Source organism: Pituophis catenifer, unplaced genomic scaffold, assembly GCF_029215685.1.
Source record: "Pituophis catenifer annectens isolate HBS135680 unplaced genomic scaffold, rPitCat1.0.hap2 SCAF_2, whole genome shotgun sequence".
Lineage (NCBI taxonomy): Eukaryota > Metazoa > Chordata > Lepidosauria > Squamata > Colubridae > Pituophis > Pituophis catenifer.
In genome coordinates this window covers 182,829,134-182,901,222 of record NW_027256882.1, presented here as the reverse complement: position 1 = coordinate 182,901,222, position 72,089 = coordinate 182,829,134, and the positions used below count along the sequence as shown (strand labels likewise).

The window sequence follows — 72,089 nt, the reverse complement described above, 5'->3', positions numbered from 1 at the left end:
TCAGTCACCAAAAATCCAAAATCCTTTCTACCTTTTAACATCTTAGGCGGTAGTTCTTTAAATATCCAGATCTTCCTTCCATGCATTTCAAGAGTGGAGTTGAAAGACTTTTGCACAATATCATTTCTTATTTCTTTATCAGTAAAGTAAATCACCACATCTCTAGGCAACTGCCTTTGCTTTGCCACCCAAGAATTAACTCTGTAGGCCTTATCAATCTTGCAGGATACATCTTCAGGGCTAACCTTTAAAATCCCAGCCAGAACTTCAGCAGACATCTTTCTCAAATCTTGTCTTTTATCTTCCTGTATTCCCCTAATTCTAACCGCAAATTCCATGAGTCTGAATTGCATTATTGTGGTTTCATTTTCAATCCTTTGTTTTATATTATCTACATTGTAAGTCTTATAGTCAGCTTCCTTTATTTTTTTAAACTCTACTTCTGAGCTTTTTTCTTGAATCCTTATTAAATCATTTTCAATTCTTTGTATTTTATTATCCAAATTATAAATCTTATCATCAACTTCCTTAGTGTCTATTTTTGAATTTATAATTTTATCCATCTTCAGAATTATTTCTATAAAACTTTTCATATGTTGCTTCAGAATATCATACTTTTGTTGAATCAACTCTTTAATTTCCTGTCTAAAATTTTCAAGATTCAGATTCACAGTCTTATCATGTCTTGCCATCTCCTCCAGTAAAAATTTATTTAGGTCTATGAAGCCATTCTTCTGCATCTGCAAACTCTCAACTTGTTCATGCGATTTATAAATGGGAGAGCCCCCCCCCCCCATTGCTTGGTTATCTGGCTTTGTCAGTTTTAGCGCCATCCTGCCACACAAAATATTTTTTTTCCTTTTTCCTTTTAAAGAAAAAGACTTCTCTCCAAACAATATCAATAACAAGTCTCTAAGAAGGAAGAAACATGAAATAAGAATTTTTTCTCTCACTTCTAACCAGCACTTTTGCTAGATACTTTGTAACTTTGTAACTTTGTAACGTTATAAGCTATTCAAACGGAAGGACTTTCACTTTCAGCTTTTCCCAAGCCTCAGCCAGTCGCCATTTTAAACTCTCCTTTTTCCTCCTTTCACTCTTCTTTAACTTTAAAATCAGTCTTGGGGTTAGAATACTTGCAGTTTAGGATCCCCGATCCAAATTTCATCCTGCTTATTCAGATGATCTGTTAATTTCGTTGATTGGTCCAGTCCCAGCGCCTGGCTCTGCAAAAAGGCAGAGTTCTCCCGAAGCCCGGAGCAGCGGCGAGCGGAAATAGGGAGCCACAACCTGCTCGTCCTCAAGAGTAAAAAAAGAACTCTGGGGACTTCGCAGAGGGCTCTACCTACCCTCGCCTGCTCTGTCACACATTTCCTTCAGGAAATGGAGTTTTTCGAGCCGCCTTTCAGATGTAAAGGCGGCTCTTTACAGGCAACAGGGCTGGCGGTCTCAGAGGACCGTCTGGCGGCGACAGAAGCCAGACCGGAAGCCGACCCCTCCTTACCTTGACTCCACCTTCGGAGTACATAAATCCGTGCCCAGGGACTGACCAGTGCTGTTCCAGATGTTCACCTGAAAAGAGAAGACATGGTATAAATAAATAAACCGAAAAATATCCACCATCCTAAGGAACCCCAAAGACAAAATTGAGTTAGAAAATCAAGGAGTATATGAAATCCCATGCACCGCCTGCCCCACCACATACATCGGACAAACCAACAGACGAATAAGTGCATGCATAGAAGAACACAAGAACTCAGTCAGAAAAGAGGAACCAACTTCTTCCCTGGTCCAACACCTTAAAGCCACAGGACTTGATATTGACTTTAAAAAGACCAGAACTATCGCCAAAACTAACACTTTAACAACAGAATAATCAGAGAAGCCATCGAGATAGAAAAACGCCCACACAGCATGAACAAACGAGACGATACCTCCCGCCTACCAACCATTTGGAAACCCGCCCTTATTGACAAACGAGTCCCTAACACGATGAATGACACCAGACCCACACTCACGAGAGCCACACAGGATGTCACCACCACACATCCACGCAGAAAGCAGACTCAAACCCACACTGATAATGAGCCACGACCAAGGACCAGAAGCCAGACCACAGCTGCATTATTAGCCACTTTAAACCCCTCCAATCCATACATGAAGCAGACTGACACCCACCATGAAGAGCTCGCACAGCCACAAACACGAAGCCAAACAACAACAACGCAGCTCACCAGCTCAAATCTGCAACTCAGACTAAGCTGAGCACAACCAAGCCCCCACCCAAACAGAACACACCCCCAGCCAATCAGAGCACAACCAACCCCCCATCCAATCAGAGCACAGCCAAGCCCCTAACCAATCAGAACACACCTCCACCCAATCAGAACACAGCCAAGTTCCCACCCAATCAGCTCACACCCCCACTAGCAGTTAAAAGGAAGAAACAGCTGCGATCTCACATTGCTCCTGGAAGCACGAAGCCGAGAACACCAGCCTGAAGATGACGAATGAGACTTCGTCGAAACGTCGCCAAGACACTTCCAATTTTACGTGGGAGAAGACCCGAATAACCAAAGACCTACATACAAACACCCGCGAAAACCTGAGAAAATATATATATATAATATAAAAATGACCTTCTTGTAAGCTTCGATGTTGTATCACTATTCACACAAATACCTGTCAAAGAAGCCCTGTCATCAATTAAAAACAAATATCAACTACCAAAACATAACATAGACTTAACAGAACATTGTTTATCCAACACATATTTCATACACAGAGGACAGAGATATAAACAAGTAGAAGGTGCACCAATGGGATCACCATTATCACCAGTCATCGCTAATCTTTTCATGGAAGAATTCGAATCCAATGCTTTAGAAAAAACTGTTAACAAACCAAAATTATGGCTCAGATACGTTGATGACACTTTTGTGATCTGGCCACATGGAAGAAATAAATTGGAAAACTTCTTAGTATATTTGAACAGCCTCCATCCCAAAATAAAGTTCACCATGGAGATAGAATCAGAAAACCAGTTACCTTTCCTCGATGTATTAATTTATAAAAAATCTGATGGCACCTTAGGACATACCATCTATCAAAAGAAGACACATACGAACCGCTATCTCAACGCCAAATCACACCACCATCCAGCACAAATAAACTCTGTTGCCAAAACATTAACCACAAGAACTAAACGTCTGGCTGATGAAGCACATTTACAAACAGAATTATATACACTAACTAATGTACTGACATCAAATGGGTTCTGTAGAAATAAAGTCATCAATATGATCCAACATACAACTCCTAGACAGAATAAAAAACAAGAGGAACAAAACAATGGGAAAGCCATCTTGCCCTATATAAGGGGAACAACAGATAAAATTAGCAAAGTACTACATAAACACAACATCAAAACCATATTTTGCACAGATAGAAAGATATCGTCCATTCTGAGAAACCCTAAAGACAAAATAGAATTAGAAGATCAAGGCATATACGAAATCCCGTGTGCCATGGCAGCAAGCCAGCTCTCTACTGAAAGTCTGCTTCAAACGGCTGTGAACCAGCCACCCCTCCCTACTTCAGCCAGCTTGTATGCAACGGGGCCACCCCCTCCCCCAGCAAAGCTGCAACCCCCCTCTCCCCCCCACTACCACAGGATTACCAAGGACAGACGATCGTGCTCCAGCCCAAGAGAAGAAAAAATGATGAACCTTAGTGGACTTTGCCAAAATCTGCAGAAGCTGAATTCCTCTTTCCAGACGCTAAAGGTAAGGGGAAGCCCCTGAGTGAACTGGGAAGGGTGGATTGGTTATGGGATTGGCAGAAGGCCAGACAGAAAGAAATTTCAACCCTGCCACTTGAAAGCCCCATGGAGGAGTTAAAGCAAAATTTTGAACGTGCTGTCAGCCTGGAAGATGGTCCATCCTGCAGGCCCAAAGATAGAAGGAGGCCAGCTGACCCTGTTGATCCAAGCCACCATAGAAGGGGGCCCAGCCCTTTCCCCTCCCACACCAGAAGGAAGGAATGTCCCAGTTTGCATCCATGGGTTCCTCCTCTACCCAGCAAACATACCAGCCTACGCAAGGCATCACCCCCCCCCGCCCCCGAATGAGAGATGAGGAAAAAGCCCAACGATACCCCAGACAGGCACACAGAGCCCAGCTATGGGAGGACGGGCCACCGAGGGCAGAGCCACCCCGGTTCAGAGGGAAATTTGATGGGGATCCAGACCAGGTGGCGCAGTTCCTCGATGCAGCTGAGGTCTATATCGAGAGCTATGGGCACCTTTACCCATTCCCCAGAGCCCTGGTCAATGCCATTTCAAAAGGGCTGGAGGGAGAAGCAAAGACCTGGTCATCAGCCCTCCACAAGAATAGAGCCCCCCAACTGCAAGACGCAGATGATTTCTTGCAACTATTGCGGGCGAGGTACGAGGAAGTAGGGGAGGACCCATATGTGGAAGACGAACTCAGAAGCCTAGTCCAGAGAGGGAAGCCCATCAAGGAACACATTCGTGAATTCCGAAGAGTCGTGGGCACCTTGCCTCCCCTACCTGAGCGAATGCTAGTGTATTTCTTCAGAACCAGCCTAGATAAGCGGATCGCTCAAGTGACCGCTTATTGAGACATCCCAAACCGACTCTCTGAATGGTTCCGCGTGGCGATGCAAGTTGAAAGGGGACTGCACGCCAACGACATGCTAGAGCAACCAGAGGCCATGGGAGGAGATTGCTATGGACTTCATAGTCGAACTGCCGAGGAGCAGCGGAAGCACAGTGATCTGGACTGTAATAGACCTGTTCTCCAAACAGGCGCATTTCATACCCTGCAACGGACTACCCTCAGCCCGCCAATTGGCCAAACTGTTCGTAAAACACATCTACCGCCTGCATGGAGTACCCAGAAGAATCATCTCTGATCGAGGGGTCCAGTTTACAGCGAAGTTCTGGAGGGAATTCCTTCGATCCATAGGATCATCCCAAGGCCTCAGCTCAGCGTTTCACCTGAGCACCAATGGGGAGGCGGAGAGATTGAATGCCATGATAGAGCTGTACCTGAGGTGCTACATTGACTACCAACAATCGAACTGGGCAGATCTCTTATCGTTTGCTGAGGTCGCATATAACAATGCTATCCACAGTAGTACAGGACTAACCCCATTTAAGATAGTGAGCGGCATCGATTTCATCCCCATGCCAGAGTACCCGAGGGAGCCTCCTTCCTCAGTTACCTTGACCGAATGGATGGCAATGCTAAGAGAAACCTGGGAGAATGTCAAGAGGGCGTTAGACAAGGCAGCACGGTCTTATAAGAAACAAGCAGATAAGCACTGAGACCCCCAGAGACCGTTCCAAGTGGGGGAAAAGGTCTACCTCTCCACCAAGTACTTGAGACTCAGGACTCCCGACCAGAAAACTGGGGCCGAAATTCATAGGGCCATTTCCAATAGTAAAAGTAATCAACCCGGTTACAGTACAATTGCAGTTGCCCCGGTTACTAGGGAGGATACACCCCGTTTTTCACAGTAGCCTCCTGAAGCCTGTAGTAGGGTCAATTTTAAGGTCGGTGCCACGTGATCCCCCAGGGCCCTTAATTGTTGGAGGCCAGACCCACTATGAAGTACAGCGGGTTCTCGATTCGAGATGGCACAGGGGGCGCCTCCAATACTTAATTAAGTGGAAGGACTACCCCTTGTCAGAAGCTTCCTGGGTGAAGAGCACAAACATCCAAGCTGACCGCCTCATAGCTAAATTCCATGCAGATCACCCGAACAAGCCAGGAGGGGGTGGGGTAACCCCTCGGAGGGGGTGAGGTACTAAACTTATTATTTATTTCACGAAGGCCCTGCTGGGAGAGTGAAGGGAGAGGGGCCGGATGTCAGCGTTGCAACACTGGCATAGAGGGAGTGGAGGAGAGCGAAAGATAAACTCTGAGACTTTTGCCTGCTAAATCCCTTTGAAGCCTGGTTGTCGTGGAAATGAGGGGAGGGGGCACATTCCTGGGAAATGACGAGGAAAAGAAGTCTGAAGAATGACTTGGAAGACAGCCAATGAGAAGCAGAGATTTGGGGATCGGAAAGGTAGGGATTGGGACTTCCGGTTTGGTTCCTGTCGCCGAAAGATGGTCTTTTTTTCGGACCACCAGCCCCGCTGCCTGTCAGAGCCGCTTCGAACAAGAGAAGCGGCTCGGAAGTTCCCGAATCCTGAAGGATTAGAGGAATAGAGTTGGCGAGAGGCAGGTAGAGCCCCTGTGAGCCCCCAGATAGCACCCCTTTGCTTCTGGGGAGGAAACAGGCGCGGCTCCCTATTCAGCTCGCCGAGACTCTGGACAGCGTGGGACGACTCTACTCAGCGCAGAGCAAGGCGGCAGGACCAACCTTCCTACTGAGAACAAAGCAAATTCAAACAAACAGGGTGGAATAACAACTTGAACCACGAAACTGCAAGTATTTTCTAGCCCTGTGATTAACTTTAAAACAGAAGAGTGAAGGAGTGAAAGTCTCTTGAAAATGGCACCCGGCTTCAGCGTTAACGAGAGCTGAAAGCGAGAGTGGATTAGCAAAGTTATTTCAATAAGTTACAAAGTAGCATTGTCTGTAACAAGTGAAGGAAAAGGGAATCTCTTTTAAAACAAGCCTGATTTTGCTTCAATTTCATCTTTAATTTGACCAAACCTGGGGGAATTTTTTAGAGGACTTTGTGATGGAGGAAAGGGAAAAAGGATTTCCTTTTTTGGAAAAGCTAGACTACGTGGCAGGATGGCTTCTAAGCAGACTAAACAGGATGTGAAGGCGGCAGGGGGGGGATCCCCCACACATAAACCTGAACAGCAGCCTCCCAGCCAGCAGAGCCAGAAAAAAGAGATTGATCTTGAAAGTTTAAAGGATTTTATTACTCAGGCTTTGATGAGGCAAGATGAAAATTTGGATGAGAAGTTTAAAAAGTCACAACAGGAAATCAAGCAGGAGATCAAAGAAATCAAAGAGGTGGTGCAAGAAAAATATGACAAGGTGACCCAAAAATTAATGACAGTGGTGACTGGATTGTCAGAAGTAATTATTAAAACTGATAATAAGGTGGAAGAACTTAGGTCAGAAATGGATGTTAAAATGAAGGAGACTGACTATAAAATCTTTGATGCTGATAATAAAATGCAGAGACCTGAAAATGAGATTACAATGATGCAGTTCAGGTCCATGGAATTTGCCATAAGGCTGAGAGGCTTAAAAGAGAATGATAGGGAAGACCTGAGAAAGATCTGTGCTGATGCTCTAGCTGTGCTGTTAAAGATTAGCTCTGAAGAGATTTTTTGCAAAATGGACAAAGTGTACAGAGTGAATTCGTGGGTGGCCAGACAAAGACAATTGCCTAGAGACGTGGTGATATACTTTACAGATAGAAAAATGAGAAATGATATTTTACAAAAGTCCTTTCTCTCTGCTGTGCAAGTGGATGGAAAGGAGATTGGAGTTTATAAAGAGCTACCACCTAAGATGTTAAAAGATAGAAAGGATTTTGGATTTCTAGTGAATGAATTAAAAAAACAACAAATTCCATTTAGGTGGGATGCTCCAACTGGTATAATCTTGAGGTACAAGGGAGAAAGATACCGATTAAATACTGTTGAGAAGGCGGAAGAATTCTATTCTAATGTTTTTAAAGAGAGTTCACCATTCCCACGTACATCTTCTGTATTGGAGATAAAGGAGAGTGATAAGGAGAAGCAATTTCAGCAAGAGATGGAAGAGCAGCCTAAGGAGCTGGAACTGGAGGTAATGGAAATGCAGGGAGCTACAGGAGGATTTCTGGATGAGCCCCTGCTAGACCTTCCTTCGAAAATTGTGAATGAACCACCTAAGACTACAAGAGAAGTGGCTTTGGACCTAGCCTGGATGTGTGAAGCTAAAGATCAGCGTATAACTCGAGCAGTTTCTAAGCAACTTAAAGAAAAACAACAACAGGAAAGGGCCAAGCCACAGCAGTATAAGAAAGGAGCCAAGGGTAATATACAAGAACGTGAAGCCATGGGGGGTGCAAAGCCGAAGACTACCGACTCGGAAAATCTTCGGCAAATGTGCTTGTCACTTCAAAAAAGTGTACATGACGATTAAGTTTTTATCTTGGAATGTGAATGGATTAAACTCACCACAGAAAAGGAAGAAAATATTTAATTACTTGAGACAATTTAATAATGATATAATTTGCTTACAAGAAACTCATGTTAGAATACAAGATCAAAAATATTTGATAAATTCAAGATTAGGAGCACATTTTATAGCTTCGAATTTGGAAAAAAAGAATGGTGTGGTTATTTATATAAATAAAAGACTGTCAGCTAAAATTATAGAAGCAGATGATTGTGGCAGGTTCATAGCAATTGAACTTTATACAGCAAATGGCCCAATTCTGGTGATCGGAATTTATGCTCCTAATCAACAACAAGAAAATTTCTACAAAACTTTGCATTCTAAAATATTGCAATGGGACTATAGATCTATTTTAATTATGGGAGACTGGAATGGAGTAATTGATTCTAAAATAGATAAAAAGAGTTTGGCGAAATCAAGGATTAGATTACCACAGACTTTTTTTGATATGAAAGAAGATTTGGAATTAAAAGATATTTGGAGAATACATAACCCAAAAGAATTGGATTTTACTTTCTTTTCAGATAGACACAGATCCTTTTCTAGGATTGACTTTATTTTACTATCAGCTGATTTACTTGTAAAAACAAAAAGAACAAAGATTTTTCCAAGGACTTTAACTGACCATAGCCCGGTATGGATAGAAATTGAGATGGGAAAGAGTGAGAGAAGATCATGGAGAGTAAATGAAAATTTGTTTAGATACGAAAAGAACATAATAGAACTTAAAAAGCAGATGAAAGAATTTTTTGAAATGAACTTGAATAAGGGTACCCCTATTGAAATCGTGTGGGATGCGAGTAAAGCATATATGAGAGGGGTACTCATTCATATGAACTCTAAACACAAACTAAATCGACAAAAGAAAAGATCTGAAATGGAAGCAGAAATAAAGAATAAAGAACAGTTACTTATAAAAAACCCAACAGATGAAAGAATACGAGGAGCTATAAAACTTCTGAAAGATCAATTTCAAATGCTTATGGCGGAACAAACAGCAACAAATTTACAATTTGCAAAACACAACACATTTTGCAACGCTAACAAACCGGGCAGATGGTTGGCTTATATATTAAGGAAGAGGCAGAGTACACGGATCATTGACAGTATTGATAGTGGAGGGAAAGAAATTTCTCAACAAAAATTAATTAAAGAAGTTTTTGTAGATTATTACACCAAATTATATGCTAAAGATGATACACAGAATGGACTTATAGAGAAATATCTAGAAAATAAAAGAGTCACAAAAATTTCTAGTCAACAAAAGGAGAGAATGAATCATCTTATAACAGCTGAGGAGATTATTGCCGCAATTAAACAATTGAAAACAGCTAAAGCACCAGGGATGGATGGCTTAACTGCGGTGTACTACAAAAACCTACAAGCAGAAATGATTGAACATCTTAAAGATCTATTTTGTAGTATACAACAAGGGGGTAAAATACCCCCATCATGGAAAACAGCTTATATTTCATTGATACCGAAAGAGCAAGTAGGTCCTAAAAAACCTGAGAATTTTAGACCAATATCTCTTCTGAATAATGATTATAAAATATTTGCAAAAGTATTAGTCAACAGGTTGATGCCAGTTATTCAAGAGGTGATTCATTGTGATCAAGCGGGATTTATAGAAGGCAGATATATGAAGGATAATGTAAGGCAAATTATAGATTTACTGGAATATCTTGAGAAGAATAAACAGATCCCTGCAGTGCTGTTTTTTTTGGATGCGGAGAAGGCCTTTGATAGAGTGGATTGGAACTTTCTATTAAAGACTTTAAGAAAGATGGACTTTGGGGATCAATTTATACAGGCGGTCTCAGCAATTTATCAAGAACAAAAGGCACAAATTATTATTAATGGAAGTTTGACAACAAATTTTAGTATTGAAAAAGGAACAAGACAAGGTTGTCTGTTATCCCCATTGTTATTTATTTTAACATTAGAAGTCTTGTTGAATACAATACGGGACTCGAGCACCTTGAAAGGAATAGTGATAAGGCAAGAGGATTACAGAATAAGGGCATTTGCAGATGATCTGGTTGTTACCCTAACACAGCCGATGGAATCAATAATCCAGATGAAAGACATTATAGAACAATATGGTATGGTATCAGGATTTAGACTGAACCAGAAAAAAACTAAGATGATAATTAAAAACATGACACAAGATCGAAAACAGGAACTTGAAAGCAAGGCAGGTTTTGAGATAGTACCAAAGGTTAAATATCTAGGAGTTCAGGTTGCAGAATCAAATATGAAACTGTTTCAAAATAATTATGAGGTGTTGTGGCGAGAGGTACAGAAAGATATGGAGACCTGGAAAAAAACTGCAGCTGTCTCTACTTGGAAGAATAGCAGCAGTTAAGATGAATGTGTTGCCAAGATTTCTTTTTTTGTTTCAAATGATTCCGGTGCTTAAAAGTGATAAACAATTGAAAGAATGGCAAAGAGGAGTGAATAAGTTTGTCTGGAATGAGAAAAAGCCAAGAGTCAAACTGAAAATTATGCAAGATGTTCCAGAAAGGGGAGGTCTTAAACTTCCAAACCTACAATTATATTATGAAGCAGCAGCTTTGACGCAAGCAAGTGATTGGTTTGGAAGGAAAAAGTCTGGAATATTGAATATAGAAAGTTTTGATCTTGAATTTGGTTGGCATGCATACTTATTTTATGAGAACAAAGTGGATAAAGTATTCAAAAGCCACATACTTAGAAACTCTTTGATGAGAGTTTGGAAGAAGCACCGACTCAAGTGGGATTACAAAATACCGTTATGGCTGGATCTTGGTCATATCATGTGGAATACAAATATAATGTCACTCGGGGGGGGGGGTTTATATAAAGAAGTTCTTTTTACAGATGCGGGCAGATGGCAACTGAAGACTTTAGAAATGCTGTTGGAAGAAGGGATTAATTTAACTTGGTTACAGTATAATCAACTTCAATTGAGATGGAAAGAGGACCAAAAAACTGGTATAATGATGCATGAAGAAGAATTGGTTAGACATATAAAAGAGAAAGGTTCAATGCATATTAAAAGGGTTTATAATGTTTTGTTAGAAAGGGATTCAGAAACTGAATTGGTTAAAGATTGCATGATAAAGTGGGCACAAAATTTTGCAGAACCAGTGATGTTGGAAATATGGGAAAAAATATGGGTTCAGAATGTTAAGTTTACACAGTCGCAGAATTTGAGGGAAAATTTTTATAAAATGTTTTATAGGTGGCATTTAGATCCTAAGAAATTATCATGTATGTACCCTAATGTTCAACCAAAATGCTGGAGATGTGATTGTCTAGATGCCACATATTACCATATGTGGTGGACTTGTAAGAAAGTGAAGGCTTTTTGGATAAAAATTTGGTGGGTTATGCAGAATGTTTTGAAGAAAAAAATTCAGTTTTCTCCACAATTGTTTTTATTGGGTATAGTTAAGGGTTTTACATTGGGCGAAGTAAAGCTGATATTATATATGATAACAGCAGCGAGATTACTGATAGGTCAATATTGGAAAAATGAAGCTATGCCCACTATTGAAGAATGGACTTTGAAGATGGCCAGCTTTGCAGAGATGGCAAAGATTTCAGCATACTTAAAAGATCGGACACAAGAGACTTATGTATGGGAGTGGAAAAAGTGGATAGACTATGTGCAGAATAAATATCAAACTAGGAAATATCAGATAGCTTTTAACTGAAAGTATTATATAGGGATAGAATAATCGAACTTTGTGAAGATGTGTGAAAAATATACAGGGGGTGGAGGGGTTCAAGTTTTATAAAATGTGATCTTGATATGGATTATATTTTGTGGAAGTCCTGGGGGGGATGGGAGGGCTAGGGGGGGTTAGGGAGGGTTAGGGGGGTTAGGGAGGATTAGGGGGGGTAATTGGGGAGAAAATGTTTTTGTAAAACTTTTTCAATAAAAAAAAAGGAAAGGGAGGGATTGGGAGGCAAAAGGTCAGTCTTGTCTGCGTGGAGTCATGATCCAGTGGCTGAGCTCAATTAAAGAAAGATTTCCTTAAAGATTGGCAGTTTGGAAATTCATTTAATTTTGAGATAGCACCACAGTCTGACATAAAGTATGTTCTGCCCAGGTTTACTGGAATCACCCTGAATAGGTACCGCACTCTTGGTAAAATATTCATTTTGATAGTGGCAATTTTACCTTAAAAAGATAACTGGAGTTTTGTCCACTTTTCCAAGTCTTTTTCTACTTGTTTAGCCAGTTTAGTATAATTGTCTTCCTTCAGCGTCGATATTTTGTTGGTGAGCCACACTCCTAGGTATTTGACCTTTTTTGTTGTTTGCATTCCTAGCATATTTTCCAACTCTTTTTCTTGGTGTTTGGTGAGATTCTTTGTTAAAATTTTAGTTTTTTGTTTGTTGATTTTCAAGCCTGCCACTTCTCCATATTGCTGTATTTTAGTCAGTAATTTTAGTCCTGATTGTAGCAGTTTTTCTAAGATAAGTACTATGTCATCGACGAAGGCTTGCAATTTATATTCCTGATTTTTTATTTTTAATCCTGTTATTTCTGTATCCTTTCTGATTTCTTCTAATAGTATTTCCAAGGTTAATATAAACAATATGGGGGATAGGGGGCATCCTTGTCTCTCCCCTCTCCCCAATTTATGTCAAATTGTCCTGTTGTCTCACCATTAATTAATATTTTTGCGGTTTGGGTACTGTATATCCTTTTAATCATCTTTACAAATCTTTCTCCAAATTTCATCTTTTCCAGTTGTGCAATGAGGAATGTCCAATTAAGGTTATCAAACACTTTTTGTGCATCCAGGAAAATTAAGGCTAGCTGTTTGTCCGGTCTTTGCTCGTAGAATTCAAGGGTGTCCATAATTGTTCTTGTGTTATTTTGGATTTGTCGTCCGGGGATGAAGCCATTTTGGTCGGGATATATATAGTGTTTGATAAAGGTTTTCAGTCTCTGTGTTATGATGGATGTATATAGTTTGTAATCTACATTGAGGACGGAGATTGGTCTGAAATTGTTGATTTCAGCAGGGTCCGAATCTTGTTTTGGAATTAATGTGATTATTGTCTCGTTCCATGATTGCGGGGTTGCATCTTCCAAAAGTGCATTGTTGAATACTTGTAGTAGGATACCATCTAGCGATTGTTGAAATGACTTGTAGAACTCCGCTGGTATGCCGTCTGTTCCCGGTGTCTTATTGTTTTTTTTGTTTCTTCCTTTTTCTATTAATTCTAACATAGAGATCGGTCTGTTCAGTAATTCAATGTGGTCTTCTTTTAATTCCTGTATTTTTAGTTTATTTAGGTATTCTTTCATATCCTTTTCTCAGATTTCTTCTTCTGCGTATAAGTTTTTGAAGAATTCCTTTGCAATTCGTTTTTTGTCTTCATTATTCTGGTATAAACATCCGTCCTTGTCTTTTAATTGCATTATTATCTTCTTTTCTTTTTCTGTCTTCAATTTGTAAGCTAATCACCGTCCAGTTTTGTTTGCGTGCTCGAATTGATTTTGTTTGGTCATTTTTATTTTCCTTGCTATCTCTGCAGTTGTAGTCAAATTCAATTTGTGTCTTGTAAGGTTTATTTTTTCTTTAATTTCTTGGTTATGTGGGTGTTCCTGTAGTTCTAATTCATATTGTTGTAGTGTTGTCAATAAGCTTTGTTTTGTTTGTTGTTTATCTTTCTTTTTTTGTGCAGTATAGGCAATTGTTAGGCCTCTAATGTATGCCTTAGTTGTGTCCCATAGATTTTGCAGACTGGTGTGTTCTTTAACATTTGTTTGGAAAAATAATTTCAATTCCTTTTGGATCATTTCCACATATTGCTTATCATTCATAAGGTCTCTATCCATCATCCATCTTCTCTGCGGTTGGTGGCCCTTCCATATTATTTCAATCGGACTGTGGTCTGCCCATGTATTAGTTGCTATTTCTATTTTTTTTTTTTGATGTCTGCTCTAAGTTCGAGCAGAATTTATTTCTTAGTGATTTTTCTGACCTAAGATATAAGTGTCGATTTATTCTGGAATTAGACATTGCAGTTTCAAAAGCATTAGAAAACAAGGGAGAAGAAATGCAGACGAGTTATTTATGTTATGATATTTTGAGGATCAGACTCAATGATGAATTCAGAAGCAATTTCTTCAGTTAAAGGAGAGTTTATTCATAATAGGCATTCTACTTATTCTGTCAGATTTACAGTGAGAAGCAAGCATGAGGTAAAAGCACTCTCTATTTATATCGAAGGGGAGGAGTCAAGGAAGGGGGTGATTACACATGAATACATTAAAGGAGGAGGAATAAATTAACTCTTAATATCCTGTACATATATACATATCTCTTGTTATAGAATAAGGCATTTACTTATGACAAATCCCCCTCTAAATGCCGATTCGACATATGACAATGATTGCATTCAGATTCAGAACTATATAGTACTTGTAATTTTGATGTCAAATATTTGTGTTGTTTAGAAGGTAAAGGTTTAGTTAATATATCAGCTATTTGTTCTGAGGTTTCGCAGTGGATTGCTTTAATGAATCCATCCTGAGATAATTGTCTCACGTGTTTAAATTTGATATCTATATGTCTGGACCTTTGACCAATGGCATCAGATCTTGATATTTCTATAGCTGCCTTATTATCTTCATGTATGACAAATGGTAGTATTGGATTTTTCCAAATATCAGATAATAAATCATTAAACCACACTAAATTATTTGAGGCTTTAGATAAACAGACGTATTCTGCCTCTGTTGTGGAAGTCGCTACTAAATCTTGCTTTCCAGTGTACCAGAATATTGGGCAATCATTTAAAAATAATACATAACCTGAGGTGCTCTTTCTACATTTGATATCACCTGCCCAGTCTGCATTAGCGTAACTGGTGATAATAGGTTCTTTAATATTATTGGGTTCTAAGAGTAGGCAGAAACCTATGCTGTGTTTTAGATATCTTAGTATTCGTTTAACTGCTTCCCAATGATACATAAGTGGCTTACTTACATGTCTAGATAATAAATTAAGTGGCAGAGCTATATCAGGCCTGGTCCAATTAGATATATACAAGAGAGAACCAATAATTGATCTATACAATGTATTGTTCTCGAACTCAGGTGAAGATTCATCCATATTCCTTAGAAAATCAGTCTGCATAGGAGTATCGCAAGGCTTGGCATCTCTTAAATTGCATTTTTCCAGAAGTTCTATAATTTTATCTCTCTGGGATAGTTTGAATCCCTTTCTTGTCTTATTGATTTGAACTCCAAGGTATTTGTTTACCCTTCCTAGCGACTTTAAAGAGAAATGTTCACTTAGCTTGGATACAAATAAGTCTTTCTTTTCTTTATGTTTGCCTATATACAAAATATCATCCACATAGATTAACACAAATTCTAATGATTCACCTTCCTTTCTAACAAAAAAGCAATTGTCTGCAGTTGTGGCTTTGAAATTCATATTTTTAAGCACGCTGACTAGACATTCATACCAACGCTTGCCAGATTGTTTTAATCCGTACAAGCTTTTGTTAAGTAACCAGGTCTCATTTCTATTTGTACATTGGCTATGAGGTGCCTTTACATATATCTCTTTGTCGAGCTTTGCATGTAAGTATGCAGTCTGCACATCATATTGAAAGACATCAAGATTGAGTATAGCCGCTATGACTAAAGCTGTCTTAACACTTTCAGTTCTTACAGTGGGAGAGTATGTGTCAGTGTAATCCTCAGGATATTTTTGAGCATAACCTTGTGCGACTAATCTAGCTTTATATAGTTTATTACCCTCTTCTAAATCTTTGATTTTGAATATCCACCTGGTGCCTATAATTGTCTTGTTCTTAGGGGCAGGGACTGGTGTAAATACACCTAATTCACGCAAGCTGTTCATTTCTTTTGTTATGGCTAATTCCCATTTTTCTCTTTCATCCATGGAAAGTTTTAACACTTCCTCGTATGTGTTGGGTGTTGGTGTTTCGTCATTCACACACATTATATAATCCTTATACTTATTAGGTAATTGTTTTCTGTTACACCTTATTGTTCTTATTGGAATGCTCTCATTATCGTGTAGATACCTTGCTTCCTTTTTGGTTAATGAATCTGTTTTTATCCTGGTATGGTTACCTGTCCATGTTTTGTTTTTGTCATCATGTGAGTTATGTTCATGTTTCTCTCTTTCTATTCTGTCTTGTTGTTTAATGTTGGGTTTTGTATTTTGGATTATCTCGTTAAGATGTATCTTAGACCAGTTGGCCTGTTCATGAAACACTGCTGTTCTTGAGACTATGAATTTGTTATTACTGTCAATGAATCTATATCCTTTTGTGCCTGTTTCGTATCCCATGAATCTGAGCCTTCTGGATACATTATCTCCCTTACGTCTTAATTGTTTTGGTATGTGTACGTCTGCTGTAACTCCAAATATGTGCATGTGTGATATTTTTGGTTTCCTATTGTACATTACTTCGTATGGTGTTTTATTTAGGATGCTAGACCAGGTCCTATTTTGGGTATAGTTTGAATATAGTAATGCTTCTGACCAGAATTGTTTTCCTAAACCAGCATCTTCTAATGTACATCTAATCATGGTTTGCAGTGTCGAGTTCTTTCGTTCTGCTGTACCATTCTGAAAAGGAGAAAATGGGCTAGTCATGAAGTGTAGCATTCCTTTGTCTTTTAACCATTGTGAGAATTCTTTTGACATGAATTCGGATCCCCTATCTGTCATGATTTGTTTTATTTTGATATTGTGTTGTGTTTCTATACGTTTGTAAAATTCTTTGAATTTTTGGAAAGTTTCATCTTTGTGTTTTAAAGTATAAACAAATCCATAACGGCTACAGTCGTCTACAATAGTTAGGAAATATCTTTTTTTGTAAGTGATGGATGGTGTTAATGGACCAACCAGATCCATATGTACCAGATCAAAAATTTGGTTAGAGGTCCTTGTTGCCCTCTTTGGTTTTGGGTTTGTTCTGAGTTTTGAGGATTTACATACTGAGCATTCCAAATAGTTTTTACAATCCTTTATTTTGACGCCATCAGCATGTTCAATCATTTTTTGTATTACAGGGAAACTTGCATGTCCCAATTTTCTATGCAACATGTGTGCGCATTCATCATGAATTGGTTTGCCTATATTGGGCCTTTTGTTATTGTGTGTATCACTAGTGGGTGTGTCTTTGTGGTTACAGTGTGTATTGGGTCCTTCATTGTCATTGTTGTTACTATGTTCACTGTCTATGTTAATGTCGTCATCAGTGTTTGTATTGATGTTATGCAACCATTTATCTTCTGTTACAAGGAAGGGTAGGCCCCCTTCGATAATTACACTATTCAATTTAGTCCCATCCTTTTCTAGTATTGCTTTTCCCCCAGAGAAGATTATATTTATGTTGAAATCTTGGCTTAATTTCACTGCACTAAGTATGTTATGTGATATTTCTGGTATCAACAATACCCCCTCTACTTTACCTAAACCAGGTATATTTACATCTCCTTTCCCTATGACTTGAACATTTTCTTGATTGGCTACTCTTATCATAAATTTATCATTTGTGAATGAAGACAGTATTTTCTTGTTATTTGTTGTGTGATTAGTCGCCCCTGAATCTATGAGCCAAGTATTGTTTTTTGATTTTTGTGTGATGACATCGTTATGTTTATCTAATCCATTTAATGATCCTGATTTTCTGTCCCTTGAATTATCCCTATCCTTTCTGCGTTCTCTGTAGTTTGGGGAGTCTCTATATCTGTATCTATCAATAGATGATTGCCTGTCTTGATATCTACCCCTATAATCACGGTTTTGTCTTTCCCTATGAAACATGGGGCAATCTCCCTTAGAGTGTTTTCTGGATCCACAATTGTAACATACAATTGTTTTTTGGTGATTCTCTTGGAAGGCTACTCTTTTTGCCTGTCTGTGTTCTGTGTATGCATTGTATCTACTTTTCCTCAAATTATCTTCAGCTATTAACTTATTTGACAGACTTTCTATGGATAAGTATCCTAGATTGATTGAGTCTAAATGTGATATGTAGTTATCCCATGATGAATCTAATGAGTTAAGGATAACGCTTTTCATTGTCTGTTCTGATATTATTTCTCCTCTTAGATGTAATTCTGCTCTGGTTTTGTTTAAGGATATTAAATGTTCACTTATGGTGGTTCCAGATCTTAATTTGGCTGAAAAGAAATCTTTAGACATTCTAGTGGTTGTTGCTACACTCTCACTATGAAATAATTTAAACATGCATTGAATTATTTCAGAAACAGTAAGATTATGCTTAATACTGTAGTACATGGCAGGTGATATGCTAGAAATTATTAAATAGAATGCTCTGTGATGCAGGCAGTCCATTTTTAGAGTCCAAGGTCTTTTGGGAGGATTGGTTATAAAAAATAATAAATTTTCTTTCATAAAGACAATCTGAATTTGTTGACACCATTCCTGTAAATTGATGCCATCAATTCTAAGTTTTGGGAAATCACTAGGTAGATTCCCAATATTACTATTCCCACTACTTACAACTGTGGGTAGTCCATGGTCTTGTAGATGTTGAAAATTGCAGAATGGTGTGGGTATTCTGCTGATGAGCTTGAAAGGTTCTTCCTTTTCATAAAGTTCATTGTAGTTCTCTGTGTTCATCTGCGCATGCGCGTTGGTCATTTCTCTGCTGAAGCCGCTGGGAGAGGTTCTCTTTGCTGTAGCTCCCTCGTAGTGCTCTCCTTCTGATGATTCGGTCTCCGGCTCGATCTTGGGTGTTCTGCTGGCAGCTGTGGTTCGTCTCTTTTCTTTGGAGCTTTCTTGCTTGGGGTATTTTGTTCTTTGGATCATTTGTGGTGTGGGGGAAATTTCGCAGAGCCCTCTGGGTTCAGGCATCGTCATCATCGTTGTCCGGATCGAGTCGTGCAGGCTTTGAGGTGTTTGTTTATTTCTTCGTCTCTTTTGTATTTTTGCATTATCGGCTTTTATTGATTCTTTTGAAATTGTTAGACTTGTGCCAAATGTTTTAAATAGTTTTCTCATGGGTGTTTCGATTTCTTGTTCGGTGGATGATTCTTCTGTATCTGTTTCTGACTCTTCAGAAGAATAAATATAATTTTTGCTATTTTTTGTGTTTTTTCGCGCCAGAGTTTTTGAATGGTGCATTCTGATTGGTTCAGCTGTGTTCATTTCTGTGGCCGGTTGAAGAGAAGATGGCTGCCTTTCAAAATTTTGAGCGGGACCTCTGGTCTTGTTTCTGGTTATTTTTTCTTTCGTTGTAGGTTCGCTCACCATTTTTGTATTTTCGGGTTTGGCTTTTTCAATTTCTTTTTCTCTCGCTGCTCCGTTTTCTTCCAAGAAGTCTCGGAGTTCTACGATGAGTTTGTGGTCATCTTTTTTACTTTTTATTAGCCTCAGTATCTCCGATCTGAGGTCTTTGTCTTTTATTTCATTTTCTTCTTGGTTGTCGGTTTCATCTGCTGTTTCTTCGATGTCTGTGGTGTTATCTTCAGATTCTTTGATTGTTGTATTTATTGGTTCGTCGATCATTTCTTGATCTGTTTTTGTTTCTTTATCATTTGCCCTGGTATTGGGTCTTTCTTTTTTATTCTTGAGGTTTTCTTTCTTAGGCATGTTGGATTTTATTGAGTCAGTTCAACCATCCTCTGCTACCAGTTTGTTATGATATTTTGAGGATCAGACTCAATGATGAATTCAGAAGCAATTTCTTCAGTTAAAGGAGAGTTTATTCATAATAGGCATTCTACTTATTCTGTCAGATTTACAGTGAGAAGCAAGCATGAGGTAAAAGCACTCTCTATTTATATCGAAGGGGAGGAGTCAAGGAAGGGGGTGATTACACATGAATACATTAAAGGAGGAGGAATAAATTAACTCTTAATATCCTGTACATATATACATATCTCTTGTTATAGAATAAGGCATTTACTTATGACAATTTACAATGAGCTCACTCTCACTTATAATACTCTTTTAATTACTATATTGTTTACAGCAGGACTTCATATAACCCTCTAATTACAGCACAAAAGTGCTTCCCTAGCCATTTTTAATCCTTGTGATATTGTCTTTTCTCATCTCCAGCCTCTTGGGGAGGCAGCCCACAGGGAATTGTGAGGAAGCATTCTTAATGTACTGTGTGTGTGAGTGGTATTTTACTCAGGCCATTTCTGGAAAAATGTTGTGGGCACTTCTAGAAGAATACTATATTCATGTCAAAAAAAAGAGAGTGTCCACCAGATAGATTGATGAAGGAGGGGTTCAGGATAAATTGGGAAGCAGTTTTCTCAATGTACTGGAGAGCAACTTCCTGGTTCACCCATACCTCTCTTGGACACAGTTTAAACATTATTCCAGGAAGCCACAAACTTGGGTTCAGAGATTACTTGTTATCTAGGTAGAGGAGCACTGCACTATCCATTGTATCTTGGGCAACTTTAAAGATAGCTAAAACCACCGGCCCAGGCATCTGTATATACTTGCTTAACTCCATCACACGCCACTTTGGTGATTGATTGCTGATAGTTTTTCCCACTGGTGGTTGACAAACATTGCTGGGCCATCTGCCCTTAAATAGCCTTAAGTAATCCTGCATTACTTAAGTGACAAGCATCACTTGCAACCACATAAATAAAGCAGATTGAAATTCAGATTTTGGACAGCATAATAAACTGGTTTACTTTCAGCTGACACAAACCCTGGAGGCACAAACATGGTCCACATTTACACTGAGATTCCCACCCAGATAAATAACAGATCATGGCAGAGATAGCCTTGGCATGTGCACATCTCATCCCTATTCTCTACCTCTACCAGTGGGAATAGCTGCACCAACATTACATTCAGTATTCTTTACTGAAAGAAAACTAGAAAACTGGAAAAGAACTCAGATAAAAGTGAAATCACAATGCTGTACAATATTCACAGGCTATTACAAAAATAAGGAAAAGGTTTCCCAAGTCCAGTCATATCCGGCTCTAGGGTGCAGTGCTCATCTCTGTTTCTTGGCCAAGGAAGTCAGCATTGTCGAAAGACATTTCTGTGATCATGTGGCCAGCATGATTGTATACCATAATATATGGCTCCTTCCAGGGGTGGGTTCTAAATTATTTTACTACCGGTTCTGTGAGCATGGCTTATTTTGTGGGTGTGGCTTGGAGGTCATGTGACTAGGTGGGTGTGGCTAGCTGGTCAGAGTCATTTCTGGAAGGTCCTCGCACTTACGACCAGTCCTCGCACTTACGACTCGACTCATTTGTTTGCTTTTAACACTGATCAGCTGTAGGACGGCCCTTGCAAGAGTTTAAACAGTTTTTTTCCCTCTAGTCATCAGCTGGGACTCAGGAGGCAGCAATAGATTGGGGGTGGGACCAAATAAAAGGTAAGAATAACGTGGGGGGGGGGTGGGAGGGCGGGGGGGAGAACCGGTTCGGTGATGTCATATTGTCACTGCTACCGGCTTGGCCGAACCGGACAGAACCGGGAGGAACCCACCACTGGATCCTTCCCACCAGAGTGGTACCTATTTTTCTACTCACATTTACATGCTTTCGAACTGTTAGGTGGGCAGGATCTGGGGCAAGAATGGGAATTCACCCTATCATTTGGCACTCAGGTCTCGAACCCTGGCTGTCTGCTTTCCAACTGACAAGCTCCATGTCTTTGACCACTGAGCCACTGAAGGACTCCACACAGATTGGGTTATATCCATTTTAACATAGCCTTGGCTGAATCTTGTAGCTGAAGGTCATTTAGAACGTAAGAGAACTCAGCAAGATATTAGTCAAGGCCACAAAAAAGCAGTGTGATTTTGCAGGACTGCAAAGAAAATGGGGTTGGCTTTTTTCTGTTAATTGAAAAAGGAAGCAATCCCTTTTTTCAATGTTGTATCCTCTGTGAATTGAAAAAAGAATGAAGATTCTTGTGGTATTTTAAATGCTGACAGATGCCTGGTGCCAGAATCTGGGGGGCTGCTTTCTTCTATGAACTTTTAAATGAAACTGAAACAAAGCAAAGAAAAATAAAAATGAAGACCAGGGTACCATTGCCTTAATCTGTAGTTCTATATGCTTGTAACAATAATGTTACAGAATAGGGAGAGCCTGAAAACAGTATTGAGTTTTTTTATTGCTGGGGATCTATGCAGCTATTCTATCTACTCCACCATTGATTAATACAACAAAGAAATTGAATATTGCAATAGTCTTTTAATAAGCACACCAGGTAGATCTCTCTCATAGGATCCCAAAAATGTTGGTTAAAGAACAGGCAATCCTCACCTTATGATTATAATTGAGCCTGCCATTTCAGTTGTAAGTCCTGATGGTCATAAAGCAGCTCTACCATTGATCATTCAGAAATGACAAGATAATACAAGAAAGTCAACCACATCATAGGTTAGTTCACATATGTTCACTATTTAAACTGGAATGTATATATCTAAAAACATTACGCAGATTTACAGATAGAGATCACTAAGTCAGCCCTTTGAGGAAACCAAAATTATGAATGTGAATATTATTGTTATTGAAAGGTTACAATAAAAGAATTTTTAAGTCTGAATGCATCTCTCCACTCCCTGGTTTTATACTCCATAGAACTAGGATGGGGTAATCTAGGACACTTTCTCAAACTCTATTCCTGCTTTGGACTCAGATTTCTCTTACCTGACCATTATCCTGGTTGCTGCTTTTTTCCTGTTCCTCAAGCTATTCTTACAGCCTTCTTAAGACTGATAAAATAAATTATATATGCAAGAAAGTAAGTCAAGCCACAGGTTTGCGTGGATAACATATACTAATCAAAGGGCAGCAACCTATGTTGCTCCTTGATCCTAAAAGCTTGTGTTCTTATTGGCAGAGTAAGGGAGAGAGGTTAAAAGACATTCTAAACTGCAGTGCACCTGGGAAGTTGATAATTTCTTGGACAGAATAGCCACAGAGAATAAGGGGAAAAAATCCTTTGGCAGAGAACACATGGAAGCATGTAACCAAAAAACTGTGAGGATCAGGAGGCACTCAGGGCCAATAGATCTCAACAACTGGGATCATGTCAGCAATCCATAGCTAACAGAACAAACTTTGTCATGGAACATTGTGGAGGTCTCTTGGGCCCTTGTGCATTGAAGAAAGCCAAGGACTAATTTTAGAAAGAAAAGATGTGTTGTGTTAGTGGCTGAATTCCTGCTGAGAAAAAAAGTTGTCTGTGCAAGTATAATGCTTTGAGAAGTGTGTTGTTTTCCAGCTGCCCATATCTGGGATATGACAGTGAAGTTAGCAAGACTATTCAAACCCACTAAAAACAATTTTTTCCTCTTAATCATAATGCACCCAGGAGAGACCTTGAAAAAATTGTAGACCATGAGGTCTTGGACAGGAAGGTAAAGAAACTGGGGAACAAGTAGCTAAATATGAGCCAGCAGTGTGCAGCGGCAGTCAAAAAAGCCAATGCAATCCTAAATTATATTTGATATAAATCAAATTTAAAAAAAATTGCATTAACAGAGTCCTCCTGGATTCACGGCTGTCTTTAGAAGAGCACCTGATGGCCGTGACCGGGAGGATTTTCCATCAGGTTCACCTGATTCACCTGATTCGCCTGATTCGCCCACCCTTTCTGGATCGGGACTCTTTAAACACGGTCACTCATGCCCTCGTCACTTCCTGCCTGGACTACTGCAATGCTCTCTACATGGGGCTCCCCTTGAGGAGCACCCGGAGGCTCCAACTGGCGCAGAGTGCGGCCGCGCGGGTGGTTATGGGAGCGACGTGACGCTCCCATGTAACACCTCTCCTGCGCGAGCTGCACTGGCTCCCGGTGGTCTTCCGGGTGCGCTTCAAGGTTTTGGTTACCACCTTTAGAGCGCTCCATGGCTTAGGGCCTGGTTATTTACGGGACCACCTGCTGCCACAAACAGCCTCCCACCGGCCGGTACGCTCTCACAGAGAGGGACTCCTCCGGGTGCCGTCGGCCAAACAATGTCGGCTGGCAGCCCCCAGGGGGAGAGCCTTCTCTGTGGGGGCACCTACTATCTGGAACGAGCTCCCCCCGGAGATACGGAGGATCCCGGATCTACGCACCTTCTGCTGCGCTCTCAAAATCTTTTTATTTCATCAGGCTGGTCTGGCCTAACCTTTCCCATTCTTTTTTAATGTAAATTTTAATTCGTTCTTAATCTGGGGTTTTAAATTTGTCTTGAGCTAAATTGATTTAATTTGATTTTACTTTTGTTCTTAATTTTTGTATTTTACGTGTTTTATTCTATGCCTGTTCACCACCCTGAGTCCTTCGGGAGTAGGGCGGTATACAAATTAAATAAAATGAAAATGAAATGAAAATGAAGGATACAATCAGATCAAGTTAGGTACTAATACCACTCTTAATAAGACCACACCTAGAGTACTGCATCCAGTTTTGGTCACCACACTATAAAAAAGATGTTGAGACTCTAGAAAAAGTGCAGAGGAGAGCAACCAGGATGATTAGGGGACTGGAGACTAAAACATATGAAGAACAGTTACAGGAACTGGGCATGGCCAGTCTAGTGAAGAGAAGGGCCAGGGGAAACATGATAGCTATTTTCCAATACTTGAGGGGTTGCCACAGAGAGGAGGGGGTCAAGCTGTTTTCCAAAGCACCTGAAGGCCAGACAAGGAATAATGGATGGAAACTGACCAAGGAGAGATTTAACCTAGATATAAGGAGGAACTTTCTGACAGTGAGAACAATCAACCTATGGAACAGAAGTTGCCTTCGGAAGTTGTGGGAGCTTCATCACTGGAGGCTTTCAAGAAGAGATTGGACTGCCATTTGTCGGAAATGGTGTAGGGCATGGGTCCTCAAACTATGGCCTGCGGGCCGCATGCAGCCCACGGAAGCAATTAATCCGGCACCATGAGGTTGCCCTGCCCACATCGCCCCGCCCACCCTTCAGCAGAGTGCAGGACTTGCCTTCGTGAAAGCTCAACAATTTTGGCCTGCAGAATGCTTGTGGAGGTTGGGGGGGGGGTGAAAGAAGGCAAAAAAACCAGGCAAAAATGGCCCGATTTCGGCCAAAAACCGAGCCATTTTTGCATGTTTTTAGCCAGCAGAATGCTTGTGGAGGTGGGGGGGGGTGTGAAAGGAGGCAAAAAACCAGGCAAAAACACCCGTTTTTGGCCAAAAAATGAGCTGGTTTTGCCTGTTATTAGCCTGCAGAATGTTTGTGGAGGTGGTGGTGGGGTGGAAGGAGGCAAAAAAAACAGGCAAAAACAGACCGTTTTTGAAGTGATTCGGGAATAACGAGAGGCACAACCAAGCAAGTGACAACAGCTCTTTAATTTACAGTGAGACTTCAGCAAAAACTCAGAGGCTGCAGCCCTCCTTATATACAATCCTGGAGGGACTGTCAGCCAATCAGAAACATAGGCAGGTTTGAAACTCCCGCTTAAAAGTATCAATACATAACACCCCTCCCTTCCCAGAAGGCACTAACATTCAAATATTTACATAAGTACACACAAAATCTCGCAGGTGCCCAGGCCGAGTTCTCGTCCTAGTTGACCTGCGCAGTTCAGTGTTTGGTGGGGCGTCGAGCTGGTCAGAGGGACTTTCTGTCTCTCCCGGCTCCGCCAATGGAACCTCCTGGATTTTGTCCGGGGCGTGGTTATCCCCGGTTGGGAGTGGCGACTCGCTGGGGCAGCGCTGGAACCAGGGCTTGTCAGCTAAGTATTCTCGCGAACCCGGGCTTGAGTTAGCTGTTTTGGGAAACTTGTTATAGTTAGGCTCGGAGATGTCTAAATTTATGTTTGCTTCGCCGACTACCCTTTTTCTCAGCTGGTCTATGTGGCGCTTCCAGAGTCTGTCTACCCCTACGTCTACCGTATAACAGTGGTCCCCAACCTTTTTATCGCCGCGGACCAATCAGCCTTTGATAATTTTACCGTGGCCCGCTGAGCGCGCGCAGGGGTGGGGGCTTTGGGCCACACGTACGTACCTGCGCGGGGCTCTCTTCCCTGGAGCCTTTGCGCACGACCCAGGAGCTTTTGCGCACGGCCCAGGAGCTTTTGCGCACGGCCCAGGAGCCTTTGCGCTGCAGCGTTCATGTCCCCCGGCCGCTGCGCGGCCCGGTGCCAGGTACTCCACGGCCCGGCACCGGTCCGCGGACCGGGGGTTGGGGACCACTGCCGTATAAGATTTCGGGCCCGTTATGCTCACTATGGTTCCTGCAACCCATAGAGGTCCGCTGGCATAGTTGCGAGCAAACACCGGGGACCCAACCTGAAACTGTCTTAGTCCAGAGGTCTCTCCCTTGAAATTTTCGTGCGAGTAGTTAGGATGAAGCCTATCTAACACGCACCGAAGCTTCCTGCCCATGAGGAGCTCTGCTGGGCTTCTCCCTGTGGCTGTGCATGGTGTGGCATGCTGGACAGCTAAGAATTGATCTATCCTGGCCTGCCAGTCCCCGTTATCTAGTCTGGATAGGGCCTCTTTGGCCGTTCTTACAAAACGTTCAGCCAATCCGTTAGAAGCCGGGTGGAACGGGGCCGATAGGGCATGGCGGATGCCCAGTCCGGCCAAGTAACCTCGAACAGAGTTGCTGTGAATTGAGGGCCGTTGTCAGATACTAGAGTATCCGGTAGGCCATGTGTGGCAAATAGCTTGCGAAGGGCTTTAATGACTGCCTCGGCTGTGGTAGAGGGCATTAGAATTATTTCGAGCCATTTCGAAAAGGCATCAACTACAATTAAAAATGTTTGCCCATGGAAGGGGCCAGCGAAATCAATATGGATCCTCCCCCATGGCCCTTTTGGTTTCTCCCACTCTTGGATGGGCGCTACCGGGGGATCGGGGTGAGACTCCTGGCAGGGTCTGCACTTCCCCACCCACTCAGAGATAACTTGATCCATGTTGGGCCACCATACATAACTGCGGGCTAAACTTTTCATTCTGACAATGCCCGGATGCCCGTTGTGCAGCAATTCTAAGACCCTCGTTCGTAGTTTCGTTGGCACTACCACCCTGTCACCCCATAACAAACAACCACCTTGCGTAAACAGTTCATTTCGTTTGTTTACAAAACCTTGGTAGTCCCCCCCGTCCACCTTGACCGGCCACCCTTTCAGCACCCACCCCATCACAGTGCGAATGATCAGGTCCCTGGCTGAGGCTTTTGCCACTTCGGCAGAGGAAATAGGACCCAAAGTTAATGTGTCCAGTAGAAGGACGGAGGTCTCTGGTGTTGGGTTGGTCAGTAAGTCAGGTAGGGGGCAGCGGCTGAGGGCATCCGTGTGACCCAGGGTCCATCCGGGTCGATGTACAAGCTGATATGAATAGGCCGAAAGAAAAATAGCCCATCTAGTCAAACGTGGGGAAAGAGCAGCGGGGGTGGGCCTGTCGCCTGCCAAAAGTCCTAGCAAGGGCCGGTGATTAGTCACAAGTTCGAATTGCCGGCCATAAAGGTATTCGTGGAACTTTTTAACCCCCGCAATTGCAGCCAGAGCCTCTCAGTCCAATTGACTATAGTTCCGCTCTGCGCTTGACAGAGTGCGAGAGTAAAACGCAATGGGCGCCTCTAGGCCATTCGGCAGTCTATGGCCTAGGACAGCACCAACTCCTACGGGGGAGGCGTCACAAACCAATACAAGCGGTAGCGCCGCGTTGTATTGGATTAGGAAACTGTCTTCCGATAGAAGTCTCTTTACTGCCTCAAATGCGGCCACTTGTGGTTTCCCCCAGACCCATGGTACATTCTTCCCCAATAGCTTGTGTAGGGGATCCGCGACGGTAGCCTTGTCTTTCAGGAACACTGAGTAAAAATTAAGCAGTCCAAGGAAGGCTTGGAGCTCTGCTTTGGTCTTGGGGGCAGGTGCGCTTTTAATAGCTCTCACCTTGCTTTCGGTAGGGTGGATGCCTGTGCCATCCACCCTGTACCCCAAAAATTCAACGGAGGGGACTGCTATCATACACTTGTTTTTTTTTAATTTGAGTCCCGCTTCCCTGAATCTGAACAGGACGTTTCTAACTCTGTCCCCTAGTTGTTGTTCGTCCTGAGCGCTGACTAGGACGTCATCGAAATATGGCACCACCCTGGGAAGCCCTTGCAACAGGCGCTCCATGGTGCTTTGAAATAGGCCGGGTGCTACGCTCACCCCGAACTGGAGCCTGGTGCATTTAAATGCACCCCTATGGGTCACTATTGTCTGTGCCTCAGCCGTGGCATCGTCGACAGGAAGTTGTTGATAGGCCTGGGCCAGGTCTAGTTTGGCGAAAATTTTTCCGGGCCCCAGGGAGTGTAGTAGATGATGCACGATTGGCACCGGATAGGCGCTCGGCTGCAAAGCCTTGTTTATCGTGCACTTGTAGTCGGTGCAAATTCTAATTGAGCCGTCCGACTTGACTGGGGTCACTATGGGGGTTTCCCATTTTGCGTGGTCAATGGGAACCAAGATCCCTTGTTTAATTAATTTGTCCAGTTCTGCATCGATCTTTGGTTTCAATGCAAAGGGCACCCGTCTCGCCTTGAGTCTTATTTGGGCTACGTTGGGGTCTAGATTAAGAGAGATAGGGGTCCCCACATACTTGCCCAACGTGTCCCCGAAAATGTCCTGGAACTCGGTCAGGAGACTGTCTTTTAACGATGACTTGAGCATCTGGTGGACGCCGGTGAAGCCCATGCCGAGGGCTCGGAACCACCCCATGCCGAGAAGGCTGGGAAGCTGCTTCGTGACGATGGTCAGTGGCAGGTCTCTTTCGTAGTCTCCGTAGGTGACTCGGAACGTGCCCACGCCCTCGAGGGGGACTCGGTTCCCCTGGTAGTCTAGGATGCGCAGTCTCTGTTTGGAGAGCTGGTCCTTCCGGAACGACGGCAGGAGGGTCTTTAGGGTCGCCCATGACATTATGGAGAGAGCTGATCCGGTGTCGATCTCCATCGAGCATGGCTTGCCATTGATTTCGACCACCGTGCTGACTTTGTCCTCGATTTCCGCGCTGGCCTGGTCTATGTGAATGCTGCGGCCATCTCGAGGTTCAAATTCGCGCCGTTTTTTTGCGCCGCCTTCTCTTGTTGGTTGTTTCTGGCGCGTTGATTCTGGTTGGCTGCGGCGCTCACGTGATTGGTGTTTTCTGGGCAGAATGGCTCTACAGACTCGCGCCAAGTGCCCTTTTTTCTCGCAACGCCTGCAGATAGCCTCCCTGTATTTGCAGGACAGTCTATCATGGTGCCCTCCACAGCTGGGACAGCTTCGCCGCGGGCTGCCTGTGTCTTTTCTCTGGTGCTCCGTTCGGAAAACGTCCTCATCCGACTCGGACTCCGAGCTGGATCCGGCGTCTTCTCTGTGCACCAGGGCAGACTTGGGGTTGTCTTTGCTGGTCAGCGGACACTGCAGCGTTTCTGCGGCTTTTGTGGAGGCTTCATGAGCCCTGGCCTCGTCCAGGGCTCCAGCAAGCGTCAAATCAGGCTTAGCGAGCAGGCGCCGTTGCAGCCTAATGTCCCGAACACCACAGATAAGTTGCTCAAGCAACGCATCGTCCAGGTCTCTATAGTCGCAATGGGTTGCGGCTTTTCTCAGGCTGGCCATGTATGCGCTGACCGGTTCTCCCTCTCGCTGAACGCGCTGTCTGAGTTGGTATCGTTGCACGAACTTGGAGGGCACGGGAGCGTAGTGAGCCCGGAGCGTGGCCATCAGGGTGTCCCAGGAGACGGTCTGGACCGGTGTTGGCTCACACAGTGACTCTGCCATCTCAAACACGTCCGGTCCGCAGTGGCTTAGGAAGAGGGCCCTCTTCCGATTAGCGGAGAGCCCCTGCATGTCGCTGGCTTCGAGCGAGCATTCGAACCTCGTTAGGTACGAGACCCATTTTTCGCGGGTCGGATCAAAAGGCTTGGGCGGAACGTAGGCAGACATGTTCGGTATGCCTCCTGTAGTTCGCCTCATCGCCTAGCTGAAGCTCGTGGTCTCACTGGTTCGCTTCTTGTGACCTCTATCCCACCTTCATCGCCAATGAAGTGATTCGGGAATAACGAGAGGCACAACCAAGCAAGTGACAACAGCTCTTTAATTTACAGTGAGACTTCAGCAAAAACTCAGAGGCTGCAGCCCTCCTTATATACAATCCTGGAGGGACTGTCAGCCAATCAGAAACATAGGCAGGTTTGAAACTCCCGCTTAAAAGTATCAATACATAACAGTTTTTCACCTTCCCTGCCTCCAGAGGATAGAGAGAGAGAGACAGAAAGAGAGAAAGAGAAACAGAGAGGAAGAGAGAGAGAAAGGCAGAAAGAAAGAAAGAAAGAGGGAGGGAGGGAGAGAAGGAAAGAGAGAGAGGGAAAAAGAGAGGGAAAGAGAAAGAAAGACAGAGAAAGAGAAAGAGAAAGAGAAAGAGAAAGAGAAAGAGAGAAGGAAAGAGAAAGAAAGAGAGAAAGAAGGGGAGAGAGAGAAAGGGAAAGAGGGAGAGAGAAAGTGAGAAAGAGAGAGAGAGACAAAGAAAGATAGAGAGACAGAAAGAGAGAGAGGGAGAGAGGGAGAGAGAGAGGGAGAGAGACAGAAAGAGAGACAGACAGAGAGACAGAGAGAGAGAGAGAAAGAGAGAGAGAGAGAGAGGAAAAAAGAGAAAGAGAAGGAAAGAGAGAGAGAGAGAAAGAGAGACAAAGAGATAGAGACACAGAGAGATTTCTCAAGCTCCTTGGGGCTGAGAAGAATTGCTGCAAAACTGAGTTTCCTGAAGTGGACCACCAGACTCCTAAACAACTGAAAAATTGATCTAGTAAAAAGAAAAGAGCAACATGCAAACAAAAGGAAATAAAACAGCCCCAGGAGCAAAACAAATTAAAGTTTAATTTCTGTGCATTGTTCAATGGACTGTTACATTGGCCAGGCCCACCTAGTCACATGATCTAGCCATACCCACCTAGTCACATGAATACCTAGCCACGCCCACCCAGCCGATCTGGCCCTTCCAACTGTCTAACAGACCAGGGGTGGTTTCTAAATTTTTTTACTACCGGTTCTGTGAGCATGGCTTATTTTGTGGGTGTGGCTTGGAGGTCATGTGACTAGGTGGGCGTGGCTAGCTGGTCAGAGTCATTTCTGGAAGGTCCTCGCACTTACGAAACAGTCCTCGCACTTATGACCCGATTCATTTGTTTGCTTTTAACACTGATCAGCTGTAGGACGGCCCTTTGAAGCCCCGCGGCAAGAGTTTAAACAGTTTTTTTCCCTCTAGTCATCAGCTGGGACTCAGGAGGCAGCAATAGATTGGGGGTGGGACCAAATAAAAGGTAAGGGGGGGTGGGGGTGGGAGGGCGGGGAGGGGAGAACTGGTTCAGTGACGTCATATTGTCACCGCTACCGGCTCAGCCGAACCGGACCGAACCGGGAGGAGCCCACCACTGTAACAGACCATGAATTAGCCCCCTGTTTAAAAAGTTTGAGGACCCCTGGTGTAGGGTCTCCTGCTTGAGGGGGGGGTAGGACTAGATGACCTATAAGGTCCCTTCCAACTCTGTTAATCTGATTGTTAGATATCAGGATAAACCACCGGGTGTGCAAGCTATTAACTAATGGAACAAGTTCCTTTGAAACCCTTTTTTAACGTTTAAAAAATCAAATTTTATTTTAGAAAAACACAAAATATCACTAAATACCAAAATGTACTAGGATTACAAAATTATAAATTTTGTTTTGTTTAATAGTTGATAACTTTAAGAAAAAGATAGAAACCAAAAAGAGGAGAAAAAATTAAAATCTACCTTTATATTAAACTACAGTATATTTACTGTATATTTAATTAGCCAATGCTTTAACAGTAAATACTATATAATACTGTAATATAATCGGATACAAGATATCATCCTCATCATCCTCATCATCACATCCTGTGCTAAGCATATTGGGCTACAAGCATATTCCACAATTTTTGGTCCCCAGCTACATTCTCTTGTAGCATCCATTTAAGGCTGATGTTTTTCAGATCTTCCTAAAATGTTTGGCACCAAATTTTCTTTGGCCTTCCTCTTTTTCTCCAACTATCTGGTGGTATCCAACTGATTGCGGTTTTTGTTGGGCATTGCTCATTCATGTAGATTCTTCATTCTGTCATTATCTCAGAGAATCTTCAAGATTTACTTCTTTGCAAAATTTCCTCATTTGTGACATAGTCCTGATATGAGATATGAAGAACGCTTCTGAGACAATATTGTTGGTAGTATTATAAATATCATTAAACGCTGCCAATTAGAACATCCATTGATTAATGGAAAATATTATTTTTTCCAGTAGTCCTCAACTTACAATCACAATTGAGCCCAAAATTTCTGTTGCTAAGCATGACAGTTCTGAGTTTTGCCCCATTCTATGACCTCTCTTGCCACAGTTGATAAGTTAATCACTGCAGTTGTTATGTAAGTAACACAATTGTAAAGTGAATCTGGCTTCCCTGTTGACTTTGCTTGTCAGGTCACAAAAGGTGATCACATGACCCAGGGATCCTACAACCGTCATAAATATAAGCTAGTTCCTAAGCACCCAAATTTTGATCACATTACATGAGCATACTGCAAAGTTCATAAGTGTGAAAAACAGTCATGTCACTTTTCTCAATACTGCTGTAACTTTGAACAATCATTAAACAAATGGTTGTAAGTCAACAACTACCTATATTAATAAGTTACATTTTTAAACATTATTCCTAAACATCTAGAATAATATTATTTTTTGATTTTCTCAGTCTTAGTCTTTTAATCACACCTTATGCATGATACAACCATAATCCAATGCCCATCCTTTCAAATATGTTCTTTGGGGAGTAAAACAAAACTTCCCCAGTCTGTGGAATACAGGCAGAGAGTCCTGTCTCTGGACAAAGACTAGAAAAGGGAGTCTTTTGGACTTCAGGTGCATTAACAACTGCCTTTGGAAGCTGCACTGAGGTTCAATTTTAGATTAGTAACATTAACATAAACTAAACTACGAATGCAAACAGAAATAAATTGCAGCGGAAACAAGTCCATCTTCTCCTCCTAAGATCCAGCCATATGTTATGGGGATGTGGGCACAAAACAATCAAATGAAGGTTGAGCATGTATTGAACAGTGTAATCATGGTATGAATTTACAAAGGGCAAAGACAGCCAAACATGCTTGCTCAGACAATTGTGTTATTCTAATGAAAAGAAAGAGAAAGAGAGGTTTACTTACCATTAAAAAAACTAAGTCACTTAATAAAACATGTCCAGTACAGACTTTCTATCTAATGGCAATCTGGGATATGATCTTAACAAGTATAAGTTATTTATCATATTAACCAGTACATGACATTTAGAATGAAATACCAAAAATCTCTTAAGTGAAGACAAATTAAACAGTGGAATGGTCTTGTCAATTACAGTAGATCCTTAAGTGTGCAAAATGCCACACTGAAACCATCATGTGTTCATGTTCTATTGAAAAGGAACCAATAATGATGCAATTGATAGCATCTTAATAAGACAGTGGTATGAAGATAGATATGAACGCATATTTTTACAAATTTTCTATGTATGAAAGAATCCTTAGCATAATGATAGAGATTCTGGCCAACCTGGGGTACACTTTTGAATTCAGTCATTTCAGTGTCAACAAAGTGTCTTCTTCTTTTAGACTAGATGCATTTCATTGCTCTATAAAAACATTACTCACACACCCTTCCATATCTTTAATTCTCTATTATTATTATTATTATTATTATTATTATTATTATTATTATTACTATTACTATTACTATTACTATTACTATTACTATTACTATTACTATTATTATTATTATATCATCATCATCATCATCATCATCATCATCATCATCATCATCATCATCGTCTATATTATCTCTCTTTATATCTCTATTAGACCAAATGATCTAGATGAGGAAATAGAAGGGGAATTTATCCAATTTGCACATGACATTAAGCTGGCAGGAATAGGCAATACCCCAGATGATAGGCTTAAAATCCAGAAGGACCTCAACAGACTTGAACACTGGGGCCCTATCTCACAAAGTGAAATTTAATGTAGAGAAAAATAAGGTTTTGCACTTAGGGAAGAAAAACCAACTGTACAGGTACAAACTAGATCAAATTGGCTCAATGCCAGTAACTGTGAGGGATCTTGGAGTCCAGGTGGACAATCACTTAAACATGAGCCAACAGGGTGCAGCAGCAGCCAAAAAAGCCAATCCAATCCTAGGCTGCATTAATAGAGGGATAGAATCAAGATTACATTAGGTATATACCGTTTTATAAAGCCTTAGTATAGCCACTGTCAGATCTGCCTCACTTAATTCCCTAAGAAAGAAAGACCCTTGACTCCATTTGGTTGAAGTGATACATTCTTTTACCAAAGATTAGTGGTTGCAGCAAAAGCGAGGCTAGATCTGAGTACTCCTGTACAAAAAGGTTACAATTTTTCCCTTTCCCTGGCCCTCCCCCCAATAGGGCCCCAGTTTGATGTTTTGGGAACTGCTTTGAGGTTTGGTGCTTCTCAAAGCAATTTCACATTCCGTTCCCAGGCCAGGTGTCCTTGGCAGCTGAATTATTCCAGTTTGACACCTCTGGTTCCTGTCAGCCTGATTCCCTCTCCCTTTCATCCCTCTTCTTCTCTCCAGCTCAAACTTCCCCCAGATTCCTTCCCTCCCCCTTTTTGGTTTATGGCAGGATGCCAACGCAGAGAAGTGAAGTGAAGCAGCTGAAGATGGCAGACTTGACAGCCAGGCTTGGAATATTGCATCTAGCTTTGGTCACCAAATTAAAAAAGATATAGAAACTCTGGAAAGTTCAGAGAAGAGCAACAAAGATGTTTAGGGGATTGGAAGCTAAAACGTATGAAGAATGGTTGCAGGAATTGGATATGTTTAGTCTATTGAAAAGAAAGACTAGGAGAGATATGATAGCAGTGTTCCAGTATTTGAGGCGTTGTCACAAAGATGAGGGGGCAAACTATTTTCCATCCAAAGCATCAGAAGGCAGCTCAAGAATCAATGGATGAAAACAAATCAAGAAGTGAAACAACCTAGAACTAAGGAGAAATTTCCTAATGGTGAGAACAACCAACCATCGGAACAGTCTGCCTTCAGAAGTTGTGGGTGCCCCATCACTGGAGGCTTTCAAGAAGAGACTGGACAGCTATTTGTCTAAAATGGTATAGATTCTCCTGCTCAAGCAGGGGGTTGGCCTACAGGTACTCCTCGACTTACAACAGTTTGTTTAGTGATTGTTTGAAGTTACAACAGCACTGAAAAAAGTAACATGACCATTTTTCCCACTTATGACCATTGCAGCAACCCCATCCATTACATTTGGATGCTTGACAATTGGTTCATATTTATGATGGTTCTAGTTTCCCAGGGTAATATGATCCCTTTTTGCAACTTTCCGACAAGCAAAGTCAATGAGGAAGCCTTGTTACTAAACCTTGTTACTAACTTAACAACTGCAATGGTTCACTTAACAAATGTGGCAAGAAAGGTCGTAAAACGGGGCAAAAGTCACTTAAAAATGTCTCATTTAGCAACATAAATTTTGGGCTCAATCGTGGTCATAAGTTGAGGACTATTTGTAGATGATCTCCAAGGTCCCTTCCAACTCTATTATCCTATGTTCTATGTTCTAGTGCCCAATGTCCTTGAATAATAGTTGAGAACAGTGTTGCTACTAAATCCTGGAATGATCCCTGTTGTAGTAAACATGCAATTATGTATTATTAAACTGGTTCAGGCACAACTGGACAATGATATTGCATTCTGTTTCTGCTGATTGTTCCATGATACTACAACCACAGAGAAAATTGGATAGAACCAGAATAACAGAGAAAAAACAGGAGTTAATCTGAAGCTGAAGTTTTTTCTTATCCTAGACAGCCTCAAGCTTGTACCGTGTCTCACTGCCATAAATTAATAAAAACGTATTCCTCTTGCAAAATGAAAGTTGAAACGCTGTCATGAAAATCAACAAAAGCCATTGTTGACTTCCCTCCTAACTCCTCCTTTTGCAGAGCCACAGTTGAGGTCAGGATTTTAACTGGGCAATCTTAGCCGATTTTGGAAACACTTATTTTATCCTCTTATCTGGAGAATGTAGAATGTAGTAGAAATTGGCAATAGAAACTGTGATGAAAGGAGACTTGTGCAAGCACTGAACAAAACAAAAGTTAAAACAAAAATAGGAAGGCTAAGTTGCTTTCACTTGTCCCAGAACTTCCTTCTGATATTCTATAAATGCAATAGAATTCCAAATAAAAACAATCACCAAATCTCCCAATCCCAGTGGTAAAAATGGTATTGTAAGGGCAAGACAGATATAACATGCAAGTAAGAAGCAATGGATTCATAGGGAAACAAGAATTTCTTTGTGTCATCCAATTTCCTACATAGTTCCTCCAGCCTTTAACTGGATCAACCTACCAAAAGATCTAATGCAGGGGTGTCAAACTAACGTCGTCAAGGCGGTATCACGTGACATATTGGGACTTTTTTCCTCTTCGCTAAACCAGGCGTGGGCATGGCCAACATGTGATGCATCCGGCCCATGGGCCCGGAGTTTGACAGCCCTGATCTAATGGGAGCGTTTCTGAAGAATAAAGCCTCATGGTGGCTAGGGTATTAGTACAATTCAGAGACGCTCAACCACTAATGAAGAACTATACCTGCTGTGTTTCGAACATGAGCCCAAGGTAGTCACATTAGAAACCTACAAAACTGGAGGTGATGTAGCTACAGGCTGTTGTTATTTCACTCTATTTGAATTGCAAATATGGTTTGAACAATCCTTGCTTCATTCCTGCAATCCAACATGTAAAAAATGAAATTAATATTTTTCCAGCCAGTTATCCCTTGGGAAAAATGGAGATTAGGATAATCGTTCCCTCTTGCTAAACTTGTAGCTATTTTCACAGTTCAATTAATTATGTGATAAAGTCAGTTCTTAATACCTTATGACCAGCTTCATGGAGAAAACGATGTTCCTTGTTTATAACATCTTGCCCTTTCAGCATCTCATAAATTAAACTGATATACTATGTTGAAACCATTATCCTTACTGTATGGTGCAACCTATCCTGGAAGCAGTCAAGAAAAGCCATTAATTTTGAATATCAGAATAAAAATTAGAACATGCACCATCCATTTCTTAAGTGAATGAGTCATATATTTCATCATATAGCATGTAATGCCCATGTAGATTGACGTGTGAAAGCTTCCTCAGGAGCTGTTTCTTACCAAGAGGAAAGACTGAAAGGCAAAATGGTCATAATGCAGTAGTAAAAAGAATCTTAGACTCTAGATTATATAGAGTACGATTGCAATATTTAGTTCATTGGAAGGGGTACCCTTTGTCTGAAGCTACTTGAGTTAAGAGTTGGGATGTGAAAGCAGACAGGCTAGTTAAACAATTTCATGACAAATACCCTGATAAGCCAAAGGGCCCCCCTTTGGGAGGGGGAAAGGGGTAGTTAGTTGTATTTTATTAACCCCCTGTGTTACTCTCGTTGCAGGACATGATCTGATGGGGGGGGGCAGCCAGTCAGGCCTGGAAGCTATCTTTTGCCTTCAGGCCTGCCACATCTACTACTGTGGGAAACTGGAAGAGGGGATTGTATGGAGCAAGGGTGATATATAGTCATAATAACATTCCTTTCTCAGAGAGTCAAGGACACCTTGCCCTGCACCTGGAGGGCTGGACCTGGGAGGCATATTCTGTTAGAACAGTGATTTGGTTGGACCATGTGATGGACATGTGGGTGCTGGGCAGGGACTTGGACTTTCCTGTGGGTAGGGAAAACCTGGAAACTTTCAGATTCGGGTTTTCCCAGGTATGCCAATATGACATCTCTAATAAAATGGAACTTTGAGGAAACTCCAGCCTTGGAGTCTTCTTTTGTTGGGGGTGTTAGTTGGAACCCTGACATCCTGATGCAACCAATGAGTGAACACTTGTTTGATAAAAAAAAACAGACTTGCCCTTGTAGGAAAAAGAAAAAAATCATACATGGTACAGAAGGACTGGGAGTGATACAAGACATATATAAGAATCCACAGCTCTTCAATTTGCAACTACTTCTCTTATTCCTTAAGTTCTACCTACCAGGGCATGACTTCTCTTCAGTGAGTAACACTGCTTTTTTGGGTGGGATACCTTTGGAAAACCTCGTCAGCTTTCACTGTACAATTCAAAAGTGCTAAAGATTTATTTTGCAAGACTTTGGGGGATGGTTGTCTGCATTTACCATTCTGTTCCTTGGAAACTGGAATAGTCCCTTTCTGGTCTATCCACTATGTTAAACTAATTGATTTTACCCCAGATTTAACTTCTGCTTAATTAATGACCTTTTTTTTTTTTTACTATTTTATAATAAGCCATGCTATTTCAAGCTCTGCATTTTAAGAAATAAGAATAAGAGGAAGCATCGCTCAAGAAGGAGCAAATTACATGTCATTAAAACATGCTTTGACTGAATGATTTTCAGACTTTTTACATTGGAGTCACATTAGTGGTACTGTATTTCCGCATTACTCACAACACACTTTCCTTCTGCCTTGGGCCCAACTGACACATTAAACAGGGCAAATTATTCAAGGACCAAGAGTAGGTAAACAAACTTGCTCACCAAGGCTCTATGTGATGCTGAGATCAGTCAGAAACCTTGATTAGCCTTCATATTCTCTGTTTTGTTTTGCAAATGTCAACCTTGTGATGGAAGAACATAAGCAACAGGCAATAATTTTCCCTTGCTCTTGGCTTATCTTGTAGTAAAATTGCTGCTACAATTTCCTAAAGGGAAAAAAAGATAGAAAACTCCATTTATTTTAGTAATACTGAATATAAAGGCATTGTTGCTGATTCCAAGATTCATCTATATTTCACCTGCGTACATCTGGTCACTATGTTATGAAACTTTTTGTTCATATAAAATGCTAATATGGAGAGATATGTTGATAAGGGTCTGTTTCAGGGGTGAAATCTACTTACCTTCCTTACTGGTTCAGAAGCGCACGTGCCCCACCTGTGCGTGCTTTGCTTGCACGCGCAGGTGTGTGTCATCTGCGCACCCACACCTGTGCATGCGCAAAACCTTCTGCACATGCGCAGAAGGTAAAAACACCAGGAAAGTAAAAACACCAGGAAGGTAAAAACACCAGGAAAGTAAAAACAGGAAGTAATGACACCCGGGTGGGTGGGCGGAGCTTTGCTCCACTATTGCTACTGGATCGCTGAACCACCGGCCATGATCACTACCAGACTGAGCAATCCGGTCTGATCCGGGAGCATTTCACCCCTGGTCTGTTTGATTAATTTACTCTTGCACATTTGTTCATTTTGGTAAGCTACAATATGCTTTGCTGTTTTTGGAGCAGGCTTGTCAAACTGGCGGCCTGCGGGCCGGATACATCATGTGCAGGCCATGCCCACCCCAGCTCTGCAAAGGCAAAAAACCATTGTGATATGTCACATTGAGTTTGACTCCCGTGGTTTAGTATGTCTGTGACTTAAATATTTGACCCAATAAATAGCCTCCTCTCATGAGTGAACCTTTTCACTAGAATTTGCTTCACACAACCCATGAAGCCATATGTTGGTTTCATTGAATTGCTCAGTTGGAAGGGGCCAGTGAGTTCAATGTCCTATTCAGCAGAGAAGTTGAAATAAAAGCATCCTCACTTTAAACAGATAAAGGGGAGTCCACTACCTCTTTAGGCAATTGGTTCCACTATCAACCTGCTCTAATAATTAAGCAGATTCTTTTAGCACTTGAACCTGTTTGGATATTGGCTTTATGATCGGTTGTGTGAATCTGACCATTGTGATTCTTCAACTGTGATTTGTGGTTTAATGTTTTGCAACAGATATTTCTTCCTACCTAAGAGGAAGAGGAGGTTCTGTTGGTTGTGATGCCTGGAAACCCCAGACAGGCTTTCTGCTACATTTCTAGGAGGAGAAGTATCAGCAATATCTTGAAGTTCCCATCTGTGCTCTGGAGGGAAATGTTTGGCAAGTTTCCTGTTTTGTTGCAGTTTCCCCTTTTAGGATCAGGGCCCCTTTTTATATAGCATCATGCTACCAGGGAATATTTTATGTGACACCAAAGAAAGAGAACTGGCTTGTGTTCTGTCTTTGCAGATCTTATTTATTTAATTCAATTTGAATGTGCCCAACTCCAACTGGGCTTATAAATTGTTATTGAACAATAAGTTTTAATGTGACCAAAGGAGAAGAGTATTAAATATGTGGTCAAAGTCATATTGCCTGCTGCAGTTTCAGGTTAATATGTCTTATATTTTCATTTTTGCTGGAAAAGTTCTTTGGGCCTCTTAGAAAACCCCCACAATTCTTCATTGGTGTGCAATGAAAAATATTCCTAGGGACAGTGATCTTGTGCTGTAAAGTGGAAAAAGAACAATCTTTACTGGTACTAGATAGACCTCTCTGATACAAAGCACTGAGGATAAATATTACTTATTGTGAAATTTCATCAGAACTTGATGGCTTTAAAATTGTATTTCATTTTTTGGTCATAATGTATTAAGTAACATGTTAAACATTTCTGAGAAGTAAATATGTATGGTAGGTTTACTTTAGCGGAAACAAATGACTGATTGTGACATTTATTGTTGCATTACTTTTTCATCAAGCGAGAACCCAATGCAGAAAAGGAGGAGCCTCTCAAATCAAGTTTTTGAATGTTGGTCCAATCATAATTATCTTCAAAAATATAACAGTGTCTCTTTCTCAAGTAATTTAAAAAATAGTATCAGAGAGGGTGACAGCAAACTTTTGCCTTAATATTTTGTAAATATGACACTGACTTTTAAGGGCAGTCCTATTTTTCTTTTCTCCCTTTTTCATGTTTATATCTCTGCCAAATCTTCCACTAAGCAAGACATTTCCATATTTTGGCCTATCAGCAGCCCTGGCATTCTAAGAGCATGTTGTAATCACTTTCACAAAATGGTTGTCACAAAAGACCCATAGACTGCTCACATCTAGCCTGCTGATGCAGGGAATGTTACCAAAACAATTTATTTGAATGTGACTGGACAATAGAGAAATAACAGAGGGGAAGAATGGGAAAGGGAAAGTTAACTAGGGAACCTTTGTGAGCAATCCTTTAGTTCTGGTTTGATTTACTGCAATTCATTTGACTTCTAATAAAAATATTCCTATTGCAACAAATGTAGTGAAAGATCATTTCTATTTAGGAGTCCAAGCTGAGGCAGGTCTGACACATATTTTGGTATATGGAAGATAGCAATGGCACAGGGGTGGGTTCTACTTACCTTTACCACTGGTTCGCAACGGGGCCACATGCTCTTCTGCGCATGCGCAGAAGCATTCTGATGACATTGGGGTTGGTGGGCGGAGCCTCCCACCGGTTTTACTACCAGTTCTGTAGAACCGGTGCGAACCGGGAGCAACCTACCACTTTAATGGCAACATTTGCTGCTCCAGCTAGGACTTGCTTGGAGTTTATCTGAGTTTGTAATACAATTTGCTGTAAATTCCTTCTAGATTTCTGTTTTAGTTGTTCATAATGTGACCCCAATGAAATATTTACTTAGTTGTTAATGTACATGTCAATCATATTTTAATTACAGTATAGCACTGAGGGCAAATCATAAATGAAGTCACCATGTCTTCATTTATTATCTGTCCTGGCACTAAGACAAAGTAAATCTTTAGTATTGCAGGTTGAGTTGCTGCTCCATGATAGCATCTTTTTGAACAGATTGGCACTCATATCAATACTTCATGCTTAACTTTATTACACTCAGTTGGTTGGTAAGATATCATAATAGATGAAGAAATGGAACTTGTCCTTCAAAGCATTTTATCCTCTAAGCAGGATTAGAGGGTTAGGGTTAAGACAGCTGAGGCTGTCTTCAGGCTGTCAACTGAGAAGAAGGAAGGGGCGGCTTGATAGGGTGGTGTTGGTGTTGGAGGGAGGTTCTGGGTCCTCACCTAGTGATACCTTCCAGCAGACTGGGTATCTGGTTCATATATAATCTTTCAGCTAAAGAATAATGCTGCCAACAGAAAAACAACTTCAGTTGGTAAAGATATTTCTGAAGAGTAAAGAGCTGGTTTAATTTGAAAACAAGGTTGTTTACCTTATTTAATACAGAGCAATACAAATCTTAGTTAAATAATATATGCTATTTTATTTTTGTTTATGAATGTTGGGCTGAATATTCATGCCTGAGCCTCGTCTAAATCAAAGTTTCTCAGCCTTGGCAATTTTGAAATGTGTGGATTTCAATTCCCAGAATTCCCCAGCAGCCTTAAAGTTGCTAAGATTGAGAAACATTACTCTTGATATTCTATGTTCCACTACTAAAACAAACACAACAGTTCCAAACTTGGAAAAGATATTAAAATGGTAGCAATTCTGGGAAGGTATCTATATAGCACATTTTGATCAGGAGCTCAAGATGGCATAGATAGTATTCCCTCCTCCCATTTTTTGAGGCCTTCCAGATTCTTATTGAATAACATATGATGCAATCTAATGTTAATATAATGAAGTAATGTTAAGATACACTGTTTTGCAATTATCAGATGATAGTTAAATGAACATCTGAAATTTGTTTTTGATTATTCCTTTATTTTTTACCACCTTTTATGAAAATGAATATAGATCAGATCTTATGACAGCTAATGTATTTCTGGGCCCAAGATAAACCTTTGATTTTGGCTTATAAAACTCAAAAAGGGATTAATACTACATGTAGAATTGACTTTATTTCCCCTACATTGAGAACTCTATACTGCAAACCTGACTTGTGAAGGTGAAATGGGCACAGCAGGCTATACACTGATTCCTACATAGGGCAGAGCCCATCCTTGATAATCTCTCTCCCAAAGCCTCTAAACATTCCTCTGTCTGGTTTGTAATGGAATTCCAAGTTCATTGGAACACCTATTTGTTTAGGTGCTAGTTAGTTACATGTAACCCTTATTAAAAATTGCAGTTCTTATGTTTTGTAATATTATACGTTGCCTGGGCTGACATTTTGAAATTAAAATCTCTGGCAGTACCCGGCTGGTACAAATCTAGTATGATACATTTTTTCAAGAGGGAGAGGAAAATAATCACTTTAACTGTGCACACAGACAGGTGGTATGGGTACTATTCTGGGTAAAAGGGAGTGAAATAGTTCGGTAATTAGGTTTCAGTCAAGCCATTTTCAACGGGGAAAAAATGTCCAGGTAGCGGCAAGGATCTGCTGCAGCGAGCGAGCCTGCAAAATTGATTGCAAAAGGGCTGTCTGGCGCAAGCAGCTCAATATTGGACGAAGGGCCCGCGATTAGGCCGTGCATCGCTTTGCCATTCCCTTTTGAGGACAGGGCGCAGGAGCAGGTCCTTTTTGCAGGAAAAGCCGACCAGAACTTTTTCACGAAAAGTGGGAACGAACATCTGGAATGCTTTTTTGCTGTTTTGTTTTGCTTTTTAAGTCAACGGACAACTTGCTCCTACAATGCGCACACCCTTCCACGAATTTCACAGATTTTTGTGATGTCAAGCCAAGAGCATCCTAAACCGGGCCGGACGGGGTTAAACACGAAGACGTCACATCGTGCGTTTGGAACTCCGCCTCCTCGCAATAATGTGGGGAGGTTTGAAAATCACCCCACTGGAAGCCCCGCCTCCCGCTTGCCTTGAGGAGGAGCGCGAAGAAATCGGGCAAATGAACCGCGTGTGCTTGTGAATGGTGAGTGCCTGGCACCTGCCCGGATTCTGCGTTTTTGTGTACTAGTCCTTTGGGTCACCCAGGCGTTGCCGAAGTCAGAGCAGAGAAAAGAGGGCGCCAGGAGCGAACCATGAGCCCAGGTGGATTGGAAATTTCATTGTTTGCCTTGATGCTGTTGGGTATCCTCAGCCGAGTCTCCACAAATGGTAAGAGGGAGCGGGCAAGGAGTTAAAAATTTAACTGGCTTTTCAAATGTCGAGAGGAAAAGCAAAGGAGCAAGACACGAGGAGCCAGCGGACGTTTCGTTGGCAGTTAAGAAGTCAAACCGTGGGGAGTAGAGGAGAATTGGGGTGGGGGGGGGGCCTCGGAAAATGCAAATCCTTCAACGTCCACCGGGAAACCGGCGAGCTCTATCTCCCACCCCACCATTCGGGTACCCGAGTCTCGGGCCGAAGGGGACTTAAAGTCCTCCTTTCATTAAGAAAGCTTTGGAAATTATCCCCCTTCCCCTCCCCTTGGGTTTGGGTGAGTTAGAACGCGCGTCACTCTACAACTCCCTTCCGGGTCTCATTAATAACTTGGTTCGAATTCGTTCCTAGGCACCTGGTATAAAATGAAGTAATTGGATTCCCAATTTGGAGGCTACTCCGATTTTTTTTTTTCTTTCAGTGCATAGTACAGTTCACCTTTTTACAGAAAATGGCCATAAACCTGTTGCCCTTTGGATTTTGGCCTCTTTTTTGGCCCACCCCATTCCCAACTAGCTGCCGATGTCCTTTGGTATCTCATTCAAGGCTGCAGAACTCTCCTCTCAGTGCTAGTTACTCCGCCCTTCAACTTGAACAGGAGAGATGACCTCAAGCGCCAGGCCCTCCCACCGCGAGTTTCTTTCGTGCCATTAATTAAGTGGCAGCCCTGCTTGGTCCCAGACCCTTCGAGGCATCGCGATTCAACTTTCACCGGAGAGGCAGCGGGGCGCTTACTTTACGGGCAGATTGTAATTAATAGTCGCTTCCCTTTGCTCTTCAGTTAAACGATAAGGCTTGTCTTGAGTAACCTTGAAGGATCAGGTAAAGATCCACGGTGGATTGTTTAGCTTTTCCTTTAAAAAGCAAATAGTGATAAGGTATTTTAACTTACTCAACATCAAGCACATGCTTGTTACCATACAAATCCTCTTAGAATCAGTGGCGCTTTGAGCCTTCAAGCCTAGGAGTATTTTCAGAATCGCGCTCGAGATTTAGGTATTTGGGTGGAGCTCTTAAATTGAGGTGTGGCAGACCGGACTGCTTTCTCAGGAGATGACTGGAAACCGGAACGTGGGTAGGGCAGACCTGGGAATAAGAACGCGTTGCTAAGTGGAGATCCTTTTCAAAAGGACTGGTGGCAGGACAGGCGTGTCAGTTTCCTTCCCTGAGTTGCAAAAAACATGGCAGACCCAGTAGGGAAGAATAAAGGTATAATTTCTGGCCTTTTGCTTCCTTAGAAGTACCTTCTGGGTATATGCCCGAAATACAACTTTTGGAACCGCAGGTCATTAGTGTTTTAATCTATGAGAATTCCTGCATATTTACTAAATATTGCTGCTTTGAAATTGCAGCTATTTAAGGGAGTGTAAGGAAAGAGCCCTATAGAGATGAGCATGCTTATTAGGCAGGCTCCATTAGGAACCAGTGGAAGGTTGGTGGGAAATAAGAATGGGCTGTGTAGTCCTAACTTTTCCCTTTGGAGGCAATCATTGACTTCATCTCACTCTGAGGTTGCCATTTTCATATGCTCTTCTTACCTATTGGCTTGTGAAGAAAATGGGGCATCACATATTTCTCTTCGGGCAATTTCAGGCCAAAGAAGGAAGATTCCCTAGCTGAGCTTCTTTGGTGTTAGCCATCCATTTTTCACTGGTTTCTGTCATCTCATTGCAAATGCCTGGTTAGATGACTACCTCCCCCTCTTCAATACTCCTTGCCTGCATTGGTACAGTTTAGACTTCTCTACATATAAACAGGGTATCTGCTAGGTATGACAAAATGTTTTGATGGGGAGGATTTGAAAATAAGGAATAGGATCTTTTCCCAAATGTCTCCTTATTTAAAGTTACCCCCAATTTTTATCACAAATCATTCCAAAATGCATTAATAAATTGACAAAAGATTTCATTTTGTTTCTGTGCTTATTTGCAAATAGGCACACTAAGTTTGCTATATTTAAAGATAAGAAAGAACTACTGTACTTTCTGCCACATATCTGTTAATAATTGAAGGAAATCTGTTCTTGCCTAATATATCTGTTTTTGGATAGTTCCAAAGGACAATTTGCCCCCACTTTGAATGTATCTGATATATCTACATTAAAAAATCTTTGATGCCATAATCTGACATGAACTTCAGTGATGTTTACAAAAGGAGGCTCTTGGTCATTACTTAGTTGTGGTTTGATAATAACTTTCTCAAAATTACTGTAAAGTTAAGATGATCCTGTAGGTGGTAGTGATTTTACCACAACAAACTAGCATGAATCTTGCTTTGGCAAGCTGTAATATAAGGAAACTGTTGGCAAAATTTGTTATTCAATAATAGCCTTTATGTCTTGGGGTTGCAACCTCAAGAATTCCCAGCCCATGTGGAAGCATTAGGTTAGAGCAGGAGTGTCAAACGGTGGGCCGGATGCATCATGTGCAGGCCACACCCACCCCAGCTCCGCAAAGGCAAAAACTGTCACGGTACGTCACATGACATGATTGAGTTTGACACCCATGGATTAGAAAGATGTCCTAGAGTAAAATTAGAACTCAAGATTGAAGCAGTGTAGTATTTGGGTAGAAGAGCTTGACAGGTCTAGAAAAGGATTGTGATATTTTTCTTTCCCCAAGGAATATTTCTACGAGTAGAATAAGCACAATTCTACTCAAGAGAGGAAAGGAAAAAATAGCCATGTGTAAAAAATGACAAGCATGTTGGTCTAGCTGACCTGCCCAGAATATATGAAGGAAATGCGAAATGTGTGCAGGCAAAATTCTGCCTCCTGACAAAAGTCTTCCTTAAGAAGTGTAACTCCTGACTTGTGCACACTGCATTGCCAGGAGGATAGGTGTGTGATGCTGCCCCAATTACAAAATCCTTTGGCCATTTACTTGTTGTGGGAACTGCTTTACATTTCCACCATATGCTTGACTGGGTTAAGATACATTGCTGCTAAGCTTGTTAGCCTCCCAAATGAACTGAATTGAAGACAAGCACTCCCCAGTAAGTTGCAATTGAATGTGATGTCTATGTGATTTGTTTGTCCTGTTGGCAGCTCTGAAGCAAGAATAGGTAGGAGTTGAAATTTGCCAACTCCAGTGTGCACTTCACTACTGAACTGAATTAATCTGAACTCCTATTGGATTAATCATTTTAGTCTGGCTAGGAAAATGAGACTTGGGTCTTTCAGTAGAAATAGGTTCTTGGTTAGTGCCATCCTTTGGTAATGAGCAACTGCAAACTCATCGTTCCAGAATGCCCTTTATAAAATAAATACACATAAGAGGCTAGAGTATTTTGTGAGACTATGAGTTGAATTTGGGAGATGATGTTTTATGGAAGCCATAAATTGATACTGGATAATGCAGGCCAGGCTCATTTACAATAGCTCTGAAGAGTTGTTTACTATAGGCCAGACTATAAAATAGTGGTTCATGTAGCTATGAAAGTATCCAGTTTTGAAGGATAAAATGTTGTCCTTTGAATCTGCAACTTTCCCCAGCCTTAATACATGACTGCTAAAGTTTTGTTAAGCCCTAATAATTGTTTGGAAAGCTCTGTTGAGAGAATAGCTTACAATATCTCCAGTCCTGTATCCCACTATTTCATATTGAAGGTTTCTAGGAAGGTGGTGTCTTATTTGAATTTTGTATTAAAAAAACTCCTTGAGCTTACATAAACGTAAATCTGCTTTTTTCCTCTTCTGACTTATCCCTATGTGATGTCAGTCATATAAGCTAACAAAGCATCTTAAAGCAAGCACAGGAAACAGTTTTCAACTTCAGTAAAATCAAAGTTATTAATTCTATATAGATTAGTGTTTCTTATCCTCAGCGACTTTAAGAAGTGTGGACTTCAGCTCCCAGAATTCCCCAACCAGTATGTAACATTATTCATCTTAATAATGTAACTATAATTTCATTAATGGAAGACAGATAGCATTCAGTGTCATCCCTCTCTTCTTATATCATTTTCTCATTTAATCTGTCTTTTACTTGGTAATTAACATTTGAGTCTGACCCGAGAAACACTAGTCTGTAGTTAATAAAAGGTAAGGAAACTTAGAGATACAGGTGAAGAGGGTTATGACTGGGTTACACACATATTTTTTTAAAGATGCAAATTTGTAAGTCAAGTCTCTTATCTGCATACCTCTTTTACCTTCATGGAGTTTGAAACAGATACATGTGCACTTAGAATTAATTTTAAAAGTTGTGGTGTGTATAGTTATATATAAAATAAAAATTGGATTCATTTCTTCTGGTGAAGGTACTGATAAATGTCCTATGAATATTTTTTTTTTAATTTTCAGTTAAGAAGTTCTCCGTATACAAGTGAGGACTGAAGTCAGAATGTGGTGGTTTCTCTTTCTAATGGTTAATGAAACTCTTTTGCAGAGCAGGGCAAGTGTGGAAGAAATGAATTTCAGTGCAGAAATGGAGATTGCATCCCTTACAAATGGATCTGCGATGGGAACCCTGAATGCAAGGATGGTTCTGATGAATCCCTGGATGCATGCAGTAAGTTGGCTAATGCTAATTTTGAGCAAAGTTTCCTCTTCCAATCTCCCCAAAAGCCACACATGAAAGGACAGTCAGTTTGCTCTGGATTGCTACCATCTCTTTTGTACAGGTTGGATTTGTACATACTAAGCCATGGTTTTCCTAACTAAGCTGTTCAGAATAAACCACAGCTAGCTATGATTGCTCAATATAGCAAGCCAGATATGTCAAACACAAGGCCCGCGTACCAGATCCGCCACGTGAGGTGGTTAGATCTAGCCTGCGGGGCCACCCTGGAAACAGCAAGGGACAAGCCCTTGCCTCAGCCTGGCCAGGCGCTCTCCCTGGACACACACATAGGTGGCGAGCACACGGGGCTGGCGGTGCCTAGCAGAAGCTGCAGCTCATTCAGTTTGTCCTGCATTGCCTTGTCCAGCCTCACCCTGCCCCTCCTAGCCTTGACATGTCATGCCCGGCCTCTCCTCTCCTTGCCCAGCCTCCCCTCACTATGCCCGGCCTCCCCTTGCTATGCCCGGCCTCACCTCGCTTCTTCCTGTGGCGGAAACAGCAGAAGCCTTGAGGAGGAGGTAAGCACTGCCTGGCGGCCCCTCAAGAAAGCAGGGCTGGGCTGCAGGGGCCCAGGAGCTCAAGGATTAGGAGCTTGCCCTCCAGTGCTCAGAGCTCCAGGCAGCCGGGGGACTAACTGGGCCCCCAGATCCTCCAAGTAGGTATGTATCCAGCCTCGTCTGCTTGAGCCATGGTATTCCACAGGGCGCAGCTATCCTTGTCCACGGGTATCTGGTGCCATCCCGCGTTCCTATCCTGCGCTGTTTCTGATGCCTGGAAGGGGGGCGTTAGGGCATCGGTGCTTGTGTGTAGCTGAGGAGGATGCCTGGGAGGTCGAATGGTGCTGGGCGCAGTGCGGGGGCAGCCAAACTGCACGAACTGCAATGGGGAGGGGGGTGAAAATGGGAAACTGCCACAGGCAATGGGCAGGCAGCAGTGGGCGAGGGCTTCCCATTTTGACCTCCCCCCTGCCTTTGCCTCTGCACCTGGACTCTGGCCTAAAACCGAATGGGCAGTTTGGCTGCCCCCCACGCCCCAGCACTATTCAACCCCCCCCCCCGCACCCTCTCCAGCCGCACACAAGTACCAATGCCCTGCCGCCCGCCCCAGGCATCAGAAACAGCCGTGCGCAAGTAGCCTTTGCTTGCTGCCCTGTGCTCCTGTCTCCCTGTCTGCTGTGAGTGCCGTGTTCCCCTCTAAGGCCCTGCCCATGCAATGGACATGGTGATCTGGAGCCAGCTTCCACTGATGCTCACCCCATGCCACCCCGCGTTCCTTTCTGCCCGCCTTTCGTCCCACAAACCAAGTTCTGTCTGCTGCCTGGGAGGGAGGCTTTTGTCCTTGCATCAGGAGGATGAGGAGGCTTTGGTGCTCGCCTTGGTCTTGTATTCCTCCGCTGGAGACCTCCAGATCCCCCTTCCCAGTCTTGCCTGGTCCCCCACGGTCACCCCTTGATGTAAGTGATGTCAAACTGGCCACCCCTACCCACCTGGCCCTTTGAGAGCAACCATAATGTAATGCTGACGTGGCCCTCAATGAAATTGAGTTTGACACCCCTGTACTAATCAGTATAGTGAATGATCAAAGTGAATTCACACAACATGCTAAATCAAAAATAGGTAAGTTACATATTGGCTTACTGTAATGTGTGCATTCAGCCAGTATTTGACCAATTATAATCTGCCCTCCTACAAATGTCCAAGTTCCTATGGATCATAAGTAGAGGATGCATTCTTCCCATAGATAAGCTGTTTGTTTCAAGGAGGGATAGAAGTTTACTGCCAGGAGAAATGAAACAACTAAGATGAGGTTTACCTCTGTTAGCTTCATCTTGTCTCATGGCGTTCACTGCTTGAAAAAGACTGGAGAGGAAGACTTGTAAAACAGAAAAGAAACCATAATGGGTTTTTTTATGAATGCTGAGGATGGACTTGAAATAGCTTTGTCGTTTTTAAAAATTCTGTGAATGCTAGCAGCTCATGATGACATGGCAAAATTTGTTTTACATAAATAACTGCAATGTTTAAAGCTATTAGCCTTCCTTCAACAGTGTTCTTTAGAGTATTTGAAATGGAGCCATCTTGAAATTTGTAGCTGATCTTGAATGTAGGCAACATATTAGACTAAATTTCCCTGCATCATTAATCCTGACCTTTGTAGTGAAACAGATGAGGTTCCAAGTCCTTTATTGTATTCATAATTTGATTAAAACATCCAGGTACATAAAAATGTATTCATTCTACAGATTTCAGATTTATTGACATTCCCAGTCCCCAAGTCTGCAGCCAAGAGTTTTCAGCTGCAGCTTCTTAACCATCTGATTTAATAGATGACTTCTAAGATTCAGAGGTGAGAGAACCAAGATGATTAAGTCTTAGTAGAGAAAATCTTTGAGCAAAGCATAATAGAGTGGCACAGTGACATCTCCCAAGTGCAAGAGCACTCTTCTCAGAAGGTAGGATGGAAGGACCTGGAACCTTGTAATATGCTTTAAAGTTCTTGAAGGGAAAAATTGGAGGGAGGCATAGTTGCAATGATATTGAAAGGAAGATTATTGCCTCTAAGGATCAGCCACACTGTTTCACGTCAGGAGAGGTGAGTTTCTCTGCGTATCCATTAGGTAGACCAGACCAGGAAATCAACTTCACAGTAAGGGTGAAACTACTTTTATTGAGATTGGTTATAAAAACAATATTGAAAATGATTCTGCAGTATCTCCACCTTCTCATAGTTCAATGAATTAGGCAAGTGTCTGAGCCACTTCCAAATGTTATCTCATTGTTTTGTGGCTAAAAAATGCTTCTTTTGCCTAGGTAACAGTTCCTGCATATTGGCAGAATGACATCAAGGTCATCTTTCTTACTCACTATACTTCCTATAGTGCTGTACTTGCGAACTGAGAGCATGTGCAGGGACACATTGCTCATATGAGTGACTTCCATATTTTTTCTCATGATGCCAGAACTTGTGCTGTCTCCCTCAGGCTCTTTGGCCAGTGAACAACAACCCTAAGACTAAGTGATCTCTTTGCTAAGGCTATGGGATACAGTGTTATATAATCAGGGTTGTATGTATCTTTTCAGAATCTGTGACTTGCAGTTCAACCCAGTTCAGCTGTGGCGGCCGCATCAATCGTTGTATTGATATGTCCTGGCGGTGTGACTTGGAAGTGGATTGTGAAAATGGTTCAGATGAAGACAACTGCCGTAAGTCAGGGCTGCATGGCTTAGTGATGGAGGCGATTGTGTCATAATGGCATCATAAAAGCAGATGGTACCATAGTGTCACATTAAATAAACGATGCTATGTTAATTACAGTAAAACCAACAGGAATAGAGATTTGGAATCCCATTACTTTTAAAGATAAGAGAATGTACCCTGTTGTGTCTTGTAGACTTTGATTTTCAAATTCTATCAGTCTTGCATTTTAGAGCATAGAAGCTAAAAAGATTACTTATTGCCCTCTGCCATATTTATAAGTGGAGACGTCAGGGTTTTTGCATTCATCTGCTGCAATCTATCTTGGACAGGTAAAAGAAAAACAGCAAGATACCTTTGAATCCGCGAGAAATTGTGTGCAGAAAAAGGTCTCTCAGTTGTTTAGCATAAAACATTTATATGGATGGTGTCCTGTTAAAGAAAAATGAATCACCCATTTGTAACCTTTGTATCCCATTGTAGATGTAGGTTGTGACTGATAACCCTGTCTTCTGCCTTTTTAGCTCCTAAACGTTGTGCAGATAATCAATTCCAATGCCAAAATGGGAATTGTATTGCTTTTGATTTTGTCTGTGATGAAGATGATGACTGTGGAGATAGCAGTGATGAATTAGACTGTCGTGCCCCAACCTGCAATCCTGAAATGTTTCATTGCAACAGCTCAGAGTGCATTCCCAAGCTCTGGGCCTGCGACAATGACGCAGACTGTAAAGATGGATCTGATGAATCACCCGAGTTCTGTGGGATCCAGCAGGGAGCCAAGAAAACCAATCCATGCTCTTTGTTGGAGTTTCATTGTGGGAGTGGCGAGTGCATCCACCAGCGCTGGCAGTGTGATGGAAGCTTTGACTGTAAGGACAGATCAGATGAGGCAAACTGTGGTAAGCATAAACTGAACACTTTTCAGATCTCTGCAAAAGCTAAGAGAGGTTACAATACATGTGGTACAAGATCCTTCACAGAAAGAGAAGTTTAACTTAAAACTTTTGTGGCTAAATAAGAGGGTAAAATATCAATTATTTTAAGTAGCATGTTTCAAGATAATATGAAAGAGAGCTGGAACAAACTGCCTTGAGAGGCTTCAAAAATACTTCAGAAAAAAGAATTAGGAAATAGAGGTTATTTTTTAAATAAAAAAAACCTTGCCAGATACCCTGAGCAGAACAGGTACTGCATGTATTCTCAAATCCAGACCCAAGTGAGAGTTGGACAGCTTAAAATTTGCCCCCAATTTCATTCATGACACATTGCCCTACAGTAGCTTCTAGTAGGTATTGGCTGACAATTCACGCTTGACATAGTGCTTTTCTCTACTAGAGATCCTCATTTAGTGATCACAATTGGGACCGGCAACTCTGTCATTAAGTGCAGCAGTTGATAAATGAAAGCTTTCTTTTGCTTTACAGATCTGCAAAAGTCAAAAATGTGAAGATTGGGTGCAAAATTACTTTATTCATCAATGTAACTGTAAACAGTCACTAAGTGAGCCAGTTGCTAAACAAAGACTACCTGTAGTTTCTATGGCATCTGATAGAGCTACAACTACAATCTCATATTGTTCTGGAGGTCCATTTCTTCACTTTTTGTGCTCAACTTGCATAGTGACAGCTTTCCATTTATTACCCAAGAAGCTACTCAGTTCTGATACTGTGTGGGAGAGTTGGAGATGCAAGTTTATACTCTGAGTAGCTTGGTTCCATGAAGTAAAATGAACTGTACTAATGTACTATGTGTCATGCTGAGCTAAACACTGGGTTGGCATAATGGTGTTGCTGGCTCTAAAGATCATCTTGTTTTTCCCAGTTAAAGCAACCTGCCGCCCTGATGAATTTCAGTGCAATGATGGGATGTGCATCCATGGGAGCTTGCAGTGCAACAAAGAGCCTGACTGCAAAGACCTGAGTGATGAGGTTGGCTGTGTCAATGGTGAGCCCTGCTGGTAGTTTTATGTAGGAGTCTGGAGAGCTAGGGGTGGGGATGGGGGAGAGAATTGTTCAGGGTGCAAGAGCCCATGCCATGTTCTGTCTACAGTCCTGAGGTCTTCAGAGAAAGCTCATCTGCAGATAATTCAGAAAAGCAGGCAATGCATTTGCAAACAAGAGAAGAGGTGGTCTTGTGGGGATACAATGGCTTGGACAGTGAAGAGAAGACTGCTATCTGGTTTATTCATTCTTAAATGTTTGCCTGGATTAGCTTGTTATTTGAAGAAACTGGAACTTTATAGTATGATAATGTTTTATGTTGCCTTGAGATGTCTTATGAATGAAATATAGTTTAGGGGTATTTTTTTAAAAAAAAAATGAAGAATAGTGTTATTTAAAATGTTAAATGCCTCTGCTCTCTTCTGTTGATGCACTTCTGTTTATTCTCACTTTCTGAACAGCTTTCCTAGAAAAGCCAAATGGAAACTGCAAAGTGAGATTAAACAATATTTCTTTTTACTTTCGCAACAGTGACAACTTGCAAGGGATCAAATGTATTTAAGTGCAGTTCTGGAGAATGTATCAGCATGGACAAGGTCTGCAATGGATTGAAAGACTGCAGGGATTGGTCAGACGAACCTCTTAAAGAGTGCCGTAAGTATTTAATATTCCCTGAATATGTTGTGGCTGCAACAAGTTTGCTAAACTGACTTTGGCTGAATCTTCCCCCAATTACTAAAGGCTAAGACAAGAATTTTTCCAAGCCTGGCAAGAATTCTTTCAGTTTCTCCTAACTGGTGGCGAGAGCAAAATCCCTGTGTTCAGACATTTTTGCCAGTGGGGAACTGGAGAGAAAGAGATATTAACCTGGTGTGATATTTGGTACATTGTGTCAGACACACGAGCTGAGCAGGAACAATAGCTGTGGAGAAATTGCAATATATGTGAACTTAGTACTTTAGCTGTGAAAGCTGAGCCTGTAGAAATCCTTGCAGAAGCTTGATATAACATATAATTACTAAAACGTATAAATTTATTGGAATTTCAAACAGAATAACAAGTGAAAATAAAGTGGTCTAAATTTTTTGTTTAGAATATGCAAATGGAACAATGGGAAAATATGTGGTTGAAAGGATTTAAATTTACATTGTGTGATAATCTTAACAAAAAAAATATAAAATGATGTACTTTTTGTATATGTAACTAAATAAATTGTTTAGAAAGTATAACAGCACTTCAAATTGATGTTCAAACGAGAGATTTTATTATGTTTGGTGATAAAAAAGCTATTGTGGACTCAAATAATTCAAATACACTGGCTAAGAAGATTTTAAAAGATTAATATATGTACAATAAATGTCACAGGTTTTTCTTTTGGGATTAATGGACAAATATCTGGGAGAAAAAGTTATGGAACTTGTTTTTGTACATGATAACTGCATGTGCATGATAACTTAAGATTTGGCATAAGTAGTCCTTGACTCACAACACAATTGAGCCCAGAATTATGGTTGTAAGTCATGGTCATTAAGTGATCATCTTGTTTAACAATCACAATCCTTGTTCTCCCCATTGTGAATGTTGAGCAGAGTATGAGGTGCCTTGGAGTAGTGACACAGGTCCTGGGAGGCCTGGCACAAGCCCACATTATACCACTTCCCAAGCTCATATTTGACTTTCCCAAACACTCCCCTATCCCAAAGAACTCCTTGCACAGGTTCCCGCCCCAATGGGTCCCACAGTGGAATAAGGAATGGCTTATTCCACTGTTTCGTTTGGAAGGAGAATTGGCAAATTCGCCACCCGGTCTTTTTATACAGAAGCCTCATGGTATTTGCCAGAAGTGGGGGCCATTTTGGGAGTGACCACAATTCTCAGAATTCAAGAACTGTAGCTACCTCCAAAATGGTGCCTGCTTCCAGGATGACACCACATAATCTCTGTATAAGAAGGCCATACAGTGGATCAGCTGGTTCTCCTTGAGAAAGGCGATCCTCAGAAAAGGTAACTGAACTGAGGTGTGACAGAAGGCCAAAGGTTATGGGACCCAGTAGGGAGGGAAGCAGGCCCAAGGATGTGGGACCAAGACAGGTAGGTGACAGGCCCAAGGGACCCAGGAGGATGGGATGGGGGTGGTGGTGATAAGATAGGCTGCAGTGTCTCTGCAATCAGTCTAAGGATGGGTAGATTTTTAAGTACTCACATTTTGTTCTTGTGACCATGCGTGTGCTGCAGTACCCATAACTTCAGATATAGGTCGTAAGTCTCGTCATTCACTACCATTGTAATTGTCAACTTGCGAAGCTTCCCTAACCTGCTCCCAAGTTGCCGTAGGGCAGGGGGATGGGGAATCGAGCCTTGCAGCTGTATCAAGGAGTTTGCACCTCAGTCAAAACAAAGCATATTCCAGCCAGCAAATGTTAAGGCTATCTCCACGAAGATCCACAGTGGCCGGAGGGAGTGACTTCTACAACCAGCGAAATTGCTTTGTTGTGGAATGTGGCTGATGATACACCTTGGGGGGAGGGGGAAACAGAATCAGAGCCAAGGCACGAATTAAGTGAGGTTGGCTTCATTTGGTACATGCCGACATGACGCTCCTAGTAAATAACTGAATTTTTTTTAACCTCAGCTTGAGATTCATGATTTAATTAGGGCATTGGTTGGAACCCTGACAGTATTTTTGAATGCAAATGGTTATAAGTTGAGGACTATTTATACCCACAGTGGAGGAGAATAGTTGGTGAAAATGAAAATGATGGAACTTGCTGAAATGGCTAAACTGACTGCTGATCAGAGAAAAGATAGTATCTATCTACATTTATTCCTGACTGAAAATCCTTTACTGATATTTTTCATGAAAAAGAAAAAAAAAAGAATTTAACAGTTTATGGTTTAAAAGATTAGACAGAATATGTTATAAAAAGAAGAGGCAAACTTATAAATGTACTTAACAGTGTTATAAACAAAATCCAAAACTGAAATGTATAATTTGTTGCTAAGATATGAAACAGAATAACAGAGTTGGAAAGGACCTCGCAGATCATCTAGTCCAACCCCTCAACCAAGCAGGAGACCCTACACTATTTTTGACAGATGGCAGTCCAGTCTCTTCTTGAATTACTTCTTTATATCTTTTTCCTATTTTTTCCGTTGTGTCAGAGTTTCTTGCAAAAATCAAATCCAGAAGCACACACAGATAAACTGATGCAGCAGGATTCATTAACTTCTTTATATTCACATTAATACATGAAGTAAATTTACAATACCAACAGCAGATTCAGTTTCATTTCAGCTCAGATCAGTAGACGAGTTCACACACACTGATTTCAGTTTCTCTTTACAGACTCAGAAGCTGCAGACTTAAGACACACCCTGGCTCCAGTCTGTCTCAGCTCCCAATTGGCTGACTTAGTTGCTATGCCTATTCATTGGCTGACCTTGTTACCATATCTTCCCAATCATGAATATTCTGACACGTTGCCCATCTAGCTTTTTTTTTTTCATTTTTTCCTATTTTTTCATTTTATTGCTTTATATTAATTTGTATTAGTTTTGTTTTCTTTTTAAAAAATGGTTAATAAAATTATATTGCCCCCCAGATTGTTGGGGGCAATATGCTGACTCTGTAAACCACTTAGAGAGGGCTGTAAAAGCACTATGAAGCGCTATATAAGCCTAAGTGCTATTGCTATTGCTATATTAATTAAAAAGTATTTAAAAAATTGAAATTGCTTAGGAAGTCTCTTTGTAAATGTGTCCTTGGATAAATCATTTTGCAAAACAATAAAAGTTTGTAGATATTTGAAAAGATTAAAAGAGCTTCAGGATTGTTTCTCTGAGATCAGCTCCATAATATACTCTTCTGCTGTCTTTCCAGGAACTAACGAATGTTTGGCTAATAAGGGAGGTTGTTCTCATATATGCAATGACCACAAAATTGGATATGAATGTTTGTGCCCTGAAGGCTTCCAGCTGATTGATCAAAGAAAATGCGAAGGTAAGAACATCTTGACATTTAATTTTGTATAAGAAGCTTTTGATTTAATGCTAATTTCCCCAACTTTTTAGCTTCTGGATGTGTTGTTAATGTAATCCTCATCTCCAGTAAGCATTGATAACAATGAGGATAAATTTAATTTATTTGGAGATGAAAATTCCTACCTGATGAAGAGTCTGTGGAGATTCTCAGTCATCCAGGTCATAGTTGTCCCAAAGGTGCTTTTTCAAGAGGCAACTGGACTTTCTTGTTTTTCTTTAAAGACATTTCACTTCTTATCCAAGAACTTCTTCAGCTCTGATTGGATGGTGGGGAATGGAAGGATTTATATTCATATATATATTTATATTGTCTGCAAAGAATAGAAATCCTTCCATTCCCCAGTCAAAGCTGAAGAAGCAAACCTGGATAGGAGCCCTTGCCCTTCCTCTTTTGCTTGATGCCATGGGGAATACCCTTGCTTTCACAAAGTACATAGTCTTTTTCAACAAAAAAGTATGAAGGCTATTGCTTAACGCATTGTAAGCCGCCCTGAGTCTCCAGAGAAGGGTGACATATAAATCAAATTTAAAAAAAAAAATTAACTAGAAAAATGACCTATTCCTTTGAATGCTTAGCAACATCATCTTGACTTTGTAGATATTGATGAGTGTCTCAACCCTGATGCCTGTAGTCAAGTCTGTGTGAACCTGAAAGGAAGCTATAAATGCGAATGTAAAGAAGGATATCAGTTTGATCCATCCACCAAGGCTTGCAAAGCAATTGGTAAGTCTAGGATTCTGTCTGTGTAAAGTACTGGTGAAAGTTTTTGGAAAATCTTTGACTGTTTTGTGTGTGTATATGTAAGAGAGAGAAAGATGGGGATTAATGGCCTCTGGAGTCCCAGTATCTCAGTTCTTCTTCCTTTACAGGCACCATTGCTTACCTCTTTTTTACCAATCGCCATGAGGTCAGGAAAATGACATTAGACCACAGCGAGTACACAAATCTGATCCCCCATCTTAAAGAAGCAATGGCCTTAGATATGGAAATCAGCAACAATAAAATCTACTGGTCTGACAACTTTCACAAGAAAATATTCAGGTGAGTTTGCTGGAGTTTTGAGTTGTGATAGTTGAGTGAACCAATATAGTGAAGAAGCAGAATTGTCTTGGGACAGGGAGATGATTACCAGCATCCAAAAAGGTTCTGTGGGCAGATTTGTGAGTTGATGTCTTGGAAAATTTTAGTTTAGTTTAGTTTTATTGAATTTGTATACCGCCCTACTCCTGAAGGACTCAGGGCGGTGAACAGCCATAGAATAAAACATATAAATACAAAATTTAAAATAGATTAAAATGAATTAAATAATTTGGCTGAACAAATTTAAAACCCCAATAATTTAAAACCAGATTTAAAATTTCCATTTAAAAAGGGGAAAGACTTAGGTCAGGCCGGCTTGATGAAATAGGAAGGTCTTGAGCGCGCGGCGGAAGGTACGCAGATCTGGGATCCTCCATATCTCCGGGGGGAGCTCGTTCCAGATAGTAGGTGCCCCCACAGAGAAGGCTCTCCCCCTGGGGGCCGCCAGTAGACATTGTTTGGCCGACGGCACCCGGAGGAGCCCCTCTCTATGGGAGCGTACTTCCCTGGGTGCAGGGAAGGCAGGTTGAGAACTCTCAACAGTTTAGGGAGCTCTACTGTCATCTCAATAATTACTGTATTTTTCACACTATAAGACTCTTCGGACGATAAGATGCACATTAGCTTTACAGAAGGAAAACAAGAAAAAAAAAATCTGCCTCTGCCTCCCACCATCCATCCGGTATTCGTCTGGCTAGCGTCCTTGCAGCAAACAGTCTGCCTCCTCCGTGTCTGCTGTCTCCACTGGGGAATACTGAAGCCTTCGCTGCCAAGCAGCTGATTGGCGATTGGATTGGCCTCCCAGGATACCTCCGATGCTGTTCTAGGCAGCGGGGATTGCCATTGTTGCCACTGTCAATCAGTGAACGAGTAACGGCGCCGGCGATCCCTGCTGCTTAGAACAGCTGATCAGCAATATTCTGGTAGGCCAATCCAACCGCCAATCAGCAGCAAAGGCTCCAGTGTTCTCTGGCGGCGGCAAATGCCACCACTGCACCAACCTCCCTTCCCCCCTGCCGCAATATTCGCTCTATAAGACGCACAGACATTTCCACCCACTTTCAGGGGGGTGGGGAGTGTGTCTTATAGTGCGAAAAACATGGTAGGTTGAATGACTCCCACTTCTTATGCCGCTGCAGAGCAGGAAGAAACAATACACCTTCAGCAAGCCGTATTGCCCCTGCAGATTAAATTGCACAAATAAAGTTTTCCATCTGTTGTCTGCTGAGTAGTGCCTCTTGATGCCAGCAGTTTCATGGATGACAATAGCTGCTCCTCCTCCTCCTTGGGATTATAGATAGAGCCAAGCCTGGTAGGATTTTGCCATTTAGTCCCAAATCCCAAACACCCCAGATGACTTGGCAAATTTTTAGAGTTCCTCAGCCACCTCAATAATCCCATTTCCATTCATCCACCCTATTCTTGCTAGAGACAGAAGGGACACAAGCAATGCCCAACCCTGGCTCTCACCCAAGGTGCAGCCTTTCAGGTCCTTGCCCAAACTTCAGAGGGCCTTGATATTCTTATATGAGGAACAAATGCAAGGGAGACAATGATGATAGGATCCATTGTTATTGTCCTGAATCACATTCTCATGGATCCAGTCTGTGTTAAAAAGTACACGCATCAAGGAGTTAACTTGTCCTAAAATACCTTCCCTTTAACTTTGATGTCACAGAGAAGAATCCATATTGTAAAGCATGTCCTGTGCTAGCTGCTGCCAATCTAAATCTCTTGTTATTAACACAAAATCTTTGGAAGTCCCATCAGCTTCCACTGGTGTCTGTTGATGCTCAGGCATCAGGAGATTAGGAAGACAGACAAAATAGCAACTAGGGATTTTGCTGTGGATCAAGTGAAAGTAACTAAACATGAGGGTTACTGTTAAGAAATAGGTGTTTTGAGTTTATTGAGTGCTCTTTATGAGACTAGTTTCTCTGCTGATTAGCAAGGTACAGTATTAGTTGCTTTTGATTTATTGCTTGGAATTATATGAAAAATTGATGCTATTTGCCCACTAATCATGCACCCACAAAATTCTGCCATTGTGCATTCTGCCTTTATTTCAGTGAGGCTTCTCTTTTTGTCTTCCACATAGTACCCCAATTGATAAGGCTAGCAATCATTCTCACCATACCACTGTGATTAGCAGTGGCATCAAGGTTCCAGATGGTCTCGCTGTTGACTGGGTGCATCACAATATTTACTGGACTGACTCTGGCCTAGGCACCATCTCTGTGGCCAGCAGTGAAGGCTTGAAGAGGAAGACTCTGATCAAGGAGGTCGGTGCCAAACCACGTGCCATTGTGGTGGATCCAGTCCATGGGTATGAGTCTTCTTGGAATATTTATTGTTGGAGAAAATGAGAGAGACCGAGTCCTTCTCTGTGGGCACATACTGTAGAAATAGCTTCAGAATTATTAAGGAGAAGGCCCTATGGCTTAATGGGAAAAAGGACATACTTGCATGAAGAAGAACCTAAACTAAGCCCCTGGCCCCTTTTCCCTAGATTCTGGGAAAAGTCCTCGGAAACATGGGCAACCAAGGTAGACCAATTCAGCAGTCTATATAAAGACTGTTTGTTACATCCTAGATCTGAAAATTTAGGACAACATAAGCTGACTGTTATTTCCTCTTGTGATATTTCAAGTGTTAGAATTGTGGGAGCAGGAAAGGCTATTGGGAGAAGCAGAAAGGCTTGGCAGACTAGGGAAAGAAGGTATTGGGTTACAGATTCAAGATGATGGTGAGTTTTGCAACTGTATGAGTTGGTTTAAATGTCCTTTTGCCTCTCCCTTTCTCCACTCCTTGGTAGGTTCATGTACTGGACTGACTGGGGGATGTCTGCTAAAATTGCCAAAAGTGGTCTGAATGGAGTGGACAGTTTCCCCTTGGTGAAAGAAGGCATTCAGTGGCCTAATGGAATAACATTAGGTAAGTCCTGCATAGCTGAGAACAACACCACTTCGGAAGACAGTACAGTTCTGTTCATTTATATTTAAAGAGAGAGACTTTTCTTTCTGAGTTTTCTGTCGCTTGCTCCTGCTATTTGTTTCCTTCCCTGGCAGTCATTTGCCTCATTAGAGAAGCATAATACAGTTTTGTAAGCTCTTCCCCCATTACTATGTTGGACAGTCTTGGGTTGGGGGCAAGCAATACAGCTCAGGACATGGCTGGCTAGTGAATCCTAACCCAGAAAATCTGCTTTTTTTAATGGGTTCATACTTGTTTTCCAGTATTTGCCTGAAGAGCAAACATGACATGGTGCCCTTTTTCTATTTTGGAGCATAATTACAGTAATCCTTGAGTTTAGATTTAAAGGAGTCCAAACCATATGAAGGGAGTCAAGTTTTTTCTTGTGAATGAGCTTTGAGGGCAAATTTCTCAGTAGTAGTATGAAAATGAGAATCCTGAAAGTTGTTTCTGATATTTAAAGCAGTTTAGGAGAACCTTATGGGAGACAAAGGTCAGACACTGACCTTTAAAATAAATGAGCAATTCAGCAGTCTGACTTGGAAATTTTGAGTTCCCAAAAATATTGCCTCATGTGACTCATTTTCTATTCTAGACTGCTATGGCTTGATAGAGGGTTTTTTTTCTTTGTGTTGGAAGAAAATAATGTGTAGAATTTTGTTGCATATCATTTTAACATCTTTCTTCTGTATTAGATCTGATTACTCATCGCCTTTATTGGGTAGACTCCAAATATCACTCAGTCTCTAGTATTGATGTGAATGGGGGAAACAGAAGAACTATCCTTGTGGATGAAGAGATGTTGGCTCACCCTTTTGGCATTGCAGTCTTTGAGGTATTGTAGGCGCTAACATATTTCTGAATCTTTGGCAATACAGGTAGTCCTCAAGTTATGACCACAATTGAGGCCAAAATTTATGTTGCTAAGTGAAACATTAAGTGAGTTTTGCCCCATTTTAACGACTTCTTGTCGCAATTGTTAAGTGAATCACTGCAGTTTTTAAGTTAGTAACATGGTTGTTAAGTGAATCTGACTTCAACATTGACTTTGCTTGTCAGAAGGTGGCAAAATCAGATCACATGAACCCAGGACACTTCAACCATCATAAATATGAATCAGTTGCCAAGCATCTGAATTTTGATGTGACCATGGGGTTGCTGCAATGGTTGTGTGAAAAATGGTCTTAAGTTACTTTTTTCAGTGCTGTAACTATGAACGGTCACTAAATGAACTCTTGTAAATTGAGGACTACCTGTAACAAATACTGATGCATGGCTGCTTGGATAAGATACTTGCCCTGAGATGGAATTTAACTATAGTATCTTTTTCCTGGTTTATAATCAAAAGAGCCGTCATCCCCACCATCAGATCAGTAGAGGTGAGGGGACAGAAATAGTAATTGTAAACCCTAGACCAATTTAAATACACACAACCCATCCTCTTGTAGGAATACTTAAAAAGTTGCTAGCATTTCTAAAAACCAATAAATAGATTATAAGATTATAAAGAACAAATAGAAGAATTGACAGCGGAAATTCTAATTTTATGCATCTGGGGTGCACTTGAGAAAGGTTCTCAAATTGTCAAAAGCATGGATTTCTTGATAAAAATCTAGACCAAGTTTAACTCTCCAGATATTAATTAATTGTAACTCCCATCAGCATGAAGAGTAGGGTGTTTGACAATTCATCAGCATCTTTATGACCCCAGAACTCCTATTCTTGCTTATACCTTTGATACAAACAAAATAAATGTCATGGTTTTTTTTTATTAAAAAGTTTTACCAAATATTACAACAATTTTTCCCATCCCTCCTTCCCCCCTTCCCTCCTCCACCCAGCCCCCATCCCTCATCCCCCTTCTCGCTCCAACCCCCGTCCCCCACCCACCCACCCCGGACTTCCCAGAGCAAATACAGGGTATAACATTTAACAAACATAAACTAAAATATGCTAACTTTCTGCAAGCTTCATACTCCCTCTTGCTCTTTAACTCCCCTTTCAACTAAATAAATGTCATGATTAAAACCAACTTTTTATTGCATTTCTATTGCATTTGAAGTTTGTTTTAAAACCTAAAGCAATTTATTCACATGTTAGAAGGAGCCAATTTATCAGCAAATCTTAGACTTTTTAATCCCCTCCCCCCCCCCCTTTAATGAATTCCCCTTTTGCCTTGGGAAACTGCAGTGGCTGGATATCCTTGGAAGAGTGTAATGCAGTTAGTAGTCCACAAAATTCATTGTTCAAATTAACCCCTTATCCAGGATAAAGTATTCTGGACAGATGTCTTAAATGAAGCCATCTTTAGTGCCAACCGTCGAACCGGTTCAAATATTGTGAAAGTGGCAGACAATCTCTTTTCACCAGAGGATTTGACACTATTTCATTCTGTGCGGCAACCAAAAGGTAAGAGGCCTCTTCTTTTTTCTTAGTTTAAGTTTAAAGGCCGGCCTTCGTTAGTTATTTGGGTCACTACCTAAAACCCGATAACTTGTTTTTTTATAAATATCACCCACTTAACTTGTCCATAGCTTGTGAAATCTTCTCTGAAAGAAGAGGGCTTGTTTCTTTTCCAGGTACAAATTGGTGTGAGAAGAATGGCATCCCCAATGGAGGCTGCCAGTATCTTTGCCTTCCCGCTCCCCAAATCAATTTCCACTCTGCCAAGTACACCTGTGTCTGCCCTGATGGCATGCACCTGGACACTGACATGAGAAGCTGCACCCAAGGTACAGAGGTGGAGGGGACAAAGCCAGGATCCTTGTATGGAGCATGGAGGAAATTGCAAAGGTATAATGCTGCCTTGCATGGCAATATTAAATAGCAGTTTCTTCTACCATTCAGATCCTGTTACACCTGATACTCCAACTGAGGCTGCTACAATAGTGCACTCTGCTAAGATTTCACCTACAGCACGGCTACTATCTACAAGTAAGACTCCAACCCAGAAAACCAGTCATCTGCCTGCAGATGTGATGAATAAAGTTGTTACCAACATCCCAGAACATACCACTCATGAGATGGTCACCCTGTCCCAGCAAGGTGAGAGGCTTCTCTTTCATCCAGGGATCCTGGATATAATCCCTTTACCTTTCAGTGCAAAACCAGTTATCATTACTTACTATCATTTGCCTGACAACTGATTGGCAGCTGTTGAAAAGATACAAGAAATCTATCCCGAAAATAAAACATTGGTTCCATCTTGTTAAAAATGTCTTCCATGCATTAGTTAAGATTTTGTAGTCTTGGAATAAGATCCTGTAGTGAAAGTATAATGTTAGACTTTACCTAACCCTGAGTGGAGAAAGCTTGGCATGAATTTGTTCTGCAACTGAAGGAAGTTTCAAAATGGAGGACAAGTGATTGTCCTCTTCCTTTTCCATAGAAATTTAGCACATACCATGTTGGAGGAGTTAACTTTAGTCTCGTGTTTCTTCCCTCCATAGTTCGAAATGGCATTGCTGCAGAAACAGATGGGACAGAACAGAGGGGTCCATCAGCACTCGCTATTGTTCTACCTCTGGGTAAGTTTCCCATTTCAGAAGAAGTCCCTGCTTGGGGGCAGGAGGAGAGAAAGATGTTCTAACTCACAATGATTAATCTCTTTAATTAATGGCCATTACAAAGAATAAGCATTTTGTTCAGAAGGCGTATTAATGAAATAATTAATTATGATTTGATCATCAATTTTTACATGTGTAATTAGTATATTACTTGTTCTAAACCATTGTGTCTTCTTGGGGGTGGGTTTCATTTCAGCACTGATTAGTTTAGTCTCCTTTGGGATTTTTCTCATTTGGAAGAATTGGCGTCTCAAGAACATCAACAGTATCAATTTTGATAACCCTGTTTATCAGAAGACAACTGAGGATGAAATTCATATCTGTCGGAGCCAGGAAGGATATACATACCCATCGGTAAGCCAACCTTCAAGATAAAAGCTTCCACAGGGCAACATTGGTGGGGCAACTTTGGACTATATTTCAAAATTACTGTCAAGACTTCCTTCACTTGCTTTACAAGCAGTCCTTGACATATAATGGTAATTGGGGGCGGAATTGCTGCTGCTATGCAATGTGGTTGTAAAGTGCAACCACTTTGCTTAGTGTCTGCAGCCGTCCCAGTTGCTATCGTTAAATGAATGCCCTAATTACCATTCAAATAAATGAATGGTAATTAGGTTAGGCAGCCCTCTACAGATGGCAGCAGCTTGCAATCTTCCCTGCCTTTTTCCCCATTGACTTTCTAAGGAACACTAGCAGGGAAAATTGCAAATGGTAGATAGATAGATAGCAGATTAACACAGTTGGGAGGGACCTTATAGGTCACCTAGTCCAACCCCCTGCCTAAGCAGGAGACCCTACAACATTTCTGACAAATGGCAGTCCAATCTTTTCTTGAAAGTTTCAAGTGATGAAGCTCCCACAACTTCTGAAGGCATGATTGTGAGGTGCTTGGCAACTGGTCATAAGTGTGAACAAGTTGCAAAGTATCCAGATTGCAATCAAAGGAGCACTGCAGTAGCCTAATTTTGGGGACTGAACGTTTGTTCAGCACTTTGAACAGCTTTGAACACTTGCAGAATGAATGGTTGTAAGTCAAAGATAACTGGTACTGTTGCTAACCCAGCTTGATTCCTTACCCCTTTAGTCTCATGGGCGCAGAAAATGCCTTCAGTAATATTTTGCTTAAATTGGAGGGTAGAAACTGGGATACTTAAATTTCCAGTTTATGCAAGTTTCTTCCTTAACAAAAAGTTCAAATTCGTTGAACTAGAATTTAGATGTTTCACATGCATGGCATGTACAGAGTATAAATGGAATGTGTAGTAGCTCTTAATCTGAATTCCTTTAAACAAGTACAAATGTTTTATCAAATAGATACCTTTATTTTTTTAGAGTTGCACAAGTCAGCCCTTTGATACTCAAAAGATCTTTTAAAAAGTATTTTAAGTGCAGCCTAAAAGTTTGCAGTGTCAAACTGTTACATTAATTCAAAAATTCTGAGCTTACCAATGGTCTTTTATAGCACACCCTCCACTGCCAATAACACATTGGTTTATCTTTTTAAAAATATGGGTGTACAGCAAACAGCTTTGGTTCCTAACCATCCTTACAGAAGGCAGATGAAATCTGTTCAGAGGAACTGTTGGTTTGCTCCAAATGATGAATTAACTACATTACTGTAATTCATTTACATTAAGGTTTTGGTTTACTAAAAAAGTAACTTCATGAAGGTTCAGGGGAAATGCTAGGATGCCCAGCCCTTGGAAGCTGGTGTCCAGTGTTCCATAAAATAGAAAATACTTGGTTTCCAAAGTGCTTCACATCTCTTTTGAACTGTCAATGATTGTCCTATATTTATGAATTAATAGCTTTCCAAAGTTGAAGCAGTTCTTAAGATCTCTGGGAAGTTGAGTAAAGTGGATGAAATTGCAGAACTTAGTTTGTCCTCTACCATTAAAAGTCGGAGAGAAAATGCCATATAAATACTTAGCTGGCAAAGATCACTTAGCTGCTAAATTAAGATTTAACGCCAAGATTTTCTGAACCCATCCCACTTAACGGACCTCAATAGTTCTTTTCTTCATTCCACATCTTTCTTTTAGAGACAGATGGTCAGTCTAGAAGATGATGCAGCATGAAACTTCCTCTAAACCTCAAGTGCCTCTCTCAGGATTTTGCTGCTTATTTTCTGGGAAGAAGAAGAACACAAATGGTTTGGCTTCAGTTCTCTCCCAGGCATCCAATACTACTCCCTGAGTGACTTGATGGATTGTTCCCACTCTCCTTTATTTTTTTAAGAAGGAGGAGCATTTGTCAGCTGCCAGTTTATCAGGACATTGAGCAATTTATGGCATTGTTGGGTTTTTACGTTTTTTTCTATATTTATTGTGCCCAGCGCTAACAGGACACTAGTACCTCTGATATGCCCTGGGTCTCCTTAATCTGACATGGTAAGAATATTCCTAAGTGTGGAAAACAGGGATTCAACAAAGAGAAATACTTCTCTGGATGCAAGTTTGGATGTGGTGAGGTCTCCCTGTGGAGAGATCTTTATGCCCCAATTTTATACACATTGAGTTTGGAAAGGTTGAGAATCTAAATCTAATTTGAGACAAGAAGCCAAAGTCACCTAATCCACAAGCTTCTAGATGCCACTCTCCTTCCCAAACTAGACCAGAGAAGTTTTAAAAATGGATTGCATCATCCATGTTGTCAACAAAAAACACTGACTTTTATTTTCTAATTCCAAAGGAAAAAGCTCAAGGTATTGGATCTGTTGTGAATCTCCCTGTTGGTTCAGGGTTGCCTGTTTTCTTCCAGCTTTCCCTGTCCAACCTACCATGCACTTTTGTTTTTTGGTTCAGTTTGTGATCCACATAGCCTGTAATCTTGTATAACAATATTTGCACTTGATTGTTTTCCTTGCCTCTCTGGTCACCTGTGCCCAGAAAGTAAGAGGGTGGAAAAAACTAAACCAATGACACAAACAGGCTGACTGTGGGGATGGGTTGTTGCTTTTGCTTGGTGCTGGGCCTCTTGTGCCTTTAGTGCAGATAACAAAAAAGGGCAATAGACTGTGCTGGCCAAAAAACAGGAATTGGAAGCCATTTTTTTCATATTCCGTCTGAAGTCACTTCTGTACTGTTGCCTTAATGCTGCATCTCTCTTTTCTTCAGTGTTACCTTTTTATACTTGTATCCCTTCCCTTCCTAAAGGAAATGTTTTTTTATACTGGGAGGGAGATGCACAATGGATTGTCCCTTTTCCACTAAGTTGTAACCCAGAATCAATTTCATGTGGAGTAGAAAGAACCCATCCTAGATGTGTCACTTTTGTAGTTGAAGGCAGTGTCTCACACATTCTAAAGTGGGTATACTAAGCAAATACTAAGCGTATTTGCTGTTTGGCAACTGAATTTTCTGAAATGATAAATAATATCCTGATCACTTGCTATTTTAAAATACTGGTATTGATATTTACAGAGAAGTAGAATTAGAATATATAATTAGGATATAAAATAACTGCTATTAACCTTTCTCATTCCATCTCAGAAACAGAAATTGTGCATCCTGTCTCCCTTCAGTAATCTAGCAATCATTGACTAGAATAACAAGTGAGGATTTTTTGCTCTTGGCCTGACACTTCTAATTCCCTTCCCTTTGAGAGGAAAAGCACTAAATGCAAGGAGTAAGCCCTTAGACCTTTTGTCCTAAAACTGTGAAAGATGCCAAACTCTTTCGCTTAGTATAGAGTGTGTAAATAATGTATGTGATCCATGTTAAAGTATAGCTTTCCTTTGCACAAAAGTTGCCTTGTCTATTTGTATATATGTTCATAAAAACATGACTTATTTATTTATATGTTTATATTATTGAGATTATTAATTGGCCTTTTTTTTCTGTCCCACCTCACATTGCTATGCCTTTTTCATTCTTTTCCCTTCCACAAAAACTGTTTTAGTGTATCCACGTTTGTGTGTATGATGTAAATGTTGTCCCTATTTGAAGTAAGCCAGACAAGGTGAACACAGTACAGTATACAACATAGACATTTGTGGAAGTGTACTTTTCAAAGAGAACACAAGATCTATTGCTACTTCACATGGTTTGGACCTTCTCTCTTAGACTAATGGTTTGAGTCACCAATTATTTTTGCTCCCCTACTGGTGCTCTGAATAGCGTACCTGGTAGCGAGGAACTGATACCAAATGAATAGTTAATTCTGTCTTCTGCAATATTTATGAATCTAGTTAACTTAGAAGAGGTATAACTCCCTTACACAGGGGTGGGTTCCCCTTACATTTACTACCAGTTCGCAGCAGAATCTGCATGCGCAGATCACCAATGATGACGTTGTGCCGGATGGGCGGAGCCTCCCGCCGGTTTTACTACCGGTTCTATAGAACTGGACAGAACCAGGAGCAACCCACCACTGCCCTTACATTTAACTGCTTGACAGCATTTTCATAACTAGCTATGGCACTGCATGTTTTTGTTATTGTCCTCTGTTGCCCAGGTTCTTTCTTCCGGGGTAGCAGAATTGACTACAGCTGGAGGCAGCTGGGAATCAATTGTTTTTGGTTCTGGCGCCTTTTGCTGTTGCACTGTGAATTTAGAAACTTTTAATTCTGCATCACTGTATTAGAATTGCATGTGAGTGAATCGTGAGGGTCAATCAAAGTTTCTAATGATCAATAATTACAGAAGGTTCTGTTTCTACATCTTCAAAAAAGGACAGAAAATATAATGTAATAACTTAGGGGCCTTAAATACATTTTTTAGGGTATTATATTAAACATCATCATAGAGGCTTTTTCTGAAATCGGTCAGTTTGAATCACAAGGTTGATGAAAGTGGTGCCTCCTGTGAGAAACTCTTCTCTTGGAGTGCTAAGCAGCTGCTTTAATATTTTAATCTCTGTCAAAGTAATTGATTATTAAAACGATAATCCTTGTGAAAAGTCTCACCAATTGGAGGTGGAACCCTCAAAACAGTCTAGGCATATTCAATGCATTTTCTTGATTTTGTTGTGTTCCAAAATCTGCAATTTTTGTTTACATAAGCATCAGTGATGTGCTAGTGTGGACAAAAGTGTATATTTGGGGAGTATTGTGCCACTTTTTTCCCTGCAACAGTCTAGAACTCTGTTCTAATACTTCTCATGCATCTGTATGACTCCCGAACTGAAGAACCTTAGAGTGAAACTGTGTTCTCATTTTATGAAACTAGAATCTTTTCAGCCTACAACTCATGAGACAACACACTTAACAAACTTGTTATGGTCCCTGGAATTTGGTTAGGTTTCCGGATGTTTGTTAAATCTCAGTGACTTTTTCAAGTTGAAACTTTTTTTCACAAGCAGAAAAACCTGTGGAAGATAGTTGGGATTGGGTGAGATGCTGAAGAGAATTGCCAGCCTTGGCTTTTGTTCACTTGCCTCTGGTGTGGTGGAAGGTTGAAGAATGACTTGGAATGCAGTGGATGGCAGGGTTTTTCCCTTCATGCTTCCATGTGTTGATGCTGTTGCCCTCCTGATTGAGGCAAAGGAAATCCAGGTTAAGTTATTTTAATTGGATAGATAAACTGGTTTTATATGTAAACATCTGACAAGTAAATTGTACCTTTACAGATTCATTGAGCTTTATTTTTTTAAATATTAAACATGCCTCTTGAAATTTATGGGGTATTTCCCCACATATTGAATGAATTTAATAAATATTTAAATATGCTGAAAGTGTTTGATGCTTCTTTCTGAATTTCAATATAAGTGTTGACTTGGGGGAGGGAGTCCTCTTGGTCGTTGTTTTGTCTCAATATATTTGAAGTTGGTGCTTTTGGATTTGTGCCAATACATAACATACTGGTTTTGTGAAACTGAAATTCAAGAAGACTCATGTTGCCAAGTCCCATATGTAGATATCATAGCCAAGGCTGCAACAATTGTTTAGATAGAATGATTGCACTGGTATTCTGGATGGTCTTGAAGAAACCAAAATCTTCCAATATGAAGAAAAATCCAAAACTTAGCACTTTCCTAAAGAATGGAAGGCAAGTGTCAAGCTTAGAACTATAAATGAGCAGTTGGAGACAAGACATAATTCAAGAATGTCTTGTTTTTGTGATGTTTCTATTCCCCAAAAGCCAGTTTGGTGGTGTGGTTAAGGTGTTGGCCTAGAAACCAGGAGACTGAACCCTGCCTTAGGTATAAAAAACTGGCTGGGTGACTTTGGGCCACTCAATTCCTCTCAGTCCAATGCACCTCACCTCAGTGGGTGGTAGTTGAAGAAACAGAGGAAGAAGTATTAATGTTCACCACCTTGAGTTGTATATGAAAAAGATAGGATAAAAAACCCCATGAAGATACAGTAGTATTGGCCAGCAATGAACACAACATTGCATTTCTGAGTTACTCCTGGCAAAGGCCTGCCCGTCACATGTTATACTTGCTTCATCAGAGAATGTATGAACTAAAAACCAAGCAAACCAGGTGTAACTTGGAACCTCTTGCCTATTTCAGGGGTTGTTACGACCCAGGTGGTCAAGGCAAGATAGACCTCTAGAGAGTCCTTTATTACTCTCAGTAAATGTTCCAACAAACGGCCCTTCAATGACCAGTAAGGTTCCACACCATACTACCCTGAAGACAGCCTTCCTCAGTCCCCCAAACAACCCCTATATTA

General features: G+C 41.2%; 1 protein-coding gene across 1 annotated transcript; it reads left to right on the top strand.

Annotated features, from left to right (window-relative positions):
* The first annotated feature begins 43,988 nt into the window (after positions 1-43,988).
* On the top strand, positions 43,989-71,107 carry LDLR (low density lipoprotein receptor). Its single transcript, XM_070938281.1, has 18 exons — positions 43,989-44,064; positions 48,495-48,617; positions 51,749-51,871; positions 52,388-52,765; positions 53,688-53,810; positions 54,338-54,460; positions 57,687-57,806; positions 58,446-58,571; positions 58,718-58,889; positions 61,027-61,254; positions 61,744-61,862; positions 62,597-62,736; positions 64,169-64,310; positions 64,481-64,633; positions 64,749-64,946; positions 65,351-65,428; positions 65,664-65,821; positions 67,513-71,107. Exons 1-18 carry the CDS (start codon positions 43,989-43,991, stop codon positions 67,546-67,548), a joined length of 2,616 nt encoding a protein of 871 aa, XP_070794382.1. The 3' UTR covers positions 67,549-71,107.
* The last annotated feature ends 982 nt before the right edge of the window (positions 71,108-72,089 follow it).

What these genes read in the sequence shown, in the direction of transcription:
- LDLR (XM_070938281.1), top strand. Translation starts at nt 43,989, where the DNA reads ATGAGCCCAGGTGGATTGGAAATTTCATTGTTTGCCTTGATGCTGTTG. An exon ending in CGAACCTCTTAAAGAGTGCC is followed by an intron (nt 54,461 to 57,686) that starts GTAAGTATTTAA and finishes CTGTCTTTCCAG; the next exon opens with GAACTAACGAATGTTTGGCT. An exon ending in CGCTATTGTTCTACCTCTGG is followed by an intron (nt 65,429 to 65,663) that starts GTAAGTTTCCCA and finishes GTTTCATTTCAG; the next exon opens with CACTGATTAGTTTAGTCTCC.